At 34.4% G+C, this 72,089-nt stretch overlaps 5 protein-coding genes across 8 annotated transcripts in view; 2 read left to right on the forward strand and 3 right to left on the reverse strand.

Annotated features, from left to right (window-relative positions):
* Window positions 1-23,717: 23,717 nt before the first annotated feature.
* Window positions 23,718-27,495, reverse strand: LOC109005505 (inactive leucine-rich repeat receptor-like protein kinase CORYNE). Its single transcript, XM_018984471.2, has 3 exons — window positions 25,542-27,495; window positions 24,759-25,075; window positions 23,718-24,134 (listed from the first exon to the last, which is right to left on the reverse strand). The coding sequence occupies exons 1-2, from the start codon at window positions 26,411-26,413 to the stop codon at window positions 24,766-24,768; spliced, it is 1,182 nt and encodes a 393-aa protein (XP_018840016.1). The 5' UTR covers window positions 26,414-27,495; the 3' UTR covers window positions 23,718-24,134; window positions 24,759-24,765.
* Window positions 27,496-29,026: 1,531 nt separating this feature from the next.
* Window positions 29,027-42,102, reverse strand: LOC109005506 (ADP-ribosylation factor GTPase-activating protein AGD3-like). Its single transcript, XM_035686568.1, has 19 exons — window positions 41,429-42,102; window positions 40,469-40,545; window positions 40,006-40,106; window positions 39,751-39,821; window positions 37,421-37,483; window positions 35,185-35,229; window positions 34,641-34,706; window positions 34,508-34,555; window positions 34,289-34,384; window positions 34,164-34,205; window positions 33,626-33,841; window positions 33,370-33,501; window positions 33,040-33,267; window positions 32,782-32,868; window positions 32,362-32,700; window positions 30,975-31,120; window positions 30,774-30,867; window positions 29,396-29,823; window positions 29,027-29,264 (listed from the first exon to the last, which is right to left on the reverse strand). The coding sequence occupies exons 1-19, from the start codon at window positions 41,471-41,473 to the stop codon at window positions 29,150-29,152; spliced, it is 2,439 nt and encodes an 812-aa protein (XP_035542461.1). The 5' UTR covers window positions 41,474-42,102; the 3' UTR covers window positions 29,027-29,149.
* An 8,052-nt stretch (window positions 42,103-50,154) lies between these two features.
* LOC109006727 lies at window positions 50,155-52,832 on the forward strand. Its single transcript, XM_018986105.2, has 2 exons — window positions 50,155-50,704; window positions 51,378-52,832. Exons 1-2 carry the CDS (start codon window positions 50,309-50,311, stop codon window positions 52,287-52,289), a joined length of 1,308 nt encoding a protein of 435 aa, XP_018841650.2. The 5' UTR covers window positions 50,155-50,308; the 3' UTR covers window positions 52,290-52,832.
* A 1,096-nt stretch (window positions 52,833-53,928) lies between these two features.
* Window positions 53,929-56,898, reverse strand: LOC109006726 (trihelix transcription factor ASR3-like). Its single transcript, XM_018986104.2, has 3 exons — window positions 55,972-56,898; window positions 55,606-55,647; window positions 53,929-54,612 (listed from the first exon to the last, which is right to left on the reverse strand). The coding sequence occupies exons 1-3, from the start codon at window positions 56,660-56,662 to the stop codon at window positions 54,320-54,322; spliced, it is 1,026 nt and encodes a 341-aa protein (XP_018841649.2). The 5' UTR covers window positions 56,663-56,898; the 3' UTR covers window positions 53,929-54,319.
* Window positions 56,899-70,803: 13,905 nt separating this feature from the next.
* The window catches only part of LOC109006725 (protein MEI2-like 4), an 8,323-nt gene continuing 7,037 nt past the window's right edge, over window positions 70,804-72,089 (forward strand). The window contains exons 1-2 of one of the 4 annotated variants that reach the window (XM_018986099.2): window positions 70,804-71,591; window positions 71,879-72,089. The exon at window positions 71,879-72,089 is cut by the window's right edge and continues 10 nt beyond it. In XM_018986099.2, coding sequence (XP_018841644.1) covers window positions 72,019-72,089 — 71 coding nt within the window. In that variant the 5' untranslated portion in view covers window positions 70,804-71,591; window positions 71,879-72,018. The remainder of the gene's footprint in view (window positions 71,592-71,878) is intronic. The other 3 variants (XM_018986098.2, XM_035686491.1, XM_018986102.2) reach the window with 3 other exon arrangements.

Raw genomic sequence — 72,089 nt, forward strand, 5'->3', positions numbered from 1 at the left:
ACGGCTTTGTGAAAGTGACCATTGGGAGAAAGACACGTATCCGGAAATTACGCTTTTTGCATTCATCTCCAGCGATTTCTCTGTTTTTTCTCCTTGCTCTCGACTGCAGAGTAACAGAGCCACATAGGAGAAGATAAAGGTGTGTAAGCTCTTCGTAAAAGAATACGAGAAATGAGAAATGAGAAATGAGAATTCAATTATGGGCGTATAATTATCGCGTAATTATTTTAAAAAATATGAATAAATTTGAGGTTTATATAAAAAAAAATTAATATTTTAATAATAAATTTTATTTATTTTTAAAATAATTATATAATATTTTTATATTTCATAATTATATATAAAATTACTCATTAAAAAGAGTCGAAGACCGCTCACTTTCACCGATAGATACTTTTTGTAATTTTCTGTTTTTTATTTTATTTTTATTCACATTTTGTTTTGGTCAAGTTTGTATGCCGTCATAGTTGATCACTACAGTATACCGTTCTGAATTTTTTTTTACTTAATAATTAAAAAATTAATTTTAATGTATTAATATATTTTTTATTTTTTAAAAATATTAATGTATTAGTAGCACCGCTCAAAGAATATTTACCCCTGAAAAAATTATTAAGATTAGATTGCGTTAAAAACTTATTTCAACAAATAATAAAAATAATAATTTTACTAATTGAACTTGTTGCTGTCAGTAAATAATATAATAGTTTAATATAATTTTATATGGTACGTTATATTTTATAATAAAAATATTTTTATAATCTAACGTATTAAATTAAAATACATCAATTTATAAATTTATTTTTATATAATTAATATATTTTTCTAATATAAATAATTAAATCTACCTTACTTTAACAACAGTAAGATTGGAGGAGGATCGGTCTCTTTCTCACGCTAATACGAACAAACTTGGGTGCTGAGTAGGAGGATAAGCGTGGCGTCACAGAACCATGCATGCAACACTTAGGATATATACATATATATGGATGGATGGATGGATGGATGGATGGTTGATTTATTGTTAGATGGGGGGGGGGTCCGACGCCTTCGTCTTGTAGCAGTAGTACTGTTCCGTCATGATCAAGGCAGAGGATTGAGGAATCTTAGATTTCTAAAACATACCATGATTCTATCCCACCATTTGCGCGCCTGAGTTTGTGTAAAGCAGTGCAAAGAGTATCTGTTTCAGTCACATATCTTTTCATCACTTGCTTTGCTTTTTATTCTTGGTTCATTCATATTTAGGGCTATATGTGAGGAGGATCATATGTTTCCCACTAGTTTTTTCAAATAATTTTGATTTCTGCCTGCCTATTCTAAGACATGAAATCCACACTACGGACACTCCCATTTTTTGACATTTCTCTTTCGGGATCATGGGTATGGATAAGAATTATTCAAAACATTATGAAGTCAGTACTCGTAGGGTCGGGCTTGGTATAATTAATTTCTTAATTATATGTGTTTTCTTTAAAAAAATAATTGAATGATACAAAGAGAAAAGAAAAAAATACGAGCATATTTAATATAATCTTTAGTTATAAAGGTATTACATCATAAAGTGACGTGGTTTAATATGATATGTTTATTGTAAAGTTTATTTTATCATAAAGTAAATCTAACATATTATATAAAATCATGTCAATTAGTAAGTTTATTTTTATGTAATTTCTTTATATGTATAACACTTCTCTAAATTAACCACATGCATCGACAAAACAAATACACAGGAAAAAAAAATGGATAAGAATGTAAATACTAAAGCCTCGTTTGGTTACGCAGTTTAGATAAAATGAGAAAATATGTTTTGTTGAAAATTAAATAAAATCTTGTTATAATATAATTTTTATTTTAGAATTTGAAAAAAATTGAATTATTTATTATATTTTATATAAGAGTTTAAAAAAATTGTAATGGTTATATAAAATGAAATGAGAAAGTTTAATTTTGTATAACCAAACCTACCATAAATGACCATGACTCGTAAGCAAGCCGGTGGGTGGACTAAGCATGGAATATACATCCAACTTGGAGAGTACTTTTTATAATATTATATTTTTAATTCCCACTTGGCATACTATATGTTGGTTTTTTCTCCCCTCAATGCATGGGACGATTCTTATTTTCTTGTATATATTTTAATTTGGATTGAACCATGCATTAATCCAATTCATTCCTCACGCTTTCTAATATAAAGGCGAGGACTAAAGTGAGTTCATGACTCGTGCACGACATGAATTTCGACTCAAGTAGAATATTTTTGGTAAATTGAGAGGAGAATATATGACACGTACGTAGTCAATATATCTAGATTTTATACTTAAATCTTAAGAAGTAGATCAGTGAAAAAAACATAAATATCTTGTGTGGATTATACAGTACGATTATAACTAATTGAGGAAATTTTTCAGACAATATTAAATAGTACTACTGAATATATACTACATAAACCATATCATATATATGTCTATCTCTAGTTTGCTCTGAGGGATGAATTGGATTCTACACAACAGTACTACTTGATTGGTTAAGATTCGAGAAGCCTGGAAGATGAATCAGATATAACTCAATAAGACTTTTGAGTATAACCATGACTTTTGAGTTCCGGTTACGTTTGGACAGTAATTAAGTTATTTTGAAGTATTTTATAAATAATAATAAAAAAATAACGACAGAATATTAATTAGTAGTGAAAAGTAATAATAAAATAATAAATAATAATAAAGTATTCTCAGAATATTGACTAACCAATGTCTAGATATTGGCTAGCTTCTTCCACATAGAAAGATAATCTCAAATATATAATATAGATAGAGAACTTTAAAAGATTGTCATGATTTATTTTTCATGTCTCCCTGTCGACCTTCTTTATCATTGTTTATAATGTTATCATAATATATGGTTCAATAACTTGTTTGACAAGGAATTAGGAGCCAGGCTAATGCAATGAACACCGAGTCATTGAATCTGCCTTGAATACTTTATCTCCTCCAATGGTAAACATAAGTACTTAATTTAATTACAGAGAGATCGTAAAGTTATTAAGGTGGTGAAAATGTTAGATGATCAGCCAAAGATAAAAATAAAAACTTGTAGCCCGATCGCATTTGCTTTCCTCTCTTAAAGAGTTAAGCCTCGTTTGTATATAAGAAGTGTTTCATCTCATTATTATAATTTTTTTAAATTTTTACATAAAATATAATAAATAATTCAATTTTTTCAAATTTCAAAACAATAATAATATTAAGAAATAATATTTTATTCAACTTTTAATTTTCATCTCATCTCAATTCACTATCTCAACTACAACTTAATGTTCAAAAATCGAGTCCCACACCCCATCCCCTTACAAAATTACAAATAATTATGTTACTTACAAATTTGTGTTTAAAAATACTAATTATTGTAGGACTCAATTATAAAATAATAATAATAAAACAAAAATATTTTTTTAGCTAACTAATATATATATATATATATATATATATATATGAAAAGCTTTTCGTAAGTATATCAATTATAAGCAAACTTACAAATATTTTCTTTTATTAAACTTGCATGGGCTCCGAGGAACTATAAAGGCCTAGAATTTACTTATTGAAAATACCTACACCTACACATATTTCTTGATATATAAAATAAGTAATAAAATATATTTATTCTTATTAGTTTAAATTTATGAGTTAAGTAGTAATATAATATAGTATCAAAGTAGAGTTCTCTCACCCACACGTAAAGAAAATCATTAAAATATAAAATAAAAAATAAAATATATATATTTCTATTAATTTAAACCTTTACGAAGTCGTGATTTAATGATATTATATATATCTGCTTATTATTTAAAAGTATCTATCGTGTACTGTTTATCAACAGTAATAAACAGTAAAGCAGCTATTTTTTTTCGTACTTTTTTCGCATATCATATTACTGTTCATCACAGTAATGATGAACAATAAAGTTTTTTTTTTTTTGGTTTGTCCGTGTGAATGCCAATGTGTGACGTAATACCGCAATCGTGCGTAGGGAATGAGAGAGAGGAAGAAAGAAAAAGTAGGAAAAAATATTAATTTTTGAGTTTTAAATAAACAATAAAGAAGCTGTTTTTTTTTTCTTCACATGTTTTTTTCGCATATCATATTACTGTTTATTATATCATACACTAAAAATCAACTTTAATTTATAAAATACTAATTTTTCATCATTAAATAAATGATGAAATTTTACTGTACATTTTTAAGAGAAAAAAAACTATCTAATTAATTTGAATTTTTAATATATTTTAAATTTCATAATAAATGATGAACATAAATAAATAATAATTTTATTCTTATACATTAGACTATTATAATATTCGAAATTACACTTTATTTTTTTCTTCAATTTGACAGATGTGGCAAATGTGCTTTTTTTTATCAATTAAAAAATCTTACGCCATACAGGATTTTACACAAGTACCACTAATTTCAAAGTAACCAAACCTATTCTAGAGATTAGCGCAATCACTGAATCAAATAAATAGCAAAAAATAAAAATAAAAAAATATGAACTAATTAATTAATGTCGTCTGGCCGATCTGACGCTTCTATCATTGCCGACCTTACTATACTAGGATACCAATTAACCTTTTATATATCTGTGCGTATATATATCTCCTTATATTTAAAAGTGGATATCGTCTGATGAATAGTAAGATAAACAGTAATGAACAATGATAAACAGTATTCTTATTTTACGCTTCCCTTCTTCGTCCATCTCTACATTCTCACAGCAATTCTCTTTACAAAATTACCATAAAATATCACAAAAATTATTACAAGAGAACTGCTACCGAAAATATGTCCTGAATGTATATTTCACTTTTTTATTTTTATTTTTTTTTCATGTCTTTTTTTAATCATCATAAACATTTTTTAAAAAAATAAAAAATTCACAACATCATTAAAAAACAATTCCTTAATCACTAGGTAAAAAAAAAAAAAAAAGGTGAGAGAGGGAGAAAGAGAAAGCGAGATGAAAATGAAATTTTTTAAGATTTAAATCTAACATTTCATCATAATTCTCTAAATTTGGTCAGATGGTAAAAATTTAAATACTGATTTAAATTAATTTAAAATAGATAATCAGCATATAAATATCATATCATAAATAAATTATCAAATTTAATTTATAAAATACTAATATTTCATCATTAAATAAATGATGAAATTTTGTTAAATATTTTTAAAAAAGTATAACTATATAAATAATTAGAGTTTGAACATAATTTAAATATGATAATATTCTTAATTAACTAAAGAGAACTGCTACAACTAATGAAAAAGTAACCCGAAAATATGTCCTGAATGTGTATTTCATTTTTTTATTTTTCTTTTCTTTTTTTTTCATGTATTTTTTTAATCATCATAAATATTTTTAAAAAAATAAAAAATTTACAACATTAATAAAAAAATACTTCTTCAATCACTAGATAAAAAAAAAAGAAGGTAAACGTCCCTTGAATGTTACCTACTGCTAGTGTATATATATATATATATATATATATATATATATATATATATATATATATGGGGAAATCCAACATCCGTATGCATGGCTGCTATATATTGCTAGTGAGTAAATGACACAATACAACCGTTTAATAATTATTTTAAATTATATAATAAAATAATATTTTTTAAATTCAAACATATGAAACTTTTTATAAAACAATTAATACTTTATTCATTAATTGTGCAAAAGTTATTCACTAATTGTCTCTAGAATCATTTCTAATTGCGTATTTCTAGCGGACTGCTGTCGTATATGGTGGAGGGATTCTCTCTCCCGAGCGAGCTAGTCAGATCATGCATTTTTTCGGCTTCCCTACGGTATCTAATCATCACACTTAGCTCCATTTGGTTATTAAATTTAGTTGAAATCAGTTAAATTTAATTTAATTTTAAATTGAATTTAATATTTAAATATTTAATTTTTAAATTATTAAACTTATTATAACTCAAAACTTTATTATACGTGAGATTTATAACTTTTTTTCAATTAAAAATATTTTTATACGTGAGATCTACAATCTTTTTCAATTTCTCATAAAAAATATTAAATTTATCTTAACATCCAAACACATTTTAAACTCAGATTAGATAGGTTCTACAAAACTCCATTCACTACTTAACTCACTATTATTCATAAAAAATTAAACTCAACTGAATTCAGCTCAACATCCAAACACAACCTTACATTACACTTTCATTACATTATAATGAAGTATCATTATCCATCCATTTTAAATTTATTTTTAAAAAAAATAAGAAATCATCTAAGAGTGATAAAAGTGTCACATTTTACATAGTAAGATAAAAATAGAATAAAAATATGATGTATATCATTACCTTTTTTTTTTATAATGGATTATCTAAGATAGTGAACAGTAATTCTAAAGGCTGGTTAAGTTATACAAAATAAAATTATCTCATCTCATCTCGTATAATCATCAATAATTTATTATAATTTTTTTAAATTTTAAAACAAAAATTATATTATAGTAATATTTTATTAAATTTTAAATAAAATATTTTATTTCATCAAATCTAAACAGCATAACCAAATAACCAAACGAATCAATCTATCAAAATTTAGCATATAGAATTAGCAAAGGGATTGATTGGGTGTTCGTAATCGTATGGAAGAACTTGGGCCGTTGCACACGTCTCGTTCAAATTTTAGCGTGCACGTATCTAATTCCTTGAAATTGCATCGTAAGCCCAAACTTCATGATTTTATAATACTGCGGAAACGAAGATCATATTTAAGACTCGTCACGGAGTTCAGATGAAATAAGATATTTTATTAAAAATTAAATAAAATATTATTTTTATTTTAATATTTAAAAAAATTATAATGATGAGATGAGATGAGATGTTTAATATATCTAAACTGAGCTTAATTTTATAGTTAAGGGCATCATCATTAGTAATTCAAAAGATAAGATAAAGAAAATTACTGTTTATTTTAAAACCTTAAACTACTAAAAAATTAAATGATATCTTGACACGCATATATAACTCTTGGAATCATGTAGACTTTGTGCCAACCTTCAATATAAGATACTACATCATTGCCTAAATTTCTATTCATTTTTCTCTACAAACGCAAATTAAAATTCCTGAGTTGCTGTTTATTCTTTTTTATTATTTTTTGTTAGGCTAAATAAATCTATTTGCAAATATGTTTATTAGTACATTGTTTACGTAGATGCTTACCACATCAATTTATATAAAATGTAATTACTACTTTGACCATTCTTTTATAAATGAGAAAATATTTCTACAAGTGATAAATTTCGCAGAGAGTTTTGTAAAAAATTAGACTCTATTTTAATAAAATGTAAATAGAACTTTTTTTTTTTTTTTTAGTAAAATCCACTTTTTACAGAAGGATTCAGCGAAACTTGTCTATTAGACTAGTACCTAGTAATACTACAGATTATAATGGGTTTCCCAATGAAGCCAGAAGGCAATGGAGCTGTAAATTGTAATAAACTGGCGAAGGGTCCGGATTACACGCCACCGGAGTTGCTTTGTTTTGGGGACAGAACTAAAGAAGTCTACCTACAATGGGATTTTGTGGGTGTCTCGGGGAGCAAGGTAGAAAGCTGCCAACATTTTGATGCATTGGATGAAGTTGATTCCCATCTGCTTTGACATTGACTTGCAGAGATGAGTGCAAAGGTTTTTGGAACTACCCATTTTTTAATTTTTTTCTTTTATAAACTGACTAAGAAGTGATTATTAATATATTAGTGTATTTTTTATTTTTAAAAGTAATTAAATATGTCAAATATATATATAAAAGAAGAAAAAAATAAAAAGTGAAATTTGTACTGTTGGGCACACCCAACGGTCAAAGCTGGGCGGCACACTAGCACTACCCTATTTTGAAAACTACCCATCCCTAGCTCTAGCTTGTCAACCCCAAACTTTTTTTTGAGACCTGCTTTGGAGGGGATAAAATAGAAGAAAGAAAATAAATAAATACAAGGAGATGATTTAGAAATCTCAGTATTAGAGCATGTGTATCTGCCTTAGAGGATGACACCTCACAAACCACGTCCACTGCATCCGCTGCATGTTTTCAACAAAATGCCACCTCCATTGCATCCGTTGCTTATTCTCATTAGAATGCCAAAACCAACTCTGCTCAATATGGAATATTGTAGACTCTTTTAGAATGATTCCCTTGTAACTATTCATTTCTTCTATAAATATGAGTGCTACTGTATTGAGGGATATATTCAACATACCAAAAATGTATTTGTCCAATACAAAATCTCTTTGATGCATTCTTTCAAACACCTCTGCTGCACTCGGTTTCTTACTGGCTTTAACATGGTATCGAGAGCCTGATAGAGCCAACGCCCACTCTTTCCTTCTCTGATCATCATAACAATACCCAAACCCACTTCTCTGAATCCCTCCATCACCAATTCAGCCACACATCTCATCACCATCAAACTTTCTACAGATAATTACCTACTCTGGCATGCCCAAATTACCATGTTCCTCCGCGGCAATCAAATGATAATTATCTTCGAATATGTCGACGAATCCATTCCCATGCCTCCCACCACCATCAACGATGCACCCAACCCAAACTATATCTCTTAACTTCTTCAAGATCAGCTCATAATGTCTGCAATCTATTCCTCCCTCACTGATATTGTTCTCTCTCATGTTCTTGATTGCTCCACTTCCCAGCAAATCTAGAAAACACTTCACAATCTTTACTCTACTCAAACCACAACCCATCTCATGCTCACGAAATTGCAGCTTGCAATTCTAAAAAACAGGTTTGATTCAATCTCTACCTATTTTCACAAAGGCAAGGCCCCGTTTGCATCTCTCAATGATGCAGGCCATCATCTCCCTAATTCTGAGTTCATCATCTATTTTTTGACTGGTTTAGGATTTGATTTCGAGTCCGTAGTGTCTTCCATCACTACTCGTCCCGATCCTCTCTCCATTTCTCAGGTCTATAGTTTTCTTGTAAATCATGAATCACGTCTTGCACATCAAACCCTATCTCTCCTCTCAAACAATTCATTCACTGCTAACTCCACCACTACACGAGGTTCATTTACTCCTCCTAACAGAGGTCGTGGCTTTCAGCGTGGACGGTGTGGTCGTAATTTTGCTTCGCCTCCTTCTAATTTCTTTTCTTCTTCTCAGGCCAATCGACCCACTTGCCAGCTTTGTAATCGCATTGGTCACATGGTCATGTCTTGTTATCATCGGTTTGATCATGCATATCAGTATCCTCCTCCACCATCTCTTTCAACTAATTTCACTAATTTTTCGAATATGTCTGCTGCATCTGCTAATTGGTTTCCAGATACTGCTGCTTCTACCCACTTCACTTCTGATTTTTCTAAACTTAATCTGGAGTTTACTCCCTATCAGGAGCCAGAACAAGTAACTATTGGAGATGGATCATCCTTTGCTATTCAAAATTCTAGCTCTAGCTTACTTCTAACACCTTCTGGAAATTTTCTTATTAGCCAATTACTTTATGTTCCCTTAATTTCTCAAAATTTATTATCTGTTAGACAATTTTGTTTGGATAATTCAGTTTTCTTTGAATTTAATTCATCTGATTCTTTTGTGGAGGATTTACATTCCCAGAAGGTACTTCTTCAGGGCCCATTCAGAATGACTTGTATGTCCTTCCAACTGATGATAAGGATGTCACTCTCCCCTCATGGCATGCTTTCATTGGCAAAAGGACCTCACCAAACACATGGCATGCTCGTCTTGGTCACCCCTCTCCTCGGATCACTTCCTTTACCATAAGGCATCATAATCTTCCAGCCACTTCCACATCCACCTCGTCTCACTGCTTGGCATGTTTTCAAGCCAAATCACACACTCTCCCTGGTTTTAGATTTTATTTTTCTATTGTTGACGACTTTATAAAATATGTTTGGTTTTTTCCTTTACGTGCAAAATATGATGTTTCTCCTCTTTTTCTAACCTTCATTAAATATGTACGTAATATTTTTTCTAAAAATATTATCATTATTTAATCTGATTGGGGCGGTGAGTTCCGCCCCTTTCATGCTATTTTGCAAAATCTTGACATTTCCCATAGAATCACCTGTCCATATTCTCATGCACAAAATGGCAGCATTAAACGGCGTTATCGCCATATTGTTGAAACTTGGCTCTCTCTTTTAGCCAAATATTGGGTTGATGCTTTCCAAACAGCCGTTTTTCTTTTAAATATAATACTCACACCCATCTTTCATCATATTTCTCCCTTTTAGGCACTTTTTAATTCTCTACCTGGTTATAATTTTTTACGTATTTTTGGCTCGGCTTGTTGGCCAAACCTTCGTCCTTTTAATCATCACAAATTAGACATGCGATCTTAGCTTTGTGTCTTTTTAGGATATACCCTAGATCAGAAAGAGTATGATTGCTTGCATATTCCATCTGGAAGGATTTATATTTCACGTGATGTACGTTTTGATGAAACTCTACTCCTGTTTGCTCCTTCTCAAATCGCTCCTTCTCAAAATTTATCTACTTAGGCCCCATATTCAGCCCCTATTGCACCAACGCCCACTTCAACTAATTATTTTCTTCCTTCCTTACCAATTCAAGCATTCTTTCCCAACAATCAAACTTTCTCCTAACCCAACCCAGCTGAACCAATCTCTCTGTCTCCCTCAACAGCTCCCTCACTCACTCTCATTTATAATAATCCAGTCCATGAGCCCATCATCACAAACCCTAATAATGGGAACTAATGTGAACCTACTCTTAAAGATCATTTGCAGGTTTCAGATGGGCCAATTACAAGATCAAGAGCCAAGAAGATCAAGAAAACAATGCAAGGATTAGTGCAATCCACTTGGGATGAAGCAAGTTTTGATCCACGTGATTCAACTGTGGAAGATAGGACTAAGAGATAGGGCCTATTGTTATTGAAGGCTTCCAAAATGGTTAAATGATTTATTTTATTAGCTTATAATAAGTGGGCTTGAGGATGCTTGGCCCACATATGTCTCATTTCTTATGAACTAGGATTTTCGGGAAGGTCTTGTATTTTGGCCAATGGCTTATTTGAAAAGTTATTTTTTAAGAACTAGGGTTTCAAGATGTTACAGTAGCGTTACTGTAGCCGTGACACTGTTCATCTAGGGGCATTTTGGATAAAATGAGCTTTATTTTAGTTAGGATTTTAATTAGGTTTGGTTTAAATACTCTTTGTAGCCTCATTTGAGGTTTTAGACAATATTAAATTTTATTTGTGAGTTGAATTTACTTCTCTTGTTCTTGATTGAACTTTTAAACTTATCAAAAGTAAATCACAACCTTTGTGGCACTCCTCCTTATAATCTGTGTTCTTGAGATGGATTTTTTAACGGGTCTAATTTTAATATAATCTAGGTTCTTGAAACAAGTTCTCATCGGGTCTAAATTCCTCTTCCATTAACTTGATTTTGGCTTTCTTGGGTGAGTTTTCAAATTGATTGTGGATTCAATGGATTATATTCCTGCGGGTTCATATCATTTAGTATTCAGTAAAGTTTTCAATCAGGTCTGATTCTATCTTTTAATTCTTGCATCTTTAATTTTGATTCTAGGATTTCATTGTTCTAGGGTTGCCCAAATAAAAAAAAAAAAAAAAAAGTGGCTGCCGAATTTATTCACTATTCTTAGGGCTGCCAAATTTTATTGTTATAGGGTTTGTGTATGCTGAAATCTCTTGTTCTAGGGGCTATTGTATATCACGCTTATCCTAGGATTTTTGAGTTATTATTAAAATTTGTGATCAAATCAGTTGGTGAAAAGAAAAGACAAGAAAAGAGAAAAAAAAAATCCAAAATTTCTCCTTGAGCCTTATCATCAAAGGGGTTACTTTCATTATTCTAGTCAGTATCTTGTCTTATAGTTATTGCTCTTTCATTCGTATAATTTCCTTGTTTCTTTTGTCGTTTTTTTATTCATTCTGTGTTTCTGTTGTTCTTGTTTCTTCGACCTAATTACTAGTTTGGATAAAACAAGGTTACATTGTTTTGATTGAGTTTAATTAGTTCTTAAAGAACTTTAGTGAGAAAACTCTTGAGATAAAAGGCAAGAGAGTGTGAGACTATTATCAGATAAAAAGTCAATTAAGAGTGAAACACGAGTGAAATGTCATTATTTGAGTTTAAACATGTAAGGGAGTGTGAGATTTTTTTTTTTTTTACCATTAACATTCTTTTATTCAGCATATTACAATATCTCACCAGAATGGCTCATCACCAAGGGGGAGGGTAGATAACTCATCATTTGTGTTGCAAGTCTTGCAACAACAGTTTGAGCGGTTGAACTTTGTCTTGGGTGATGTGTGGGATATGATAGATCATCAAGAAGCACCGATTAGAAATTTGCAAGGTGTGAGAGATAGGAGGCGACATAAGCCTAGAGTTGAAAGTGAGTATAAGAATGAAGGAGATGGTGAGGATGAGAAAGACTTAGCATTTCAAGTTAGGTCGGATAGACATAGAAGAGTTAGGCGTGAAAGAGGATTTGAAGGGAACCTAGGGGGTCGTGATGGTTTAGATAGAGACCTAGGGAGCATCAAAATGAAAATATCATCTTTTCAAAGTAGAATTGACCCTAAGATTTATCTAGAGTGGGAGAAAAAAATAGAGTTGGTGTTTGATTGCCATAATTACTCTGAGAATAAGAAAGTGAAGTTGGCAGTAATTGAGTTCACTGATTATGCTATTATTTCGTGGGATCAATTAGTGACCAATAGGAGGAGGAATTATGAGAGGCCTGTAGAGACATGGAGAGAGTTGAAGCTATCACGAGGCGAAAATTTGTACCTAGCCATTACTATAGAGACCTTTACTAGAAATTACAAAATCTTACATATGGGTTTAGGAGTGTGGAGGATTACCATAAAGAGATGGAGGTGATGATGATTCAGGCTAATGTAGAGGAGGATCGGGAGGCCACTATGGCTAGATTTTTGAGTGGTTTGAATAGGGACATAGCCAATGTAATTGAATTGCAGCATTATGTGGAGATAGAGGGCATGGTGCACATGGCTATGAAGGTGGAGAGACAGTTAAAGGGAAAATGGACATCAAGGTACACTTCAGTTTCTAGCACTACTTGTAAATTAAAGTGAGATAGGAATGATTCAGCTGAAGTAAAGAGAAAGACCAAACCACCTAAGGGAAAAGATGAGGGAACTAGCAACAAACCGAAGGTAGAATCCCAACCTTCACGGAATAGAGATATTAAATGTTTTAAGTGTTTGAGTTCAAGGCACATCGTTTCTCAATGTCCAAACAGGAGGATGATGATTATGCGTGACAATTGAGAGGTGATGACTGAGAGTGAGGGTGATAGTAATGAGATGTCCGAGTTGGTTGATGCTAGTAGAGCTGTACAGAAAACTGGAAAACCGGCCGAGACCGACTCAGACCGGCCGCCGGAGCTCGGAACCAGCCAAAACCGGCAGGGAACCGGTCGGCCGTCGGTGATAAATCATCAAAATCGGCGTCGGCCGGTTCGGTCGCGGTTTGAACCAACAAAAAACCGAAAAACCGGCCGACGCCGGATATATAAATAATTTAAAATATATTCATTTATTAAACGACGCCGTTTCACTTAAATAAGTGAAACGACGTCGTTTTCATCTTAAAATTAGAAAAAATAAATAAAGGGAACGGCGCCGTTTGGCATAAGCCAAACGGCGCCGTTCCAACTAGGGCATATTGTCCCCGAGCCCTAGCCCCAGGTCCATTTCATTTGGACCCCCTGCCCAGTTTCACTTTCCGCCTCCCTCTCTCCTTCGAGTCTTCAACGATTCGGCCAGTTCCGTGCGTGACGCCGCGTCGCCGTCCACGACTCCAGGCTCGGGCTCCAGCGACTCCAGCCACTCACGGCTCACCGACGCCCAGCGGTCCACTGTCCAGCAGCGGCGCAATCTCCAGTCTCCACGCTTCCTCGGTTCCTCCGGCAAACTATAGGGAACCCGAGAGCCTCCATTGTTGTTTTTAGGTATGATTTTGAGATTTATTTATTTATTTATAAGTATTTTGTGAGATTTTATTTAGAACCCGAGATTGCAAAAGTTCGGTAGATTAGTGTTTTTGTTTTCTGATTTGGTATTTCAATCTAGGTTAGGGATTGTGTTTGCTTGTTTGAGATGATTGAAATAGTGAGGAGGATTTTGTTGAAGAATTTTGATTGATTTTCGTCGGCAGTGTGCATTGCCATTCAGTGCATTCACGGATTGGATGTAATTTTGTTGAAAAAAAAATTTGTGATGTTTATTGGAAGTAAAATTTATGATGTGTTTATGTTATAAATAATTTGAGATATTTATTGAAAGTTAAATTTATTATGTGTTTATGACATTACGTTATAAATAATTTGTGATGTTTATTGAAAGTAAAATAATTTGTGAGATTTATGAGCGATCTAAAATGTAGATTAGAATCTTAGATTTGTGATGTTTGCCACGTTGCAAACTAGCTGCTGTGTAATTAACAATTGTGGTGATTTTTTGTTCTTTCTTGTTTTTACATGTTAGATGGATTCTTCGTCAAGTCCAATTGATCTTGATTCGAACTCCCAAATACCAAAACCCCCGACTTCAAGTGCCCCTAATAGTAGTAATTGTTCACTTCCTAAGAAACGAAAGGGGAATGATCCGTCAATTGTTTAGGATCATTTTACAAAAGTTGAGGGTTGTTTCGTAGATGATCCTAAGGCTAAGTGCAATTATTGTGGCAAGATATACGCTTGCCACTCGAAGAGGAACGAAACTTCAACTTTGCAAAACCATCTACCTTCATGTCCCAAAAATCCTCATAAGCGTGGGCCTTTAGATAAATACCAAACAACATTAGCAGGTGAGGTATCCTCGGAGGGGTTTGGAGAGAGTGATAATTCTTTAAGAAATCTTGTAACTCATAAATATAGTGAGGGGGCTGTGAGGATGGCGCTTGCGGAGATGGTAATTCTCGATGAATTACCATTTAGAATTGTTGAAGGGCAAGGATTTAAGAAGATGGTTTGGTTGCTTGAACCTAGATTTAAAGTGCCATGTCGAGTGACGGTTGCAAGAGATTGTATGAAACTATTTGCATTTGAAAAAGCCAAACTTAAAAAGTTATTCAAAGATGGGGGAATGAGGATTTCATTAACTACCGATACGTGGACATCGGTACAAAATCTTAATTATATGTGTCTAACTGCCAATTTCATTGATTGTGATTGGAAATTACATAAGAAAATTATAAATTTTTGTTTAATCCCTAATCATCGAGGGGATACGATTGGAAAATATGTTGAATCGTGCCTCCTTCATTGGGGTATTGATAAGATATTTACTGTGACTGTTGATAATGCTAGCTCAAATGATACTGCAATTGCATATTTGAGACATTTTTTGACGGAGAATATGTTGGAAGGAAAGTATATGCACATGAGATGCTGTGCTCATATTCTGAATCTTGTCGTGAATGAGGGTCTTAAGGAGTGTGATGATGCCATTACAATGGTTAGAAATGCGGTTAGATATGTGCGCTCTTCCCCTGCAAGATTAGACAAGTTTAAGAGATTTGCAGAAAAGGAAAAAATTGATTGTAAAAAAATATTGTGCCTTGATGTGCAAACCCGATGGAATTCAACTTACATGATGTTGGAGGCTGCTGAGAAATTTGAAAAGGCTTTTAGGCGAATGGAGAGTGAGGACTACAATTTCCTTTCTTACTTTAAGGATGGAAACATTGGGCCTCCTAGAGCTGACGAGTGGGAGACAGTGCGGGTTTTTGTGAAATTTTTGAAGATGTTTTATGATGCCACTTGTCGATTTTCTGGTTCTTTACATGTCACGGCAAACACAAGTTTTTTGGAGATTTGTAGGCTCCAAAAAGAGTTGGTTAGACTGTGTGAGAGTCAGAATACTTGTTTGATGAGCATGGCCATAAGCATGAGAATGAAATTTGATAAGTATTGGGGTTCATTGGATAGACTGAATTTGTTGTTGTTGATTGCAGTTCTCCTTGATCCACGTAGTAAGTTGGGGCTTCTTACTTTTCACTTGAAAAAAATTTATGATCACAGTTGGGCTGAAAATTTGTTGTCGAGGGTGAGACAATTATTATCAGACATGTATGAGGAGTATAATGCTACGTTCGGTTCTTCCTCGAGTAGTAGAGAACATGTTTCCCCTCCGTCAGCTGCATCTCCAGATGATGTTGAAGACAATCATGAGTCACAACTTTTTTATGAGTGGTTGCAAGCATCGACTGCCTCTGGATCTACATCAACCAAAACAGAGATTGATCGGTATTTATCAGATGTTTGTGAGGCATTCAGTCAATATTTTGATTTGTTGAATTGGTGGAAAGTGAATGAGCCTAACTATCCTATACTTGCGAGAATTGCACAAGACGTCTTAGCCATGCATGTTTCCACGGTTGCATCAGAGTCCGCATTTAGTACGAGAGGTCGGGTACTTGATCCTTTTCGGAGTTCCTTGGCTCCAAGAACTGTTGAGGCACTTATTTGTACTCAGAATTGGTTGCGACATCCGTCAACGCCAATTGATATTCGAGACTCCATGGATAATGTTGAGAGCTTTGTAGTAGAATCTGGTAATGTGTTTTTAACTTTTACTCATTCAATTTCCATATTCATTTATTTTTATTATTTAATTTAATTTGTTTTCATTATCCTAATTTATTAATATTGATAATTTGATTATTTGGTGTTTTCTTATAGAGTTGGGAGCATCATACATAATAACTATTGATGATTGAAGAGTTGAAGAGTCGAAGACTGCAGACTGAAGAATGAAGATTTTTTGGGTTTTATTAAAAAACAATTGTTATTTGTTGCTTAAGACAATTTAATTTTGTTTGTAATGTGTATTAAACATCTAGTGGAGTATTTGGTATTTATCTAGTAATTAGTAATTTAGTATATAAGATAATAAGATTATAAAATATAAGTAGTATATATGTAGTAGTTAATAGTTATTAGTTACTAATAATATATATATGGCATGATTAAAATTAAAAAGAAATTGATTAAATTAATTAATTTTAAAAATTCTGCAAAAAAAAAATCTTTATAGTAGATGATTTTGAATAACAAAATGAGCTCAAAAAGAGGTTGAATTGGGTCTTAAAATGGCCCAAACAGTGCTAAAACCGGCCTAAATACAGTGGCCAATCCGGCCCAAATCCGCCAAACCGACCGTAAACCGGCCGGTAACCGAACCGGGCGGTTTTCATGCCCCGGTCGGTCGGTTTCGGCCGGATTTGGGCCTATAAAAAACCGACCGGTCGGTCTCGGTTTGGGCCCAAAACCGAACCGACTGGTCGGTTTTTCAGCCCTAGATGCTAGTGATGATGATGGAGTGGTATACCCCGTGATAGGTGAGTCTCTTGTTGCCAGGCATGCTCTCAATGCACACATTAAGGTAGATGATGCAGAGCAACAGAGAGAGAACATTTTCCATACTAGATGCCATGTCAATAATAAAGTATGTAGTATGATCATTGATGGGAGGAGTTGTATTAATCTAGCTAGCACTACTTTGGTTGAGAAATTAAATTTATCAACCTTAAAACACTTTAAACCATACAAATTGCAGTGGTTTAATAATTGTGGTGAGGTTAGGGTGGACAGACAAGTGTTAGTTACTTTTTCTATTGGAAAGTATCATGATGAGATGCTTTGTGATGTTGTGCCTATGCATATTGGCCATATTTTGTTAGGGAGATCGTGGCAGTATGATAGGAGGATGACACATGATGGGTTCAAGAACATGTACAGTTTTGAAAATGAGGGTAAAACAATCAAGCTTACTCCTTTAACTCCAAACCAGGTCTATGAGGACCAATTGAAACTGAAAAGTGAGGTTGCTCTAAAAAGAAAGAGTGATAATGAGAGTGATAAAAAAATAAAGAGTGAAAAAGTCATTGAGCAAAAAAGAAAAAGTGAGAGTGAAAATGAGCATAAAAGAAAGAGTGAAAAAAAGAGTAGAGAGGTGGCTGAGAGTAAAGAAAAAAAAGTTGCGCCACGAGAGAAAAAATAAAGAGAGTCTACAGAGAAAAGGAAAGACAAAAATGAGTTTCTATGCAAGAGAGAGTGAGGTTAAGAGGGCTTTCTTCGCAGATCGCCCTATGATTTTTCTTGTTTATAAAGGGTCTTATCTTAATCTTGATGAAACAACCTCTTCCTATTTTGGCTGTTTTTTTGTTGCAGAAGTTTGAGGATATATTCCCAGAGGAGATGCCTAATAAGTTGCCACTCATTAGAGGCATTGAGCACCAGATTGATTTTGTACCCGGGAGCTGCTATTCCAAACTGGCCAGCCTATAGAAGTAATCCAGAGGAGACAAAGGAGCTTTATAGGCAAGTTGAGGACTTGATTAGCAAGGGGTACATGAGGGAGAGCATGAGTCCATGTACAGTACCAGAGCTACTAGTGCCAAAGAAGGATGGGACGTGGAAGATATGCGTTGATTGTAGGGCAGTCAACAATATCACGATAAAGTATCGTCATCTCATTCCTAGATTAGATTATATGCTTGATGAATTGCATGACTCATGTATTTTCAGTAAAATTAATCTTAAAAGTGGGTACCATCAAATTAGAATGAAAGAGGGTGATGAATGGAAAACTACCTTTAAGACTAAGTATGGGCTTTATGAATTGTTGGTTATGCCATTTGGACTTACAAATGCACCAAATACTTTCATGAGATTAATGAACCATATCCTATGTGCGTTCATAGGCAAGTTTGTGGTTTTGTACTTTGATGATATCCTAGTGTACAACAAGGACTTAAATGAAGATATTGAGCATTTGATATATGTGTTTGATGTGTTGAAATATGAAAAGTTATATGCTAATTTCAAAAAATATACATTTTGCATGGAAAAAGTTGTTTTTCTTAGTTATGTTGTTAGTATAAAATGTATTGAGATGGATGAAGAGAAAGTCAAGGCCATCAAGGAATGGCCAACGCCAAAAAGAATCATTGAGGTAAAAAGCTTTCATGGCTTAGCTAGCTTTTATCGGCATTTGTTAAAGACTTTAGCACTATTGCTGCACCATTCATTGAGGTAATTAAAAGGAATGTTGGGTTTCATTGGGGGCTGATCAAGAGAATGCTTTTGCCACTATTAAAGAAAGATTGTGCTCTGCATGTGTTAACATTGCCTTATTTTAACAAAACTTTTGAGATTGAGTGTGATGCCTCAAGAATAGGGATTGGAGCCGTTTTGATGCAGGATAAGCAGCCCATAGCCTTCTTCAGTGAGAAGCTAAGTGGGGCGTCCCTGAAGTACCCTACTTATGACAAAGAGATTTTTGCTCTTGTTCGTGCATTAGAGACTTGGCTGCACTATCTATGGCTTAGGGAATTTGTGATCCACACCGATCATAAATCATTGAAGCATCTCAAGGGTCAAGGTATGTTGAATAAAAGACATGCTAGATGGATGGAATATATTGAGACATTTCCATATGTCATCCGTTACAAGCAAGGTAAGGAGAATATTGTTGTTGATGCTCTATCCCGGAGGTATGTACTTCTTACATTTATGAGTGCTAAAATACTTGGGTTTGAATATGTGAAAAATATGTATACGGATAATGCTGACTTTTCTGATGTATACATGGCATGTGATAAGGCGGCATTTAGTAAGTTTTATAAGCATGATGGTTATTTCTTTAAAAAAAACAAACTTTGTGTGCCAAGTTGTTCTATGCGTGAGTTATTAGTACGTGAGGCACATGGTGGGGGATTAATGAGACACTTGGTGTCAAGAAAATTTTAGACATTTTGCATGAACATTTCTTTTGGCCTAAGATGAAAAGAGACGTCAATCGCATTTGTGGCAGGTGTATTACATGTAGAAAGATCAAATCTAAAATTATGCCACATGATTTGTATACACCCTTACCCGTTCCTAGTGAGCCATAAGTAGACATTTATGGACTTTGTTTTGGGGCTATCTCGGACAAAACAGGGTAGAGATTCTATTTTTGTGGTTGTAGATAGATTTAGTAAGATGAAATATTTCATTCCATGCCATAAAACAGATGATGCCATAAACATAACTGACTTATTTTTTAGGGAGATAGTGCAACTCCATGGTGTACCCAGGAGTATTGTTTCAGATAGGGATGTTAAATTCATTGGCTACTTTTGGAAGGTGTTGTGGGGAAAATTAGGTACTAAGCTCTTATTTTTCACTACTTGTCATCCACAGACTAATGGTCAGCCTGAAGTAGTTAATAGGACTTTAACTCAGCTTTTACGCAATGTTGTTCATAAGAATTTAAAGACTTGGGAGGATTGTTTGCCATTTATAAAGTTTGCATATAATAGGATCATGCACACTACTACTTCATATTCTCATTTTAAAATTGTTTATGATTTTAATCAACTTACTTCTTTAGATTTGATGCATTTACCTGTTGATGGCATGAGTAGCTTAGATGGACAAAAGAAGGCGGAGTTAGTAAAGTCACTTCATGAGAAGGTACGGTTTCAAATTGCCTAAAAGAATGAAAGGGTTACTTCTCAAGCCAATAAAGGGCGAAGACATGTCATCTTTGAACTAGAAGATTGGGTTTGGGTTCACATGCGCAAAAAAAGATTCCCAACTCATAGGAGGACAAAGTTGCATCCTTAAGGAGATAGACCTATCCAAATTCTTCAGAAAATTAATGACAATGCATATAAAGTGGACCTTCCAGGTGAGTATAATGTTTATGTTACCTTCAATGTTTCTGATCTTTCTACTTTTGATGTAGGTGAAGACTCATGGTCGAATCATTTTGAGGAGAGGGGAAATGATGGGAACCAAGGTGAACCTACTCTTAAAGATCATTTGCAAGTTCTAGATGGGCCAATTACAAGATCAAGAGCCAAGAAGATCAAGGAAGCAATGCAATGATTGGTGCAATCCACTTGGGATGAAACTAGCAAGAGTCCAACACTCAAGATGAGCTTGAAATAAGGAGAGACAGTTTTGATCCACTTGATTTAAGTTGTGGAAGAAAAGATTTAGAGATAGGGCCTATTGTTATTGGAGGCTTCCAAATTGGTTAAATGATTTATTTTATTAGTTTATAATAAGTAGACTTGAAAATGCTTGACCCACGTATGTCTCATTTCTTATGAACTAAAGTTTTAGTGAAAGCCTTGTATTTTGGCCAAGGGCTTATTTGAAAAGTTATTTTTTAGGAACTAGGGTTTCAAGAGATTACTGTAGCGTTACTATAGCCTCGATACTGTAGCCGCGTCATTATTAATCTAGGGGCATTTTGGGTAAAAGGGGCTTTATTTTAGCTAGGATTTTAATTAGCTTTGGTTTAAATACTCTTTGTAGCCTCATTTGAAGTTTTAGACAATATTAAATTTTATTTATGAATTGAGTTTACTGCTCTTGTTCTTGATTGAACTTTTGAACTTATCAAAAGTAAATCTCAAAGGTAAATCACAACATTTGTGGCGTTACTCCTTGTAATTTGGGTTCTTGAGACCGGTTCTTCAACGGGTCTAGATTTTAATATAATCTAGGTTTTTAAAACAAATTCTCATCGGGTCTAAATTCCTCATCCATTGACTTGATTTTGACTTTCTTGAATGAGTTTTCAAATTGATTGTGGGTTTAAGAGATTCTATTCTTGCGGGATCATATCATTCTACCCAACCTTCAAAATCTCCTCATCCTCTCGAAAGCACTTCTACTACGCCGTCTCCTTCAAACCCTAACTCTCATCTACATCTTGCTACTCCTTCTTCCTCCATCTCTTCTTGCACAAACATTCATCCCATGATTACTGGTCCAAAGCCCTCATCACCCGTCCCCTTCATCGACAAGATGGCACCATTCCATGGCCACTACCAAAACACAGTGCCTCCCTCACCGTGTATTCTTCCATCCTTGACGAGCCTACCTCCTACACGGAGGCTTCCAAATTCCCTGTCTAGCGTGCTGCCATGGCCAGTGAGTTTGAAGCTCTCCTCAGAAACGAGACATGGACTCTCGTTCCTCCCCATCCTTGTCAAAATCTTCTTGGTTCGAAGTGGATCCTTAAGACCAAACGGCTTGCTGATGGGACCATTGAGTGGCACAAGGCTCGCCTCGTTGCCAAAGGGTTCCTTCAACATGCTGGACTTGACTACTCGGAGACCTTTAGCCTAGTAGTTAAGCCAGTTACCATACGCCTCTTGATCTCTATTGTAGTAGTGTCTCAAAAATAGCATCTTCATCAGTTGGATATACAAAACACATTCTTGCACGGGGACTTGGAAGAAGATGTCTTTATGCAGCAACCAATTGGGTTTGTTCATTCTGATTTTCCTCATTTTGTTTCTAAATTAAAAAAATCTATCTATGGTTTGAAACAAGCCCCTAGGGCTTGATTTGCAAAGCTTAGTTCGAAATTATTAACACTCAGTTTTCATGCTTCCATTTTTGATTCATCCATCTTTATATTTACATCTGCTACTGCTTTTGTGTATATTCTAATTTACGTCGATGACATAGTAGTTACTGCCTCAGATTCTTCTCTCATTACTGATTTTATATCCTCTCTATCCATATCTTTCCTGGTCAAAGACCTAGGTTCACTTCATTTCTTCTTGTGAATTCATGTATGTCGCACGACTAAAGGCCTATTTTCATCTCAGTCTCGTTACATCTTTGACCTATTGAAGAAGACTAATATGCATAAGTCAAAAACCGTGTCAACACCTACATCTACATCTGATAAACTTTCAACCCTTGATGGATCCTCCTTTGAGGATCCTCATCTTTACCAAAGTGTCATTGGTAGTCTCCAGTACCTTTCCTTCACTCGTCCGAATATCTCATTTGCAATCAGTAAAGTCTGCCAGTATATGCATTATCCTCATAATTCTCATTGGCAAGCTTTCAAACGCATACTGCATTATCTCAAACTCACCACCTCCCTTAATTTATTTTTCCCTTTTGTCTCTCCCCTTAAACTAACAGTAACTTCAGATGCTGATTGGGCTGATTGCCCGGATGATCGGAAATCGACAGGTAATTTTTGTGTCTATTTTGAGTCACACTTAGTGTCTTGGAGTTCCAAGAAACAACCGACAATAGCTAAATTCTCGACTGAAGCAGAATATAAATCAATAGCAAATACTGCTTGTGAACTTCTGTGGATACAAGCGTTGTTAAAAGAATTGGAAGTTTTTATTTCTGAAGCACCACACTTGTTATGTGATAATATTGGTGCCACTTATCTTTCGGCTAATCATATTTTACACTCACGGACTAAACATGTGGATCTTGATTATCATTTTGTACGTGATCGTGTTGCTAACAAAACTCTCACTATCTCCTTTGTTTCAAGTAAAGAACAAATTGCATATATTTTCACTAAGCCGCTCTCCTCGGCGCAATTTGCTCTCCTACGTTCAAGCCTCACCATCCTACCAGTGCCGCTTGAATCGTGGAGGGATATTAGAGTATGTGTACCTGCCTTAGAGGATAACACCTCACAAGCCACGTCCACTGCATCCGATACATGTTCTCAACATAATGCCACCTCCATTGGCATCCACTGCTTATTCTCAACAGAATGCCAAAACCAACTCTGCTCAATATGGGATATTGTAGACTCTTCTAGAATGATTCTCTTGTAACTATTCATTTCTTCTATAAATATGAGTGCTATTGTATTAAGAGATATATTCAACATAACATAAATGTATTTGTTCAATACAAAATCTCTTTGATGCATTCTTTCAACCACCTCTACTGCACTCGTTTTCTTACTGGCTAGGGCTGCTACCCGCATGGTGCGTGGCGGGGGGTACCCTTCCCCGCACCCCTAATACTGGCTTTAACACTCAGCAAACTCATGTGCACGCATTTGGAGTTTTGGACCTGAAAAAAGTTATAACTATAAAACTCCCCATTGAAGTTTAACTGCTTAAACTGAACGGAGTCTGTTCTGTTTCGAAGAACAAGAAAAAGGACTCCATTATCTCACTCCCCCATGGCTCAGTTCAATGCTCCCTCCCTTCGACAGTTTCCATGACTGAGTTGTTAAGCCTGAAATGCCAAGGACACAAAGGTGAGAACTTCTAAATGCTGTTATCTGTTTAATACAACGAAGTTGAGAGGAGAGGAGTTTCATTTGTCGTTTTCATGGTTTGAATGCTACATAGCAAGAAGGCACAAGGAGATTCCTTGTTGAGTTTGTCCTAAAGTCAATGCGTTAAAGCAAAAGGAAGATATAAAGAGAATTGTCTAATGTCAAGTTAAAAAAGGATCCGTGATTCCAAAAAAGTATTGTCCAATAAAGACACCCAACCAAACCCCACCATCACCAAGAATGTAAAACAAAATAATGCAAATGTCTCGGCAAAATTACCTGAGCAAAGACTCATCCTCTTGGTTAAAACATTTTCTCGCATACCAATTTCCTCACTATCAAATATCAGTTATGTACAGACCTCTAGATGCTAAGATAAGAATAATCATACAGATTTGAAAAGAGGCAAGAAGCTAAACAATACAAAATGCAGCAATCACAGCCACAACACCGGGATCACTTTGCAGTTTGTAAAAGAGATTGCTACACACGGCTTGTAGGCATGATCCCTTCAAGCATAAAATCCCAATGTTCCAATTTCCAAAAATCTACAGAAAACTGGTGATCAGTAGTTTACTTACAATTCCTTCAAAAACTGTGTAGTTGGGTTAGCATGTGAACAAGCTCATCACTGGAAGGCCTGTCTGCAGGAATGTCTGATAGGCATTCGACAGCTATTCTCATTGCCATCAGCATCTCATCTTCCTCCACTTCTTCCCCTAGAATACTCGTATCTAGCACTTCTCGTGCCTCCCCTGCTTGCTGCAAATGCCTAAGCCACTGTCCCAAACTCCCCCCACTAGCCGGCTCTCCAAAGAATGGGTCAGTAGGGTCTCTACCAGTTAACAAAACACCCAATATCATCCCAAAACTGAAAACGTCACTCTTATCAGTATACCTGTTTCAAATCAAAATATCCACCATCATGCATTGTGAAACAAAACCACCTAAAATCTCACACTCAGTTGCAACCAGAAAAACGGGACCATGGATAACAACAGGTGCTCAACCCCAATTGTAAGATTAGCAACATAGAGGAGAGAATGTAAATTCTCCAAGTACAATCCCAAAACCCTGACAGCATTAATTGACTATACAAACCAATAATGCCTCTAAAATACCACTAGTTAATTGGAAGTGCAAGACGAGTTAAGATTTTTCTACCAAGTTTAATTTCAATGTAGTTATCAGAATCTAAATTGGTAATTTCAATAGCGTAAGAGACGGTACATAACCCACTGAGGTATAAGTGTTTAAAGAAACAAGAAACCAATAGCAAGGAAATGAATATGCTTCACGTAAAAATCTTGTGTATAGGGATATGCTTTAAAATCTCCCAACGCTGAAAGTTTATATATTTTCACCTGCAATTTTGGAAACACTCCGGAGCACTGTAGCCCGAAGTTACTCCATCCAAACTGGGCATGAGCTTAGCCAACCCACAATCCGCCAACCTGGGTTCAAAATCTGCATCTAACATCACATTTGTAGGCTTCAAGTTATAGTGCAGAAAATGAGACTCACAATCGAAATGAAGATACTGAAGCCCTTTAACAACCCCAACCGCAATCCTCAGGCGCAGCTCCCACCCAAGCCGCAACTGATTATCTCTAACTCTATGCATTGCATCCTCGAGACTCCCAGTCGGGACATAGTCATAAAGCAAAGAAAGCCCACCACTGGATTCGCGAACATAAGCCCTTAGGCTCATCAAATTTTGGTGTCTCAAACTGGCAAGCATTTCCAGCTCCTGCTGTATCATTCTCTTCACGCACTTCTCCGGGGAACCGGTCGGAAACTGTTCGAGCCTCTTCACCGCGATGACAAGCCCGTTGTCGAGCACAGTCCGGTAGTATTTCCCGTTAGAGCTTGATCCCAACAAATGGTTTTCATTGGCGAGAGCAGCTTGGAGAGTCATGGGAGTGATTTTGGGGGAGAATATGACGGGGCATTTGAGAAGTGGGGTCCGGTTGAGGTACCGGATGACGCTGCGGACTATCAGAGCGAACAGAAGGGCACCAAGGAAACCGGTTAGTGCTCCTAATGCAATGCTGAGAAGAATATTTCGAAGCCCATTTTGGAATTTGGGTGGTGGAGGCTGAGAGGAGATGTGCTTAGTCGTTTTCTCTCGGCAGTACGCAGCGGCGTGGTGAAAGCAGAACGAGACCAACAACAAAAGAAGAGGAAAGAACCTGTCGTTGTTAAAGGAGGGGGTGTATTTTCCTCTTTTCTCCATTTTCTTTCGTGCCAAGCCAAAAAGCTCAGAACCGAGAGAGAGAGTTCTTTTAAGCTAGATTTTGTCCCGGTGTTATTTCATTTGTTTTTTAATTTTTACTTCTGAGCATTCCAGGTGCCTGAATATCAAAATGGGAATCACAAAACGCTCACAAAATTCCCTTTTCGGGCCTCTCCTCTAATTAATCTGATAACAGATGGCACCTTCAACCGAGTCCTCAAAGCGCTTCCAATGTTCAATCCCATAAAAGAAGCTCAAAGTGCTCAACACTGGAACGTATATCAGATCAAAAGAAGGCAAAAAAAGGGACTTTGACCCAAACATCTTCACAGGAAAATCGCAAAGAATCATTTCTTCATGGAGTCACCCCATCTTTACTTCACATGAAGAAACGGCCTTTTATACCAATCTGACCTCGAAGGTGAATCTGCAAATCTACACCTCTAAAATTGCACTCTTTACAAAATACCATAAAGATTCACCATCAAAGAGGTGTGGTTGCTTGATTAGCTCCGAGTTGAAGGCCCCCAAAAATACTTTCTTTTCTCCGTTAAAGATAAAGATTGATTAGCAACATCAAAACAGGGCACCCAGGAAGCCTTTTTTTTTTTTCCTTTTTTTTAACTTTAAACTAGCAAAAGCATGAGGACTCGCGATTCGCCACCTCCGCCAACAACTACTACGACCATAATCGTCCTAGAAAACTCGAAATACAAACAAAACCCCGAATGAAAATTTGGCTTGCCTTGCCTCGCCTCGCCTCGGTCTCTCCCTCTCTCTGTTATAGTGTCTATGCCTGACCATTTCTATGCGGACAAAACGTGGTTCCCGGCGTCCCGCCTTTTGGAAAGATACCGTACGACGTGTAGGATTCCATCATTCCAGTTCCACGTCGGATGAAGTATTGCTGGGTCCCTATCACGAGGGAGGGGTGCCGAAAGCGAAAAGACATCGAGCTGTGTGCAGGAAGAAACGAGGGTGGGTTCGAGGATGTTGACCGTTGGCTTAGTTAAGATATGATCAGGATCGTTGATAGGGAAGCCACTGGAATTTGTGCTTATGCTTATACAAATGCCACTGTCTTGTCGTGTAGATTAGATTAAATAAAGTTTCTCTTTTTCTTTAACTTTGATCGAATAATTGCTTTTGCATTCTCTATTTTATACAATATCTACGTTACAAAATAAAAATAAAAATCTAATTTTTTAATATGTATCATATTCTTTTTAAAAAAAATTATACATGCTTGTACATTCTATAATTATATATATTATTATTATTCTTTTCAATAGTAAAATCTCTATAATATTCTTCTGCACATCCTATTGACGCTGTTTACCTTTTTAAAATATACAAATTTCTCATATTTTCATTAAGAAAAAATAAGGAAAATTAAAAACACTTAAAAAAATCAACTTTTATTTGATGAACTTTATTTTTTTTTTTAAAGATAGTGAGCGAAACATTCATATCCTAAAATTGTTTTTAGCATTACTCAATTATAAATCATATAATAACAATATAAGAATATTTCCTATTTCAATATATTTTAATTATCAAAACATCTTCATCGACTTTTAATATAAATTAAGATTAAAATATTCTTTTCTTTTTATCCATCACGGCTAATCTAAATGATAAGAGAGAACTTGTGTGCGTGTGCTCCATATCACAGGTTTGATTCTCCAAAATAAAATTTGTATCAAGTATAAGGTCATGACGATGCTATGCTAATCTCTCCACGGGTTTAGATTCTATGGATGAGCCCTAAGGGTTCTGCCATGGGGTGATTCCCCACATCAAAGAAAAAATTAAAATTAAAATAACTCTCACAGAACTTTAAAAAAAATCCAAAATAATTTATTCCTAAACAAATTTTCAATAGACTCCAACTATTTTGCAAATTTTCTTCCTATAATTGAATGGTTGAAATATTGCTTGTATGTTTCTAGGAAGATTTTTACGAGGCACTGATTTAGAATGCATTGTAAATGTCATTGCTAAAATAAATAAGACTTTCGATTAATTATTTTAAATAAAAAGTTAGATAGACAAATGCTATAAAATTATAAATGCCATATACTGGTCATTGGAGACTGGAGTTCGATGGTCCCTATTTATTATTTGTTACTTATATAAAGATAATAAAACGAGGGACCCCTGAGATGGGACCTTCAAAAAAATTTTACCCATAAAGAACGAACAAAAGCACATACCTTTTTCAGCACGACATACAGCATTGTTCCAAACCACGTACGAAGAGACATTTGTGCATCCAAAGAAAGACTTGCGGCCACAACAAAGCTTAAGCCTCACTAAAACAAACCAATGTACAAATACACGATTCCTTGAACCATTTCATCATAACTACTTTTTATAATAATAAAAATAAAAAATTAAATCATCACAGCTTTCACCAGAGAGGGAGCAAACAAACTGAATGAAGAAAAATCACATGACCTTACAAAGCCCTTGGCTGAAAGGCTGCCAGTGCTCGACTCCGGCCAAAGGCACCTGTCTTAAATTACATATCCGGGGACCGATTTGCAGTGAATCCAGTGGGAGTAGACATGCCGGCCTACCACTCTAAATCCTCAAAAAACAATAGTGGAATACCCTCAAATGTAAATACTATGTCATATAATTGCACAAAATTCAATACAATCGTATCTTTCTCTCTTAGATTACCCATATTTAATGTAATTGGCCTTCAGTAATTTCTTGTTCAAAAGAATCTTATCCATTTGAGTAAGCTAATAAAGCAAGTACTTCACTATCACCAAAGTTCGACTCTACTGCTAGCTCAAAAGGGTTTATACCGTTGCAATTTACAGCACGGGGATCAGCTCCCCTGCAAATAAATTGGAAACCCTTTAGTGGTATTCTATAAGTAGTGTGGAGTAAAAAAATAAATAAATGGATTGAAATAAAATAAAACAAAATGAAACACCAAAAAAAAAAAAGCAATAATGATAAACTCACCTTGTAAGAAGCAACTTCACATATGTGGTCCTGCCTCTGCGAATGCAGTGGTGGAGTGGTGTTTGGCCTCTGCAATCAGTTGCATTTACGTTTGCACCATACTGTAGGAGGAGTTCTATCATGCCTATGTCTGCAGTTTCACAAGCTAGGTGAAGCAGAGTGCATCCATCTAGATCCTCCAGGCTCAGGGCTTCACTTGTACCTGCCAAATTTGTAGAGCTAGTGAAGGACCTCTCCATTGAATCCCCTGCTAAAGAGGACTCACAAGATGTTTGCTTGTATGCAACATTCACATCAGCTTCGGAATTAACAATGTGACGGTATACAGCTTTCTTGTCATTAGCACGCACACCCTCCCAGATTTGTTGTGCAACTAAATGAGGATATTGCTTGTCTTTTGACTTGCGAACAAAAAGCTTTTCTGCATACTGTGATCAAAAGAAAACATCTGCCACTTAAAACATTTATACAGCAGTCTAAAAACTTTGCAAGTAGCATAGGGTGCATAAGATTAATAATGCACACAAAAAACAGACATTTGAGAATTTTCAAATATCATTATTGCATCTCCAAGACAACTAAGAGATTTCCAGAGAGAAACGGCATGCAATATGCAGTCTGACCACTCACACCTTGAAAGTCACGAGAAAAAAATAACATCCATGGCCCTCAATTTACTGAACTGATAACAAACTAAGATGAAAACCGACTGATTTACTTATGCAATTCAGTACCATCTAAAGCTATTACTTCATATAGATCATTTTCATCTCAAAAAAATCGTCATTTAGAAACCAAAAACAAGCTGATGTGGGTTCCATAGCATTATGCTACTCTTAAAAACAAGAGTTTTTTTTTATATATAAGTAAGAGATAAATATTATTGATATAAATGAAATAGGCATAGCCCGTGTACACACGAAGTATACAGAAAAACACCTAAATACATTCTAAGAGCCTTAAAAACAAGTTACAAGTGAATCAAACATATCCTAACTATTTCCTTATCTTTCCAGTTCTAAGATATCAACAGTTGGCTGAGCTGATTTCTTAAAACTAATGAGTTGTCTAGCAAAACCTCTAAAGAAAAAAATAAAAAGCCTAATAAAAAAATATCACATACACTTAAAATATGCAATGCTAACGACAAAAGAGAATGTTAAAATAGATCAAAATATATAAATCCGGTCATGTACATGTTTTTATTTATAGTGGAAAATTGTCACCAACAACATGATTAAGATGTAATTATGATGTTCATGGGAAAGGCATTAACATCACTGCAAATATCTCATTTACACAAGCCACGGGCAATTATCTTCGGTTAAAAGAGAGCGACTCAAATGAAAATACAAAATAGAAGACCTGATTGTCGCACCTTTGCATGGATGAACTTTTCTTTCACTGATATAGAATCAGTGTGACTAGGTTTACAGAGAAAAATCAACTGTGATTTATCGGACTTGTATAAGCTTCAACAACAGAACAAAAAAAGTAAATGTTAGTACACCTAAGAAAAATAATATATTTCTGTGGAGTTTAAACAATCCTATTTCAATGCATAAAGTAGATTCCTCACCCCACGGGGACGAGATCAAGCTGGAAGCCACTTCTTGATTGCAATAGTTCCTCCCAGACTGAGTTTGCAAATGTATTGCCCAGAGACTGAAACAAACTTATAACCGAAGTATCCCACACTTTGACATCTAGTGTAAGAGATCGTACCTGCAATAGCAGTCCACACAAAGAGCAACAGGTGCACAAATGAGCACACCATCAAAAAACATCCACCAAACAGAAGCTTATCCAACTGTAACGATACTCATCACAACAATTCAAATAAATATGAGTGCAGCCCAATCTTAGAAAAAAAAAAAAAAAGAACTCCCGCTAAATTTGTTACTCAATATTCTCTTTGATTCTCCATTTAACCATACATGGGATAATGCATGCCCATATTATCACGTCTAAAACAGAGTCCATCAATTGCACAGGGGGAAGGTTTCCCGGCTTCTTTTTCTTTTTATATCAGTTAAAAAAAATTATCAAAAATAAGAATAAGCAAGAGCCTAAGTACATGGGACATATACAAGAGCGGGACCTATACATTATTCTTTTAACAGAGAAATTTGGGAGTATAATTAATCATCTAATTGAAGAGTTAATAGTTTGATATACATATAAAAATTAATAATACTGATATCTTTTACAATTTTCAAATCAAAAGATCTACCTCCTAAGAATCTGAGACTGTCAATGCAGAAAAAAGAAAAACAAGAACACTAGCCCCGTTTGGATAGTGAAAGTGTTTCCTCATCTTATCTCATCTCATCATTACAACTTTTTTAAATTTTCACTCAAAATATAATAAACAATTCAACTTTTTCAAATCACAAAACAATAATAATATTAAAAAATAATATTCTAATAATATTTTATTCAACTTTTAACTTTCATCTAAAATCATCTCATCTCATCTCACTATCCAAACCGCACCTAACACTAACACTAACAATATGTTTGGAGGGATGTACATGGATAGAAGGCAAAAGGGCTGGGATGCATAAAATAAGAAAAGAGCAAACTTGTTTTCAGCGATGCAACAGTAAATCTACGGCCCCTGTTGTCTCAATTGTATGAGCTCCATAACCTTCTCTAGTAAGATGATAATAGAAGTTGGACCTTAGTTTAGGACAAGCATATAAATATCTTGAAGCAGTCCTACTTACATGCAATACCAGCACTCAAGTCACAGAACACTACTACAAGTCTAAAGATGACCACTAGAACTCTTGCATAGAAACTTATTTTGAAGATTAACCGGTATCTGATAATATGTAAATTCATGTGAAACTTCTATGGGTATGTTCATCGTTGAGCATCCAGATAAAAGATTCTGCAAAGCTATAGAAATTTCAGTCAGTAGCGCATTGTTTGCCCCAGAAACAAGGCCAAATAGAATTTACCTTCGATATGTGCACCCCAAGATTACGGTGAACACCAGAACATTCAATACAAACAAGAACACCAAGATTTAATGATGCCCAATCTGGTTCAGGGGCACCACAATCAGCACATTTATCATTTCCGCAAACTCTTCGCAATACATCAGTTAGCTTCTCACTTTTTATGCAGGATCGTTGTGGTTGCATATTTCTTATTGGGCGTTCATGATGTGCAGTAGCAAGGCTCCTCTCTGATGTATATTCTTCAACTGTGCAGTGATCAAAGTCAGAACTTTCAAACGAACTACTCTCACTTGCAGACCGATGATGACTAATTCCCATTGGACCAGCAGACGGACACTGCAATATGGCGGAACCTTCAGTCATCTAAACAATGACGAATATAATTGGCACAATTGTGATTTTTCTAAAATAAAATACCATCTCAGGAGCTTGAGAACTAAGTAATGAAGCAATGACCCCTGTGATCTTTTCAATCCAATCCTTTTGATCCAGGGCACTCTCTGCCTGCACTGACAAGCATAAATAAGTGTTATTGAGGATCTTTTACCAAACATTAACCCTCCAAAGTACACCATCCTCTTGTCAGAATCATCGAGCAAATTTTTAGTTCTGAAAGTCGGAAGTTCATAAAACAAAACCAAAAGCCACAAGGACATGCCACCCCTCGAGTCAAACCTGCAAAGTGTAGTTCTTTGTAGGTGAAATGATCCTGAAGCAAAACCTAAGATCTGATTGATCAGCATCAACTTTGATTGTTGATGTAAGCAGGTTCACTGTGTGACGAGCAACAGATTTCTCATCGTGCACTCCACCACCATGGTAATGAGATGAAAGCCACCGACTCAGCAGTCCAGAACCAAGCTCCGAACTATGCCTCTGACCAGAAATTTGACTGCTAGAGGCCTAAAAGATATAACAAAACACAAGCATGAAAGGTAAGAGTGGTTGGCCAGCACAGACTTCAACCAATAGGCAGAATGACTAATACCATAAAAACATACTTACAGATGGTTTGCTGCACTGTTTCCGATAGTAATACAACATTCCTCGGCTATCAAGAACAAAAAACCTTCTTTTCCAGTCACCCCTTAAGTTTGAGGAACGCTTTGAGAGATAACCTTGTCGAATGGTTTGAATCTGAGAGATTTCTTACAGCATTAGAGAAACAGGAAACAACTAGAAAGATGAGAAAATGTAAATTGGAAAACACAGATAGTCTTAAAGACAGTTTTTTTTTATAAATTAAAGAAATAACATAAACCTTTCCGTTTGCAGCAGACTGCATGACTGCCTCTATCATTTTATGTGAACTTCTGCCGATGGCTTGTATACCATCTCCATTAGGAGATCTGTTCGTACCATAGGAAGACCACCTACTCTCTCGATCCACCTGCCTTTTATAATCTTGCATCCTTTCAGAAAGTGCAGCCTGCTCATAGTTCGACCTTTCTCTTGACTGTTGTGCATAAGTCAAGACCTGGAAAACAGCAATAAATCAAAAATTTCAATAAATTACCATGCCAAGACAATATTTAACATGAGAAATGTATGAATTCTCTCAGCTTATGAACCATATTCCAATCCCCCACTATCTTGAATTGGCCAGATAAGACTGTTCTTCCCATTTTGCTCCTCCTAAAGTCAGATTCACATGGCCTTGATATGTTAACAACCCCAGCATCTACAGCACAAGCTTTTCTTTCGTTTTGTATGCACTCCCTAGGGATGCTCGTACCATTTTGATAAGTCAGGCTATGAAAGCCTATTAAAATTTTTTACTTGTCATAATTTTAGCATACCTGATTAATGTACGGTTCCATTTGATGCAACAACTCATATCCCTACATGTAGTAAAAAGTTCAAGATGAGTATAGCTATGCCAAAACATGTGAAAAGGGCAGAAAGTTCCAGCCATATCATCTACCTGTTTGAAGTAACGAAGATGTGCATCCATTGTCCCACTGACTGCTTCCAAAAATTCAAACCTCTTTTTTGCCTCGACATTAGAAAGTGCAGTTATCTGGACAGAGTGATCAAATTCATAAAAGGCTAGGAATCACTAACACAAGATCAAGTAGTCGGGTTTCAGTGATCATGGGAACATTCATTTCTGGTAAAAGGAAGGACCAAGAAATTAAATTACCAAATTGAAACGAGCTTGCTCAAATGTAGACCTTGCATTATGAAGCTCCTGGAATTTCTTGAAACTACATTAGAATTTAAAGATGGAAACTTTCCAGTTCTGTGAAAAACAAAAAACTAATGTCACACGATACCTCCTCTAAACCAATTGCTACTTCTGTCTTTGTGCCTTTCCTCAGGGACAGAAACCTTTCACGAGCCTGTGGCATTATGAGCAATATGACAAAGTAAACATTACTCACCAAAACAATATCACATTCATCATCATCTCAAAAAATCCTTCAAATATCCAACTCCATGGTGAAATTATTGAAAGTAGATGGCAGTTTAGCCATTTGTTGTTGTATCAACATGCATGACCCAGATTTATTCATTAATACCTAAGAAATTTAGAAAACCTATTTAAATTACAAGATGCACGAAGAAAAGAGGAAAAAGCACATTTATAAATCACAAACTTAGAACCTCATTTACAGTATGAACATGACAAGATAGCAATGCTGCAAGGGTTTTGGGTGAAACTAGAGTTAAAAGTCACTTTTAGCCAACCTAATGCTGTATGAACATAGACTCATTTTAATAAAGAAATGATAACTGTGAGGAGCTTTTCCTGAGATGCATGCAGATGGCATCAACTAGAACAACAAAATTATTAAGAATTCAAGACAAGGGATGCACCTGGTCATAAACAATACTAGCCTTGTCAAAACGCTTCCGTGCTTCCTGCACTAAGAGAGATCCCTTAAACCAACTTTGCAACAATAAATATTAAAAACCACTATAAAAATTCTCTATTTGACACAACTCTCACACACCTAGAAGGAAATCTTAAAAACCAACCGGACTAGACCGAATTCACCCCTACTTGGTCTCAAGTCCATGTTGTCTCCAAAATTTGATTTTTGGTCCAGTCACGGGGTGTGGTTTTTTTGGACCGGACCGGATCGCCGACCGAATCACTTACATATAAATTTTTTAAATAATTATATATATATATAATATATTACTTATATAGTAGTTGTATAAGTTAATTATGTCATTTTCTCTAATATATCACCATTGACCATATAAAATGTAAAATCATATATGCTATCAATTAACTAATGTATCATACGATAAATCATATGATAATATACCCAAGAAAGACGCTTTAACTCCCTACTTTTCTTAAAACTTGATTTGGTTTTAAGCGAATGGCTCGCCTCAATCGCAGCGAGTAGTGCTTTAAATTGGTCTTCACATCTTCCATGTGAAAGCCCCACGATATGCTTAATTTCGTTAACCTTATGCAGAATCCAATCCGATGGTAAACCCGCTATATTGTTTATCAAAGGAAGAGAAACCAAGGGAACAACATTATCCCTAGACACAGTACCCATTCGCACTCTCGACCCTAGACATTCCTCCTCACACGACACCAATGACAAACCCATAATTTCCTCCCCGCCATATCTTACATACAAATCCTGGACCTCCTCGACAGCTATATGGTTGCTGTCCATTGTTGTTGTCACTATTAAAGGTTCCTCCCCGCCATCGACAAGGACATTGCTTGAAGGTGCTCCACCCTCCGCCAATCCTTTATGTGCCTCTTTGTCAGACCCTACTACCTCAGAAGGCATAGAACAGGTAGAGGAAGCACTACCTTCTGTTATCTCATTTTCATCTTCTAAAAGAGGCTCGTCTGTTTCTTCCAAAGTACTCAAGACCCTGGAAGGTCCCCCATCTTCAACTGAAAGTGAACCTTGGAAAAAAGTACCAACCCCATTTGAAACTAGTGACTAAGGGCAGTTAGACGATAAGCTACCGATGTCCTGAGTGACACCAGCATGAAGGTGTTGGGGTTGGGGTTGGGTTGGGGAGGTGTGTTCTATTCCAATTCGGGCTTGGTGTATTTTGGGTATTTTAGGTAGTTTTTCACGGGCTTTTTGGGTCATTAGGATCTCTCTAGTATGGGCTAGATGTTTTCTTGTATAAGTCCAGTGTACTTAGTAACTCCTATTGATATATATAATATTTTTACTTATAAAAAAAATATATGTTATTATATGTAAATACATACTCTACTAAAGTACTAAGTTAGTAACTATTAACATCATAAATATAATTATAATTAATTATTTTTTAATAAGTTAGTTACATAATCCACATTAAAAAACTCACTTAATTTTGATTTTACTAATTTAATTAATTTTTTGTATTAATTTATCTACCAAAAAAAGAAAAGAGGAAAAATGTTTCTAGCTCATATGGACCGACCGGACTGATAGCTAATGGTCCGGTCCGGAAAAAGGATGGACCAAAATTTTCAGTCCGTGACCCCGGACCGGACCGGACAGATTACACCCCTCAGCTTAAGTGGGGATTTAAATCTCATTGCATAAATTGCTTATAAAAAGAATATACCATATAGAAAAATGGTTGTCACAGCTTAACAAGAGGCATTCTCTGCACAGGCCTAAGGCAGTAAGGCTCTAGACTGAAGCAAGACCCAAAGAATTTCATTTCAACAGGAAAATGGGGATATGTACAGGTCAGCTCCAATAGAATGAAGTGCACATGCTGACAAACAGACAAACAGCTTCCCTGCATTCCGAATTATTCATAAAAGAATATAACAAAATTTTAAAGTTTCAAGCCAGCTTTCATGAGACTCTTCTCCACCCTCCTATTGTAGAAGATTATAAGGAAAAATGAAAATTATAAAGCCAATGCAAGACCATATGCCCCCCACCTAAAGAGGTGGGTGGAAGCAATAGATAGTTTAACTAAGTAATATCAAATTGCGTTTAGACATGAAATTTCTGTTGTTTGGCCTAAGCTTAAGTATTAAACCATATCCAAATTGATAGCTTGTAAAAGGTTATTATAACATATATCTAAAACGCACTAAGAGTTAAACAATTCACAGTACCTTGACCTCGTGCAGATCAATATTGACAAACTGCAGTAATCTGTCATTCATCATGTGCTCAACCTGAGAGGTAAAAAACAATCTAAGCATGTCAAGAAGATTATTTGTAACATAATAGCAATTGAAAATATATAAATAAATAAAGATAATGACTACTCACTAAACAAAAAATACACAAGAAATAATTTATTTGACGGGAAACACACACATAGAGAGAGGGAGGGAGAGACAAATCTCTTAGATTGCTAGCAAATACTTAAGGTCGATATCAATGCAGTCACAAATATCTTGAAATTAGAAAAAACAACCAAATTCTTCCTCCTTTCTCTAAAAGGTCAATAACTCAAAACTTGATCATTGTTTAGACAACAAACTTACCATATAAATTCACCCTACTACATGTGAAAAAGATGACGGAACAAACATTTTCAACCATGCATCATGTTACATGACGCTTTGCAGAATTCTCTCTAATAGTCCTTAAATCTTGATGTAAGAATAACAAATGAAGTAAAATATAAATTATAAAACAAAGAAAACTAGAGCAGTTTTACAAAGGTATACAAGACTTATAATTTTCAAAGGTCCAAGTGCTTCCATTTTATAGGCAATAAGACAAGTTGAAGTTGAATTGATGCTGAAAATTCTGTCTTTTTGTAACATGTAGATTTAAAATTTTGATAATAAAGTAAATTTCATTCATTTTACTAATATTATTGTTATTAATTTAATATAATTACTTATTATTTATTTATTTTATAGATATTTTTTTATATAAAAATCTTTAAATCATAATAAGATTTGTTTAAATCATATTAATGTGACTATTAACTTAGAACGGGATAAGCAAGATTTAATCCGTCAAAATCCTAGTGCAAACGGCCCAAGACCACTTCCTCCACGCCTCATCCCTCTATTCTTGATGATCACCAAGTCTCCTTCCCACCAAATTCTCAGAAAAACACTCCAACTTAATCACATATTTCATCTATATATTTTTCCCTCTGCCAACTCCTCATCACACAACAAACAACACAAACCCAAATTTAGAAACCAAGCCTCTGTTTCATGTAAACAAACCAAGCCATCCAGCCACCGTGATTCCCTATCGCTTCTCCTTCATCTCATGTTTCACAACAACATTCGGAGGAGACTCTAGTTGCTACCAGCGTAGATCTCCCGTGCACCCTTGTCTCAATAATCAGGTGGCCTGCATTGCTGAAATTACACAAGGGGAACTTCCTTGTGATGACTGAAAACTAAATTCCTCTCCATCCGTGGATTTAAATACTACTCCCTTATTAAAACAATCCACACATGCACAATTCTAGGACAACTAGTCCATTCCCAGAATCACATCAAATCCGGACATATTAAATACGATCAAGTCCGCAGGTAGAATCCTCCCTTGAATCTCTATTGGACATCCAATCATAATAGAATCGCAAACGATATGCTCTCTCGAGGGAGTAGCAACAAATATACTAGGTTCTAGTGGCTCAGGTATCTTCTCAGTCAAAGGTGCATAGTAATTGGAAATAAAAGAATGAGTGGCACCGGAATCAAATAAAATGGAGGCATGACGTGAAAATAACAATAATGTACCTATATGAATGTCATAATGACTTAGAACTATAAAGATCATATAACTTATGCATCATACCATATACATATCTAAACTTAGGATAGCATATATGAAAACCTTACACTTATTCTGTTTACGTTGTGATGAGTTTCTTACTGAGTCTTCGACTCATTTTAGTTTTATTTCATGTTTTTAACCACCCAAGTGAGGATAATGACCACGAGTAAGTGGGCCAGGATTAGATGGAGCAGTCAATTAACTCCTAGAATTCTTAGAATAAATTGATGTTATGACGTGAATTTGTTCAGTTTATTTATTTAATATTTTCGGAAGACATTTTTATTTAAATAATTCTTTTATGAAATAAATGCTAATTACATTTTATTAAATATGAAATCTCTTGCCGGGTTATATTTTATGAAAACATGTGACACTCCTAGCCTTAGGGAAGGGGGTGTTACACTTTTCTTCTCTTTTCTCTGACTTAGTGAAAGTCAAGAGGAGCATGAGAAAACAGTTGACAACATAAGCCAGTAGGTATGGACTGTAAGTCAAACACATTTTGAAGTTCAATTAGCTCTCCACAAGTAAAAGCTATATAACAAAAGATAGAACAGGAAGTGGAGATGAGGTGGCATTGGTTGAAAATCCAATGCCCTAGGACCTGGATCAGTAGGAAACTAATCAAGAATCATGTACAGGAGCTAGGATTGAAAGTTCTTAAGAAACAATTCAGGATTTTCACCTGGGATCGAAGAAGTTCTTTGTAAGTCCCAATTTCTCTCAGCGCAATGGTAAATTTGGTCATAACAGGGCCTGTAGCAGCATAGAAATTCAATTTAAATTAGTAGGCACCTCAATCTGCATTTTGAGAGCCATGAATCATGGATATTCCAGTATCAAAGTGTAATCTCTAAAAACTGTCACAAGGCAAAGAGTTAATTACCATTTAGCAACCAAATAATATAGAATAAAGCCCAGCATGAATAAATTGACATACCTCCAAAAGCCAAACTAATGGGATCATCATGCCCTCCACCAAAAGTTTCCAGTGCACCCACAAAAGCAATATCCCCATCATATTCCTCCCCAAGTCCTTCACTGTGTGAGGACAACAAAATGCAATTAAAACCCCTCACAAAGCAAAGGTCCATAGGATAGCAAAGATTACCTTATGCAACCAAAAACATCAGGAACAACTCAAAAACCGCTAAACAAAGCTTATTTTCAAAAACAGGATCTAGGTAGAGATTCTAATTTACATTGTCAACAATTTTATTCAAAATGATAGCAATAGGTAGGCAATTGACAATTTGGAAAACTTTCTATAACATGAATCTATGTCTTGAATTTTATTTTTAGTAAGTACTAGATCTTGAATTAAATTATTGAGGGATGATATAGAAACACGTTTATAAATGTGGACATAAGTACTAATCAAAAAATAAAATATGTGGACATACGTGTATTTTCGGCACCCTTTGTAAAACTTTAAACTTCGCTCCCTTAATGATTCAGCACTTTCCTCCAAGCTTTGTATCTGTTTAACAAGAAATCATCAACAAGCCACAATACTTCAGAGCAGTGTATAAATCATGAATGCAATAAATTCCACCAAATTATTTCAACCATGTTAAAAGGAAGTCAGTTGATAAAAATATGTTATCCATCTCTAACATGGATACCATGTCAACATAAAAATTCAATTACAGTGATGAAATCTTCAGAAATCATTAACAATTTGCTTCAAGTATTCGAACAATACAAACCGGGAATGTCATGAAGTTGATACAGAGCTATACAGAGCCTCAACCTTCAATCTCTCACAATCAGGAGTGTTTCCACCACCCACTTGATTCGACTCAACTCAACTAAACATTAATAATGACTGCATAGGGTAGCCACAATACCTAGACCAAGCTATCGGCAAACAAAACTATAGAAGGACATTTTTTTTTTTTTTTTGATAACTATAGAAGGAAATTAACCAACTCAAAGTTCTAATCGTATCATATTTGAAGCTTCAGAGATAAAGTTGTACGACTTATACCATAGGCTCTTAATAAGCTTCAAAGCAATATTATCTAGCCTAAACATTTTAGCATCGTGGAATCAAAAATCAAAATTTTCACGAACTGTTAAACAAGTAAGCAATTACGGACAATGACAATCAAGAAAACTGCAAACTCTTACAACCATAATTTTCATATTACTCAGATATGTTCAATTAATACAAATTTCCTTAAAACTTTAAACTCTAAAATATAGGCATACAGGTAATCTTCAATAGTAAAAATTCGAAAGTTCCTATTGATTTTCCTAGATTTCCCCAGACACCAAACAGAGCATTGGAACGTGCTCTCATCAGTTAGACAATTAAAGATAATTCAGCTGAACATGCAAGAACAGAGAGAGAGGGGGACCTGCTTGCGAAACATAGGAGAGTCATCGAGCTTTGCGAAATGCATTTTTTAAGACCACGATTCTTGCTCTACTCAGCGCAAAATATTAATCTACCATTACATCCAAAGCTCGGTCTTCGCTAATCAAACATATAACCACCGCGGAGCAGCACGACTCCGAGCGAGATCTCGCATTGTACTGCCATCTTATTCGCCATTCAAACGAAACAAACAAAACGAATGGTAAGTAAAAGAAAACACCTCCAGCGCTTGAAATCACGGCCCTGAGGCATATACGAGATAGATTTGCATAAATTTCACAACCACTAACGCTAACGAGAAGACAAACTTTCTGAGTCCCAGATCCATTTTTTCCTCTTTTGCGTTTTGTTTTTTTTTTTTTTCTATTTAAATCTTTCCAGTTTTGGTATCGGAACCCTAGAAGAGCAGGCAAAATGACCCGGATTAATAAACCCTGGGAAGAACAGGAAACATGGAGGTTAGATTAGCGGCTGCGGCACATCAGAGGTAGTGTTTATTGGGAACCGAAAAGGGGATCCAATTAGGAAATTTCTCTTTTAACATGAAGATGTCGAAACCATGCGTGCGAGAGAGAGACAGGCACAGACATAGATAAAAGCGAAACACACGAAGAGAGCCTCCTTTCTATAGCTTCTCCACCCCACAATTTAGAAAACAAACCCAAAAATAAAATAAAAACACAAAAACGTTTCTTTTCCTTTCTTCTTGTAATTTCCTTGCTTTATTTATTTATATGCGGCGGGCACTGTAACAGAAAATGCATGGATTTTCGACGCGGGAAACAAGTGTCACAGTCCCGACGGGTATATATAAGTTATTTTTATGACACATTTTAAATACTTTTTTATATTCTAATAATAATTAGTAATATCACAACACTTAAATCTTATTTGGACTTAACATTGGATCAAATTATCAAAATAAATAAATAAAATAACTATGTATCAAATTCTAATTAGAATCGGAATCATAAGAGTAGGCTATAATTATGTAGTTTTCTCTAATTTAGGATACTCTTTCTCTAAATCCAAAAAAAAAAAAGGATACTCTTTCTCTGGAAATAAAATATAAAAAAATCTATTTGCCTTCTTCTAATCCACCTAGTAAGAGTTTATAAGCAATGATTTCTAATCTCTTTTCCATTCTAATAAGAGTTATTTTATTTTAAAATTAGTATACAAAACATACCCTTCATTATTTATTTTATAAATAATAATTTATATAAATTTTAAATAGATAAATTTTAAGTAATTTTTTTTATAAAAAAATAGATCTCAAAATAAAAAAATATTAAAAGAATAGATATAATCAGAGAAATTTAGCCTCGTTTGTTTTGAAAAAATATCTCATTTCATCTCATCTAATCATTATAACTTTTTTAATTTTTAATATAAAATAAAATAAATAATTTAACTTTTTCAAATTCTAAAATAAAAATAATATTAAAAAATATATTATAATAATATTTTATTCAACTTTTTAACTTTAATCTCATTTTATCATATCTCATCTTAAAAACAAACGAGGCTTTAATGCATTCTAGACGTCTCAGAGCTACACGCAAGCCAAAACTGGAGCTTGCCGATAAGACTAGACAAACCGGTGGCCTAAGATGAGATCATGAGGGCCACATGACATGCCATCCAAAAACTAAGCACATTCCACTCCATTTTCTTCTCCAACCTCGTCGGATCTTTCCAAATTCACCAACACCTTCTCTCTCTCTCTCTCTCTAATCGACGCACTTGATACACACATCATCGTTGTCCCGCCACACAACTCGGATACTGCTATACACCAAATCGACTTAATTAAACTTTTCTAACTATTTTACTACTTTCCTCTTAAACTATAGCTGTTGTACTCTCTCTAAGCGACAAAAATCATGGAGCTACTCCAAAAACAACTTGCAGAAGAGAACGTGACTCAAAACAAATTATAAATTTCTGAACCGTAAAATCGATTGACTTCTTCAATGGAGGAAATGTAGGGTGGACCGTTCAAATATTCACCTTTTTTATTTGAAATTTTTAAAATATTTGTAATAAAATTTTCGTTGGACCGTTCAAATTCGGACATAGGACATCGGTCCTTATGTGAACCCAGAGACACGTGTCTCAAGTCACAACTAAGCTAACATTTATCGGTTTTTGCTTGCGTTGGATTTCTACTGAAAATCAAGTTCAAAAGCTTATTTTACAATTATCTTAGGTGTCGAAGAAATGATTTTAGAAATTTAAAAAATTATAATAATAAAATGAGATAAAATATTTTTACTATTTAAATAGGGCGTTACTTTTATGTTGAGAACTCAATTGAAAGATCATCACATTATAGCATAATTGAAATCTATTATATTATAACTATGGGATCAATAATTTATACAACATTAAGATTAAGATTAGAAGCAAACCCCTAATCACTTTTTCGACCGTTTGCATCGCCTTTGCTTTTTTTTTTCTTTTTTTCTATTCAATTTCAACAAAGTTGATAACTTTATAGTCCTTTGCCTTTGCCAAACGGGATGGACATGCGTTGTTACTTGATTTCTAAAGTAGGAATAATGATTGATGTAAATGGCACCTTCTAGGACTATTGCTGCTTCAAATGTCAAAAGAGAAAAAGCTAATCCTCTCGAGCGATGGATCCGATTTTTTTTTTTAATGATATTGTAATTTTTTTAATGTTTAAATATATAAAAAAATAAAAAATAAATAAAACTAATTAATCTTGTCGGAAGCCATTCTCATGCTATACCCTCGGCGGGTGTAGCACGGCTCATGTCCAAACAAGTATTGGGAATTTGCGTTTCTCTTGGGTATTGACGTACAGTTCGCTGGAGAGAAAAACGACACATTCTCAATTCGTATAGTAGCGCTAACCAGGCATAAGATAATTGGTGGCCCGGTTTCGATATAAAAGATATCTCAACTCATTTTATTTAATTTTTTATATAAAATATAATAAAAAATTTAAATTTAAAAGTAATAATAATAATATTTAAAAATAATATTTTATTTAATTTTCATCCTAACTCGTCTCATCTCAACTCATCATCTAAATATATCTTTTAAATTTTCGGTAGAAATACATCTTTTTATAACAATCTTTTAGTTGTAGTGTTTTACTAAAAAAAAATTGACTAATAACAAATTATTTACTGTTTCTGTTTTAAAAATATAGTGGTATTTGCAATAATTTTTTAAGAGTTTGGATTTGATGTTTTTTAAAAAATTGGACGTTTGGCTTATTCTAAAGTTAGCATTTTTTATGAATTTATCAAATATATTTGTTTAAAAAAATTATTTTAAATTGTTAAAAGTTAAAATTTTAAATTCAAACCTAAGCAAGCACTTAGGCCCGTTTGGATAATAAAAGTGTTATATTTCATCTCATTATTACAATTTTTTAAAATTTTCACACTAAATATAATAAACAATTCAACTTTTTTAAAATCTAAAACAATAATAATATTAAAAAATAATATTTTAACGATATTTTATTCAACTTTTAATTTTTATCTAAAACTATCTAATTTATTCTCATTATTCAAACCACACCTTAGTAGCTCTTAAGACTACAAATAATATGAAAAGATAATTACTTTCTTTGTACATAAATCTCGACTAAGTTTTTTTAGTTAAATTTTTTTTAAAAGTCATAATTGATATTATTATCGTTAAATATATATCTGAAAAATTATACTTATTATCCCTTATATCAAAGAGAAGCGCTTCAGACCGGTCCGACTGTTAATCCCACAAAAATAGTTCTGCATTCAACTCAATACACGTAAGGAAAATATTGAAAGAGAAATAAGCTAGACCACATAGAATCTCTTTCTCATTTGCACCGCCTAAGACATGAGCCCCTCATATGTTATTCTTCCCTCCTCCACCAAAGCCCTCAACCCTAGAAATTCCCCTACCCACCTATGCGATGGAGATCGACCAAGAGCCGCAACGGAGCTCGACTTCACGAGGCTACCTTCGGATTCTGGAGCCTTCACAAACTGGGCGGCTACGTCCTCTTCAACAGCAGGATGCGCCGCCCCGGATGAGTTCTCCTTTGACTTCAATGTCAGACCTACTGCCACAGCACCGGACCCACCTTTGGAATGTGGTATGTTGCGAGGCAAATCAATTACGGCCTCGCTTCCACGGAGATGGGCATGGTGGGCCTACACGACCTCTTCGTCGTCGAACTTTCCTCATCTTTCCACCACCACCACCACCACCATCAGCATAACCCTATCATGTCCGATCTTCATTCTATCAACGGCTCCAACCCCGCCATTGCACTTGGAGTGGGCGTCGGCGTGGGCATCATCCCTCTCCTCACTGCTACTCCTTGCCTCGCACCATCAAACATTGGTGTCAAAGACCTTCATCTTTGGTTCGTTCAATCCACTTTTGTAATCTTTTTTATCTCAAATGATTCGATTATTCACAACAACAACAATGAAAAATTATTTTCTTAAAATCAAATACATTTGACAAATTGTGGTTTGAGGAGAAGGGTCAACGTCGGTGGACTGGTGGATGGGCTCTGGGTTTCGTGAGGGCACGAGGAGAAAAATTGGGAGTTGAGATTCAGGGGTTTTGGATTTCCTTCGGGTTGAGATTCGACGAAGGGGGATGCGAGGGGAGTTCCTTCGGGTTGAAATCATGTTGAAGAGAAATTGCCATTTTCTAGTGGTTGCTGGTTTAGGATAAGTATGGTGGAAGTTATACATGTAATTATGTGATTGGCAGGCTATTATTTGGCTAATAACAGCCAGACAAATCGTAAGGAATTCTCTATACCAAATATAAATATGTCATATGTCATTTGTCATTTTTATTATTTTATTTAAATACATACATATATATATATATTAAGGAAAACACATATATTGATGTGTAAATATGTGTATTTAAATAGAATGACAAAAATGATAAATCACATATTAATGTATAATGTGGAATGAGAAGTAGCGCCTCTATATATATATTAAATAATTTACGTATACATAGATGTGTCAAATCGTGTTAACGAGTCGTGTTCATGTCGTGTAAATATATGTATATTATACTATATAAGTAATCCTAACTCGAACCATTAAGTTTATCGTATCAAAATCTCAAACCTTAACACGATCCATTAACATAATGAGTCATGTCGTGTTAACTCGTTTTGACCCGTTTATGTAAATAGGTTGAATAGACTCAAAATTAATCCGTTTGACCTAGTTAAGTTTAGCATAATTTTATATAAATGTTAAAATCATAACATCTATAAAAAATATAAAGTTAACTACAAGTCTAAAATTATAATCTAAACAATAAAAATATCAAAATTAAAATCTCAATAATTTTATTTTTTAGGTATAATAGCATAATTGTAACTTTAACTTTATTAACGGATCATAACGAATTGACCTGTTATCAACCTGTCAAACAATCGTATATTAAGAGTAAACTTATTTTGATTCAAACCTGTTAAAATTAAGCTTTAATGTATTTTTATCGTATTATATTGGTATTAGTTAACTAACCGTGTCATATTGCCACCCCTGCGTATACGTGGCAGTTCTCACCCGAGAAATGTGACAATAGATGTTTCTTTTATTTTTGTGTCGAACATTTGCACAAGCAAATCGACAACACGTGCGGTGCATTAAGCGACAACCAAGGAGCAAAGTGCAGTGTAGACCGAATAGAAAATCAATTGATGTGAAATCTACAATAAACTAATCAGCGCGAGAAAGAAAGATAATTGAAATAAGGAAAGTTAGGAAATAAAACAATAAAGAAGCAACAGACAAACAGACACACCCCATATGAACGAGGAACCAAAGGAAAACACTTTGTCCTGCTTTTCAACTCCAAAAATACGAAACACATGATACTTCTCGATTAAAGTACTGTATGCTTATGCAATTATTATTTTTTAATGGTATAATATTGAAAATATAACTTTTCTACTGTTGAAAACTACCCATTAATTATTCTGCTTTTTTTTAATAAGCAAACAAGTTGGCTTTTAGTTTAGCCTCATGCTTCTTTCTAGTACTGTTTATCTGATTTCGACTCGAGAATCTAAGTATATCTGGACCGGGATTTGAGTTTTAAAACTAAATCAAAATTCGGACCGGTTAGTCCGGGTTAGAACTCAGATTTAAACTGATTTTTAAAAATTCAGATCCCGAGTTGCACCTAGTTTTTTTTTTTTTAATAAATCAAAACCTACATGATGAATATTTTTTCATAAAAAAATATTGATGCAGCATTCAAATTCTATTTGTTTAATTTTTTAAATCAAAATCTACATGTTCATTGACCACCAATAAAAAGACACGTGGATAAGAGAATAAAAAAAACGTATAAAATTAATAATTCATTAAATATAATATACATTTTCCTTTTGAGTTTCTGCTCATTTAGTTGCTATAAAGGAATAAAAAAAAAAAACATAAAAACATTCAAATTGGGAAAAAAATGGGGGGTACCGTGTTGTAAATGGACCGAGGGTACTCATATTTTTCTATACGGGTACCGGTCCGAATTTGTTCCGAGTCGGGAAAAAACTCAATGAACAGGCCTACTTCTTCTCGTTTTAATCGATGGTATGTGATGCTGATTTGGATATTATAGGGACTGATGATTATATTTTGAAAAAGATATGCATTAGATCTATAAAAATATTTTATAAAATAATATTTATAATCTGACATATTTTAATGTGATACATCATATTTATTTTATAATCTAAAATATCACTTCAAGCCACAATCACTCGTTGATTTCTTTTTATAAGATACTTTTACAAATTGAACATTTATTTTTAAAAAATGATAAACTTATAACTTTATTATAATCAAAAATAAAAATAAAAATAACTAACTATCACAATTACGTTGATTTATTACAAACGAAGTTGTAAATAAATGTTATTCATTTATCTAAAAACATAAATATAGTACTCATGTGAGATCCTTTAAACTTTTACAAAGGTTTTTTTTTTTTTTTAAATGAGTACGAAGGGTTTTTTTTTTTTTTCTTGTTTTTTCTTATGAGACCTTTCATTGTGTTTAATTTTTCATATGAAGCCTTCTCCCATGGTCTTAGGCCTCGTTTGGTTACACAAATGAGGTGAAAGATTTGTGAATAATAGTTAAATGATTTGAGTTAAGATTTTTATGAGATTTTAAGAAATGAGAGAAAACAAGTTGAATAAAAAAATTAAAGTTAGAAAAAATTTTAGAAAATAATTTTTAATATTATTTTTATTTTGAGATTTAAAAAAAATTGAATTATTTTTTGTGTTTTGTTTGAAGGTTTAGAAAAGTTGTAATGATTAGTTAAAAAATTTAAAAATTTACAAATTTAAAATTGAAAAATATTTATATTTAAATTGTGTTTAGATGTTGAGATGAAATAAGATGATTTGAAAGATTTGTCAAACCAAACCAGGCTTTAGAGACCTTTCAAGATGTTTAATTTTTCATTTGGAGCCTTCCTGATGGGTTCTTATTTCTTAGGTGAGGCTGCATTTGGATGATAATGTGGTCTCAGATGATTTAAGTTGATTTATGAATAATAGTATTTTGTAGATTTCATTTAAATGTATTTGAATATAGAATTATGCTAGCTGGCCTCCTAGCGTTTACTGCTAGTTATAAATTTGTTGTTCTTTTTCTTTTGATTTTTTAAAGTATTTTTTTAACATTCTTAATAATTAAGAAAAAAAAATATAATTTCACTAATAGTCAATTCCTTAATCATTAAGTAACAAAAATAAATTAAAAAAATTAAAATATATGAATAGTAAGATTTAGCAATAATTTTGAGGATTCCATTAACATTTTCCTTGAATAAAAGTAGATTGAGATATATGTTTAGATGAATTCAACCTCACTCCAACATTATTCCTCCCAGAGTGAACAGTGTCCTGCACTTGCCACTGTCGACCCATTATACACTATTCATCCGTTGTTTTTTTTTTGTCCAGTGTTTTGTAGTTGTTTTGTTTTTTCTATTTTTGTTGTTATTTTTTGTTGACCCAAGTAAGGTGTTGAACCTTTGGATCAAACGTAATCCAGGACAAGAGCTGTTCGAGAGTGGTGGGTGATGCTACGATCGGTGGTCGTACGGCCAGGCTGTTGTGGTCCGTGCATGAGTTGGGTGCTAGTTCCGTCAGGGCTCGAGATGCCAATGCTTGCTGTGGGCGTGACGTCCGGGATCTCACTAGTGCTTGAGGTCATGTATTTGTTAATGTGTTTATTTGTAGTTTTTTATTTTTTTAGTTATTAATAAAATATAAATAAGCTATTGAATTTGGTGTCCATAGCAGTGTCTCATACTCATTCTCCTTGGAAGGACAGAGCGGACCCCTAAGTTTTATTTTATATAGCGCTTTCTCAGTTAGGATAGAGTTTGTTTAGAAATTAAGACAATATCCGCCATAAATAAATTTGTGTATGGGGATGTCTTAGAACTGATATGTAGTTTAATTTATAGTCTGAATTTTTTATATATTGATAAGTTATAATTGTAACTTCGATTCATTAATGAAATGAATATTTTTTCTTTAAAAAAAAAACCTATCATTTCGAGTTGGAGCCACCAACGAGGTTATCCTTCTTGGCTAAATGGGCCCATAATACAAAATAATGGGCTTGAGTTACTTGTGATTATTGCATGGTTTGCTTGCTGGTTGGTCCATGTCAGGAAAATCAGGACAGGACGGCCAAATATCCAAATTACCAGAACACCCTGTAAGAAATAATAAACTTGTCCGTCAAGGCGGTGCGTCTGCCTCTCGTTAAAAGGATCGCACGCACCGGCACCGCGACCTAGACCCTCAAATTTCATTCCAATGGCATCCTCAGAATCCATGGACATGGACGACAGCTTCCGATTACGTGTGGAGAAGGTCTTCGGATCCCTCGCTTCCTCGAAACCCTCGGCTCTGCAATCTTCGATATGGTCCATAACCGATGATGAGGTCGAGCGAAGGGAGTGGAGGCGTGGTACGGACACATCTGATCGTGACGACACGCCGTGTGCGGCCTCATTCGATGATTTCGCGAAGGAAAAGAGAGCTTCGAGAAGGAAGTTTCGCAGAGGGCTCGAAGAAGATCCCGATGATCTCAACGACCACGAGGACGACGGCGATGAGAAGCCGGATCGATCTTTTAGAGGAGGCGACGAAGAAAGTGAAGAATGGGAAATCAGATCTTCTATCGGCCTGGACCCCACTCTAGATAACGAGGTTATTTTATTCTATGAAATTTCTATTTAATCTATCAGATTTCACGATATTAAAATCAACAGGTACGATTATAACGTCTCGGTCGAGTTACTAGAAAATCTAGAGGACCATAATTGGGCGAGGTAAGGAAATAACGCACGGGGCAAGTTGAGTGTGACACATAACTTAATAGCTATGAGGCTCTGGTAAATCTGAAAGCTAAGTTGATGGGTATGACATGGATGTTATAGGGAGAAAAAAAGCAGCAGTAGTTGCCGTAGCATAACAGTAAGAGCTTGATTTTATATTCTAGCCGAAAATGTGAAAATAGTGCAATGGAGGAATGCTTGTTGGGTTGAACAATTTTAGGTTGCGTTTGGGTTCTGAGTTGATCTCAGAATATCTGTGAATAATAGTGAAAATAATAATAAAAAAAATATTAAATAGTAGTGAAAAATAGTAAAAAATAGTGAAAAATAATGATAAAATAATAAATAGTAGTTAGAGTGATTTCAGAACACTCTAATTGTTTTAATTTGAAAGTTAACGGAAAAAAAAGTTTAGAAGAGCCTCTGAACCCAAGAATGCTTAGAAACATGATTTACATAGTCGTAGGTTTATTTTCCTTTTTTCTTGTGCCTTGTCACTATCCACCAAATTTTTGTTCTCTCTTTAATTTGGCTGGCTGGTGCAGGAAGAGGAAGATGAATATGACAAAGTGGCTACGGGGAGAGAAAATGTTGGTGAGCGCCTGTTCATGGGAGATATTGCTCATCATGGATCTTATTTGAACTCTCACAATGTGCTTCACACTTCATTACGTGGTACCAGTAAGGACTCACGTGCCAATCATCTGGCTGCAAGAATTAGGCTGAAAGAAGATGAAGCTGAAGCTGAAGCTCAAAAGTACAAGTCTAGTGATACTTATGACTCGGAAGTTAAGGAGCAGCATGATGAAGCATCTAAAGGCTGTAGTCAGTTGAGGTCTATACTGAAGAGGAAGGAGAATAACACCGTTTCCAAGTCACAAAAACGTGTCAGGTTTGACCCTGGTTGTAAATATGATTCTGGAGAAGTATTAGAGAGGTCTGTGAGTGTCCTCTCAACTAAGGCTACGGTTTCAGATGATGGAATTCTGAGAGCCCAAAATAAGTCGGGGGTTCCAGACTTTTTGCTAAATCCTTCCAAGTATACGCGTTATAGTTTTGATTCGAAGAGTAGCATTGATGAAGAATCTAATGCTCAAGCATGTATGGAGTTCTTTAAACTGGTAAATAAGCTAGAGCCTTCAAAGTCAGGGTTAGAGACTGCAGATTCTTCAGCGGATCTACCAAAGTCTGTGACCTTTATTCCAAAGAAAAAGGTTATTGATGCCAAAGCTGTAAGTGATAGTGGTGTGTTAAAGCAAAACAAGGAAGAAGATCATGAGAAGTCCCTGCATGGAGCAGGCTTTCCTGTAGGAATTGCAGCTGGGGAAGCCCAAGATGAAGTTAGTGCAATGGAGGAGGATGAATCGGAAACAAATGCAGCAGATAGGAGTGTCAGTTTCGTAAAACCTGGTCGGAGGTATCGGACAAAATCAATGTCAGATGACCATGATTCTTGAGGCTTTCTGGATCTTTGATGGACTCAAGTGATGGTACTTGTTAGGTTTCTTACAGAAATCTCACAGCAGCTTTTGGACTCTTTCTTATCAGTTAAGCTTGGTAACTGATTGTCTTTCTGAGATTACTGGTCATTAAACAGTGAGGCATGTGACACCACAAATGTATTTTTCTAGCGGTAACTGGTAAGTTACAAAACCCATGCCATGTCTGTTTTAGAGAAAAGCTCATGCCATGAGTTCATATCCTATCCCTAGTGTGTATAAGAATGCTATGTTTGATGAGATGTCCTTTATATGAATCGCATCAACATGCATGTTTTTACCCAAATTGATCTATTATGTTTTGAGATAGATTTCCGGTTTGGCAACCCTGTTACTTTTATTTAAAAAAATGGGTTTGGCAACCATGTAATGTTTTTATGATACAGATTGCAATGGTTGTTTTCAACAGCCACATGTATGGTGCTGCTCTCAGTTGCCTGATATGATTGTCATATTTTCCCAAGGTACAAATATCTATAATATGTTCACCTTATTTACATCTGAGCTCTGGTTGGCCTGATGTGTTCATGTCGGAATCCATAATCTTACTGTCTAGTCTTCCTTTACAGACTCTTCGTGCTTTCTACCACCCCTTCTGCATATAAGTGAGTTGCATCCGTGGTATCATGTCATTTAAGGTACAGAGGGATAGTATATATCAATTGTAAGCTAGGGGTTACTTGATGTTTTTGTGATGGATGTTCTTTTTCGTTATATCAAAATTTCTGTTAAAGAGGGGCTTTCCTGCATTCTTTTTCCTCTCTGGTCCGACCCCAAAAAACAAACACTCGTTGTTGGGTGACAATATTATTAACATCTAACCATTTTTCAAACCAGTTTCTATATATTTGCATACCGTTTGAGTATCAAACAGTTAACGTACTCTCAAAGTGAAGAAATTCCTGATGGAAACTCGTCATACTTGTTCAAGGTTACCCATCAGTAAACGTCTTCATGGCAAAATGATAAAATGAAGCCACTCGACTTATGACGCTCGAACATATCTACTAATGGTCTCTATTTTTTTTAATAAAAAATAGCTAAGTTACTTCATCTATTTTAGTTAATGGTTTTTGAAATCTAGTTTACACCAGCTTATCTATTATTTTCCATATCATTTAAATATTTCTTTGTTCCATTAGAAAAATAATGTGATTGTGAGAAGTATAAAGAGAGGAAAGGTGAAAAAGAATGACAAACTTTTTTTTACATAAATGAATAGTATTTTATCTAAATGTAAAGAATCAATTCAACTCAAATATATTTTGCATGTACTTTAAATAAGCTGCTAGAGATCATTATTTGAACTATTGGGTAGTCATGTGAAATGGATAAACCATTGTGATTGCTCTAGATATGAACCAGAAACTGTACAGCCGCTGATACATACATATCTATATAAAACTGGAGGTGTATGACAGAAACAAAGCATAAATGTGATAATCTCTAAAATTTAGGTCCCGTTTGGTCGTTGGACTGAACTAAGTTGAAATTAGTTTGACATTCAAATATCCAACTCTCAAATTATTCAACTCATCTTAACTCAAAATTCTTTTACACGTAAGACCCACAACCTTTTTCAATTTAACACCTCTTTCCACGTGCGATCCACAATCTTTTTCAAATTTTCATAAATATATCTAAACTCATTTTAACATCTACACACGTCTTAAATGAGCCCCACAAAACGTACTCTACCATCTCAACTTACTACTATTCATAAAGAACTTAACTCAGCTCAACATCTAAATGCAATCTTAATCTATAATCCATATATTTGTATGGAACCTATAATTGGAAAATAAAGAAAACTTATAAAGAAAGGAAAGAAAAATCAAGAAAAAGAAAACCATATTTTGAATGGCACATTGAATGCGATCTCGAGATAAATGATTGAAACTTCCGATCGGTTTCTTCTGCCTCCTCTATGATCTATGGGTGTGGGACAGAACCATCATTATGTACAGCGTATTCGGATTCCCCCTTGGCTACAACTTGTCTGCAATTCTTGCTAAAGCATCTGAAAGTTTATTGAGGACACCAATCAAGCTATTAACATCATCTTTCCGCTGTTCACGATCCAGGTGGAAATTTTCATTCTGAGCTTCAAGTTGAGCAGTCAGCATTTGTCCATTCCTTTCCAGAACATCAGTAAGCTGATTCTGCAGACTAACTGTTTCCTCGTCCTCTTCTTCAGCTGCAACCCTTTTCCGCTTCCGGTCCTCTAGAGAAGTGGATCCTATCTCAGGATTTGAGGCAGGCTGTTTCTCATTTGTGGTTCCTGCAGACAAAAAAAGTGTCTGAACAATATATAGTTCTACTTCAATTTGTCCACGAATTCGGCACTGCAAAAGATATGTAACTAGGATATACAAGCAAGAAGAGCCCCGCTACTACTCTTGAAACGGTTATCATATATATGGAAGTAATTGACACACCCAAGATCCACAAAAGTGGTGTCATACACATGGCCAGTCGAACAATATAGCAGGTTTTCAGCCACAAGTTAGAGAGGAAGATGACATCCCCAATTTCCCCAAATCTCACAAGAGGGTGAACTGGGAAAGCAAAAGAAGATCACATATCTGATAAAAGTCACTCAGGGCCAATCTCTATCTGGCCAAAGGAAACCATTGTGCGCCTATATTACCTTTTAAGAAAATGTCTACCTCAGACTATTATTCCTTTAGGCGTAGGACTTGATAATAGGTTAGTCTCTGTAGAAGTTTTTTTTTGGGATAAATATAGACTCTGTAGAAGTTTAAAACCTGATTGCTGGTCGATATCCTGAAAATGGGTGCCACTTGTGGGGTTATGGGTTTCAGCTACTTCTAAAAGGCACCAACTTCAACAGAGTCAACCCTCAATTCTTAAGTAAACAGACCTCCATTACATGATTTAAATCCAACGTGAGCATGGCAATTTGCCCAAAACCATGGTATTTAGAGATTTTATCACGCCAACCAGCACAAAAGCTTGTGACCTGTTCATCAGACTTACGCTTCAGAACCCAATGTCCACCTCATTGCTTCAATTTTCAGTTTGCAACATGCGCTGTGCTTTACTCATCTGATTATTATTTTCTCAAGTAAAACAGGCTGCTAATAAATAACTAAAACACTCGGTTTAAAACATAATCCTATGTTTTGTGAATTTGGGGACTTTGAAGGTAGGCAAATAAAAGCCAAATGGCGTATGAATCAGAGCTAGACAGGAGTATGATCTAGAAAGTCGCACGTATCAACTACTAAAGATCTTTTTTTTTTTTTGTTACCTTGACCATGAGAGCCTCGTAATACCGGTTGATAATGCTTCTCTGTCAAACAAAAAGGAGACGAAAAACCAGTGCAAATTATCAGCAAAAGTATTTCCAAGACAGTTAAGCATTTCTTCAAATCCATTGTTGTTTGTGAGAATTAATCCCAATGCACAAACTACCCATAGAAGCATAACGAAAAGAAAATAGAGAGATTAGAGAGACAAAAAGTTTTCTGTTTTTCAAGAACTGACAACTGTCTCCATTTTAGAAAGCCTAGCCTCAGAAACATACAATTTTTTGAACCGGAAAAGAAAAAAAGATTGGTTCTAAAAATTCAATCGAAATTCATGTCACCCCAAGTTAATGTAAACTTCAACTTACCTGAAATTGGCATAGGAGCAGGAATTGAAACCTCCATCGCCTTCTCGGAACTCCGACCGGAATCCTCCTGTTCGAAATCTGAGAACAACCCATCATCCGCAACGGCGCTCCGCTGACTGTCAAACAAGCCGCCTGCCTCATCTGCGTCCTCGGCCACATGACCTGGAGTCGGGACCGGAGCAAGAGCCAAAGCGGTAGCGGGAGTCTCCGGAGCCACGCCCGACCCGGATTCCAATATATCATAAACCTCCTTGTCAAAAAACCCAGGCAACTTCCTCTCCCTCCTCAAATCGTTCCTCATCACCCAAAACGACTCCGTTCCCTCCTTCGCCTGAGACTCCCATTCCCTAATTTTCTTATAGTCTCCGGCCAGATTACTCCACCTTTTACGGCACTGGATTGGTCCTCGGTTCACCCCATGTCGCTTACAATACGACGAGACCGAGGCCCACTTGGGCTCCACAAGGCCCGACCCGAACGGCAACCCTGCGCTCCTCCCACTCCCCCGGGTCTCCACGACCCGCTTTCCCTGTATGAGCACCAGAATCTCCTGCCTCGTCCACCGGGGGAGTCGCGGTGTTTTGTCGCCGTCGACGGACGTTGGCCTGGCCTGAACGCCGTTTCTGGCGCCGTCTGTCTCGCCGTCAACGCCATACTGAGCGAGGCTTATTAGTTGCGTCTCCGAAGCCATTATAGATACACATAAACCCAAACAAAATAAAATAAAAATAAAAAATAAAAATAGTTGTTGAAGACACGTGGCTTAAGTAAACGAATCTGTTAGAAAATAACGGCGTTATGAGTAGGGCCCGTTACGGCGTTTAAAGGAGAGGGCAGTGAGTTCATCGTCGACAACCGAGGACTCGAGAGACACTTGTGAAAGAGAGAGAGACTGGAAATGCGGAAAGAAATAGTGGGAAGCCGAGAGTTGAGAGGGAGAGAAAAACATAAAAGAGGGGTTTTATTTTTATTTTTTTAGAGGCTTAATATTTTTCAGCTATTGACCCTTAACTCCTTATTAGGGGCATTTTTTGTATTATTATTTTATTAGGGTCATTTTCTTTAATTCTCAATTTAATTGGAATTTAGTAATTTACTTTCTTTAACAAAAGCGTTACTTCCTCCATTTGGAGATCATAATATTTAAGGGCAATTTAACATCCTAATTATTACCTTTCTTAAGCCCCAAACCAATAATGTCATTTTCTTTTTGCATAATATGGTATCAAGATACTCTTTTTGTCTATCTTTTTAGACTTAATTTCTATTGAGATTGTACATATTTGAATTTTGAAATGTTCAAATAATAATATTTGAATTATTATTATTTTAAAATTTGAAAAAAGTTGAATTGAGATTTGAAAAAGTTAAATTTTTTATTATATTTTGTATGGGAGTTTGAAAAAATTGTAATGATTAGATGAGATGAATCATCATCTAAATCCAAACGAGCATTTAATATATTTATTTTTTATTTAAAGATTGTTGTAGTGAAACACAGGGATGCGAATATTCAAAGGATCATCACAAGTAGTAATTTATTGGTCCTCCAAATTACCCAAAATTGTGGTTAATCGTCATAAACCGTAGGGGTAGACTAAACAAGTTGACAAGGGCATCCTAACCTACCACTTAGTAAAAAATTTGTCTAAGTTTGTTTGCTTTCCTTCTCAACCCCTCTTAACAAGTCTTTATCTGTCTCATTGAATCATTTGCTCTAATCTTTTTAATTAATGGCCAATGCTTATGGACGGTCCTATCAATTAAAGCCACTTTTTTTTTTTCTTTGTTCTTGTTAGGACTTTGGCCATATTACCGAATGAGGGTACCACAGCTTCCCCCCCTACATATCAAACATCAACATCCCAAGGCACAATTCTCTGCCTTTCCTTTTGGGTGCTCTCTGTCTCTCTCTCTCAACTTCTAATTAATGGCATGCCCAAAGTTTAATTATTCGTATAATCGAAAGTTTACAAAATAAGGGTTTGGAAGCACTTGTGTTATTGGGGGCTATAACCCGAGGAGTTAGTAATGGGTCATATTCTCCTTGTGAGCTAGTTGGGACCGAAATAGATGCCTACATCCCGACATTTCTAGGTTTGGTATGAACCGTGAAATTATCTTAACTCATCTCATCTAATCATTATAATTTTTTTAAATTTTTAAACAAAATACAATAAACAATTCAATTTTTTTAAATCATAAAACAAAAAAAATATTTTAAAAAAATATTATAATAATATTTTATTCAACTTTCATCTCAACTTACTATCCAAACTAGATCTAAGTTTGTGATAATTAAATTCACAGCCCTCTTGTTATTTTATTAATACAAAGATATACGTAAAGATTAGAACTCGTGATTTTATTACTTTACTCTCGCATTTTGTTATTACAAAGAAATAACATATTAATTTAGGTCTAATTTGGGTACTGAGGTATTCTTAAGTATTATTTATTATTTTATTATTACTTTTTACTTATTTTTTATTATTATTTAATATTCTATAATTATTTTTTATTACTATTCACAAAATATATTAGAATACCCTACTATTCAAACTCAACCTGGGTTGCATTTTAACCAATGACGACTATATTTGTTAGTCGATGGATACTCAACCTTGTGTCTATACAATTTGGATTTGCTTCTTTCATGAAATCGGGTATATCATACCATAATTTGATTAGTTTTAGCTGGTCACAAAAGTTTTTGGAAATTCAATTAGAAATAATTACTTTAAAATAGTTAAGGAAAAAAAAATTGCATGACAAGTTTAAAAACAGTGAAACCCTCGACAAAGGGATAGATCAGTGTTATAAGGGTCATGATACAATCTTTTTAACTACCATCTATTTTCTTGAAAAATACTACGATCTTTGGGTCATATTATCCATAATGAAGATTAAAGAGGAAAAAAAAAAACACTACAGTGGCCGTACAACACAGATGATCGTTGCTTTAGTTATAAATTTTTTATTTTTTATTTTTATATTTTGACTGGACTCAATAGTTATTTTATATTAAAAAATAACGTAATTAGTCACATATATTTATGCACAGAAAAGTATATAAAAATAATTATACATAAAATTTTTGTTTGGTTGTATGCATCATTAATGGGCAGTATATATACTCCCCCGTGAAATTCGGCTTAGTTCGGCTTATAATTTTTATAAATTTTTATATAAAATATAATAAATAATTTAATTTTTTTAAATTTTAAAATAATAATAATATTAAAAAATAAGATTATAATAATATTTTATTTAATTTTTAATTTTTATCTCAACTCATCTCATCTCTATATAAATTATTTTATAAAAAAATTTATAAAAAATATTATTATTTTATTAAAATATTTATTTTAAGTAATGGTTATGAAAATACCTTTTCCAAGGTATATATCTGAAGATTGGGGTTTTCCTTTATGGAGACGCATGATCTTGTTTTGCCTCACTCCAATCATCTACTCCAGCTTCGGTACAACTTTAGTGGCAGACAATTAGACAGAGACTAAATTGTCTTTCACGATTAATTTAGTACTTTAGGCGATTGATTGACAATTATACAAGTTTTATGACTATAAAAATATGAATTTCTTAAAAATAAATTATTGAAGATAAACGAGAATAATCTCGCACTAGTAAGGCAGTCATTTTCTTCCCAGTATTGTCAAATTTCTTAATTTTTAGATGAAAAAATATATTTAAAATTCTAAGCGAGAGATTGCGTATGCAGTTCTATTGATGAATGATGTTAAAAAAAATATTATTTTAAAAAAATATTATTATTATTTTAATTTTTTTTTAAATATAATTATATGAACTTATAAGAATAATAGATTAACTATTTCAGACTGCAAGTACAATTCGTAAATTGAAGATAAGTAATCGGAGATGGAGAGAAAAGAGAACGGCAGCAGCGGAATTGAAAAGAAAAGGACAAATGCATAAATAAAGAAAGCAATTTGTCCAATTTAAATAAAGAATGTTTGTTAAAACGGCCCAAAGTAATGAGACTGGTCCAGATCATAGCCCACATGTTCAACACGGCCCGGTCTTATAAGGTGGTGGGCTTATGGGCCTGAAGAAGTAGAGAGGGAAAGCTAAATCCTAATTCGATGGGGATTGATTTTATGACCAATCCATGGGCCACATTTATTCTGATTTAAATTGCCATTCCTGAACTCCTGCAGGTTGGAATTCAAAAGGCAGACCCAAGGAACTGAATTGAATTAAATTTTTTTATTAATAATAGTAAATTGAAATAGTAAAATGAGTTCTATAGAGCCTATCTAAAATAAGTTTAGATTATTTGAATGTTAAAATGAATTTAGATGTATTTATGAGAAGTTAAAAAAGATTATAAATTTCACGTATAAAGATGTGTTGAGTTAAAAAAGTTGTGGGTTGTATGTATAAAGAGATTTTGAATTGAGATGAGTTTATGATTTGAGAGTTAAGTGTTTAAATATTAGAAAAAGTCTGAATCTAAACTAAACTCAGCCGACCAATACCGTATTTGTCCTTGGAGCTCAGAACGAGATTCTCAATAATAATTAGAGTAATGATATATACGGTCATAAAATGTGCAAGCGTCGTGCAGTTGTTTTAAAAAAAAGAGATCTATTATTAAAAAAATAATTTTTTTTATGTAGATTTCGTATTTATTCATTTTTTTCAAAATAATTATACGACGCTTGCATGCTCACGACTGCAACTATCATTTTTCTTTTACTTTTGTCTTAACATTATATGAAATATACACAAGCCAAACTCTCGTTCTATTTGAGTTTTTAAACTGACACCTGCCCATGAAACATTTGCAGAAAATGGACAAATTAGTACCAATGTGCACGAGTTAAACGTTAGGTTTGTGTTGAATATTAGGAAACAATGCTACAAACATCGCTCATAGAGGCTCGGGTTAAGAATGTCCCTTTTTTTAGGCCAAAGTAATAAATTCTATTTTTTTTGGGGAAAATGATAAAAAAACATAGAGATTATAAGTTGAGACAAGTGTGGGTATAAGAACTCGAAGTTTAATTTAAAACGCAATGACCAGTCAGATACTAACATTAGGTTTCGAACAAGGTCGACATTGAAAAAAATATAAAACAGCTGTTAGTTTGCTGTGTAGTGCGATGTTCACAATATTGTTTAAGAATAATTCGTCACTATTTACTATTTTATACCTCATATTTTATGAAAAATATTATATATTTTATAAAAAAAATTATCTGAAATTTGAAGATGAATAATGATTGATATATAGTAAAATTCATAAAAATATATACCTATAAAAAATAATTTATTATTATATATATTTTTATGATATTAATATCTACTTTTTAACAAATGACATGCATCAATTTGTATACTCGAGACCGTATAAGAATTATCTATAATATGTAAACCTGTTAAAGAAAAAGAAATTATGAGCATATTTATTTTAAGAATATTGCAATACATTTTACAACATTATAAAATAAAAATATTTCTTTTGAAACGGCACAAAGACTCTTGATCGAGGAAGTGTTGGGATTGGATAAAACACGTGAAAGGAAATATAGGGGAGAATCAGAATCTCATAGGGTGGACGAGCTCATCGGATAAGGAACAGAATCCCATGGCAATGCTTATTATTACTCCCACATGTTCCTTCCCATCCTTCTCTATTTTATTAGCCTTTCCCATGGTACTCTTTTTTAAATCATAAAGAAATTAATAGATTTAATTTATTTCATAAAATAGATTTTATAAGAAAAGATTACTCATTACTTATAAATATATTCAAGATCTTATCCACAGTCAATATAAGATTATTCCTCAACATCATCTCTCACGTACAGACTAGTATATTTTCTGATCCTTGTCACGTAATAAGTAATGTGAATTTCCATTCATCCTGTGGCAGACTCTGATATCATAAAGAAATTAATAGACTTAACTCATCTTATAAAATCGATTCTATAAAAAATAATTATTCATTACTTATAAATATATCTAAGACCTTATCCACAATTAATATAAAATTATTCCTCAACAAATCCTTCTTACTTCCTGCTCACAGTCATGTTCCTGGCACAGCAGACAATTATCTTTTATTTTTTTACTAAATCCAATCTCTCGCACCAGATAAAGGTTGACCAGAACTCTGCTATTAATTAATGAATAATCATCCTAATATATGTTATCGTTAACAGAGAGAGAACCCATGAAGTAAGAATAAGATATAGGGGTGGCGTTCCAACCATACTGAATTACTTCAAACCAACTTTTACTTAGCCCTTTGCCCTATCAATTTTTGGACCACTTTTGACTAGTGACATGTGATGGTTGTCCCAAAAATTGGCTGCTTTTAGTAGAGAGATAGTGCTTATCTGGACAGTTCTATTACAGCCCCATATTACTTTTATAATGTGATTCATCAAATTAAGGCTTGGTTTACATCTAAAGTTCTTATAATTCATCTCATATCATTTCATATCATCTTAATATTCAAACACAATAAATAAAAACACTTTTCAATTTCATATCTTTAATTTTTTTCATTTGATCATTATAATTTTTCTAAACTTCTAAACAAAATAAAAAAAAAAAAATCAACTTTTTCAAATATTAAAATAAAAATAATATTAAAAAAATAATATTTGAATTTTATAATTTTTTATTCAATTTTTTGTTTCTCTCTCATTTTTCAAAATCCCATAAAATATATTAACTCAAACAATTTTATTATAATTCACAAATCATTTCATCTCATCTTACTATCCAAACGAGATATTGATATTATTATTTCGGATCTAATACAAATATAATGAGAGCATAAGTATATAGCATAACTTCGACATCGTGAGGGACAAAACTAATTTCACCCTAAGAGTACTAATCTCAGGTGGGCGGGGTCTTGAGGTTTCTTCCTGTCTCGGCTAACGGGGTGCGGGTGAGGGGGTCATTCGTCCGCCCCTTCTGGGCTATTTTGGACCCATAAAATTAGAAGTTTAAAAAAAAAGTTAAAAAAAGAAAATAAGTTACATAATAAAAATAATATACACATGATACAAATTTATTAATTTAGACTGTAATAAAGTACTACTACAAACTATAATTATACTAGCTAATACCTAATAAATAATAATAATAACTAAGCTTATTACAAAAATAAAATGGAAAGTCTAAACAATTACAAAATTATAAATATAAAATTGTCTAAGGGACATTGTGTCAACATTACAAAACCACAAATCAAATACATAATATGTACAATTGATTCAAATTTCAATATTCTAACAAATTAAGAATCTAAAGATAGAGGTGAGTTGTTTAGGTCTTTGACTGTGACATTTGGAGCGCTTGGATGGATAGTCTTTTGAGGTTTGAGCACATATTCATATTGCAGTGGAGGTAGACATCGTCTGAGTCGTCTCTTGTGTTGCTATAACAATCAATACTAAAATTAATACTGATGAAATCAAAATGAATATAAATAAGTCAAAATAATAAAATAAAAATAATAATTACCAGATGGTCCAGATCCAGACTGATTATCACCCTCTTCGTCGGTCTCCTTAAAATGTAAAACATTTGGAATATAAATATAATTTCTCATCGTCCAACTTTGTGTGCATATCAATGCCTCCACAGTTGTAGGAGACAATGAACTACGGAAATGATCCAATATGCGCCCTCCGGTACTAAAGGTTGACTCCGAGGCAACAATGCTAATAGGAATGACCAACATACAACGGGCAATCTCAGAAAGGATGATATATTTATTTGATGCTGTCTTCCACTATCACAATATGTCGAAACCATAATCATCTTGAATAAGATCCCTTAAGAAATAGTTGTCTAACTCTGAAGGCACCTCCGTAGATTGACGGACTAGTGTGAGATTATGTGCGAGGGTCTTAGTCCATGCCAATCTACGCTTTTTTGTTGCCTAAGAAATAGTTGTCTAACTCTGAAGCCACCTCCGTATATTGACGGACTAGTCTGAGATTATGTCCGAAGGTCTTAGTTTATGCCAATCTACGCTTTTTTATTGCACTGGTGTCTAAAGGTGTTGGGGCAGGTATAGGTGTAGTAGATGGAGTACCACCCTTAATTGCATTAAACTTATCATATAATTTAGCCAGGGTATCTCGGGTCATCTCACCAACAAGATCAGTCTATGCCTAATTGAGCGCAAGTCCCAAACCATATAACATGCCTGAAATTTTCAGATGGGGATAAAGAATAACAGCCACATATAACAAAATATTTAGTCTAGTCAAATCTCCCCAATACTTGTCATATTTGACCCTCATGGTCAATGTCATCCCCCTCATCTTTAGATTGAGACCCCTATACATGTCGTCTAGTTTTTCTTTCACCCTACATATTTGTTGACAAAATTCATAAGATGTAGGGTACAAAGAAGCAGATAATTTCAATGTGATATCGTAAAAAAATCCGAGAAAATCAACAAAAGTAGAAAATACTTCTAAATCATCATCATTAGGCTTTCTTAATCCTCCGTACTCATCAAAGTATTTGACATATTGAAAGTTTTCATCACCCAATAATTGAAAGGCTGCCTTATATTCTTGGGTCACCTCCAACATCAAGAAGGTTGAGTTCCATCTGGAAGGAACATTAGTACAAAGATTATTCTTTGATGTTATGCTCACAGTCTTCGCAGTAATCTTAAATTTCTCCAATCTAGAAAGAGAAGACTTCACAAATTTCACAGTCAGTCTAACTTGTGCAACCGAGTCATCAACATCTTTCAACCCCTCAGTCATAATTAGATTCAAGTATGTGCAGAACATCTAACATACAAATATTCACTACCCAATAATGTCTTATTTGCTTATCTAAAATAAGTCTTCAGATATCTCAAGGCGACATCATTAGACGAGGTATTATCAATCGAAACTATCAAAACTCATGCCAACCCCCACTCCTTTATTGAGGCCTCCAAGACCTTCCCAATTATCCCCCCCTTGTGATCAGTTATTTGACAAAATTTAATAATCTTTTTATGAAGAATTCAATCAGAATCAATAAAATGAACAGTCATAGACATATAATTGAAATTTTGGACAGAAGTCCAATAATCGATAGTGAGGCAAACTACCAAACCCGCCAATTGACCCCTCAAAACATCTTTTTATTTTCAGTACATCTTTTTAATATCATTTGCCATTGTGTGGCGAGAATGAAGCGTAAATCTAGGTTCCAATTCTTGGACAAATTTTTGGAACCCTCTCCTATCCACAAACTGAAAAGGTAGCTCGTCTATGATAACCATACGAGCTAACTTCCTTCTACACTCATCAGCATTATATTTCGTATACCCCTTCAACGTTGGACCCCCACTACTCCCATCCGTTATTTTTTTTTAGTTTAATTTCTAGTCTAAATTGACTCTTCTCCAGTAAAGATCTTAATATTTAACTCTTTTTGCATTGTTTCTCTAAATGAACCTTTAACAAGGATGTACCATGTTTCCTATAGTGATATCCATATATTTTTCCACAATAATTACATTTAGCTTTAGGGTTATTGGAGTCACCATCCTCTAGTTTGGTAAAATGATATCAAACAACGGAAACAAGTTTATTGCTTTGTGGGTGCTTGGGGGCAGGGCAAGGTGTACTCCCACTCCCAGGGGTTGGAGTGGGGTTAGGTTCTGGGGCAGGGGTACTGGTAGGGGTATGAGAGCTATCAGTGAAATCCATTTGACAAGACATTCTTGATTCCACAACACAATAAAAAATTACAAAATCAATCAACACACGACATAAAAAAATCATAATAATGCACCACACATGAAAAAATAAGGCAAAATGCACAGTCAACACAATTTAAGGGTTTTGGATTGAAACCTCTAAATTGAAATTTCAAAATCAATTTAGAGTTTCAGATTGAACCCCTAAATCAATCCGAAACCCTAAATTGATTTAGGGTGCCAAATCCGAACACCCAGAAATAGTAAAATACAAACTATATATAAAAAAAACAAACAGACGGAGAGAAGAGATGATTTCAAACACATGCACAATTCAATCCACAGCACAAAACTTCACAATCATTCTCATCCTCCATTTCTGATTCAACTCATCCTTCCTCCAATCTCCAATTCAAAACTTAAAAAATAAAATCTAGGATTTCAGATGTCTTACCTTTGGAGTGGCGGCGAATGCGAAGTTGCAAAATGTAAAATTCAAACCACAGTGGAGTCCCAATGGTGCTCGTGCAGTCGTGTGAGAGAGAGAAAAGATCAAGCGAGAGAGATTGAGAGAGCGCGAGAGAGTGAGAGACAGAGAGAGAGTGAGTCTGAGAGAGAATAAAGTTCAAGAAGGACGAGTGGGGAGGGGAGGAGGGGGGAACTTAACTAAATTTGAAACGGCGCCGTTTTGTCCGTTTTGTCATGGATAAAACGGTGCCGTTTCACTTACTTATGAGTTTTTTTTAAATAATATATAATTTTAATTATATATATATTAAGTAGGGCGGGCTGGAATCTTTTGCAACTCAGATGATTGTGTATCTATAAGATGAGGCACTTGTTGCAACTAAGAATCTTTTGCAACTTAGGATGGTTGAACTAGGGTTGTACAGGAACCGTCGAAACCGGCCATGAATCGATTAGACCGACCGTTGGAGCTCGGAACCGGTAAAAAACCGGTCGGCGATCGAGAGGAATTGAAGGAAAACCGATATCGACGGTTCAGCACCGATTTGAACCCCTGAAAAACTGTTGAACCGGCCGATCCGATCTATTTATATATATATATATATTTAATATATGTATATAAAACGGTACTGTTTCACTTATAATGAGTGACACGGCGTCGTTTAGAGCTTGAAAGTTAAAAAAAAAAATTGTAATAGAACGGCACCATTTGGCTTTTAAGCCAAACAAAGCCGTTTTAAGATGAATTAATAACCCCCCTTTAAGCCAAACGGCGTCATTTTAAGATGAATTAATAACCCCCCCCAACCCCACTCCCCTCTTCTTCCTCCCCGCGTCGTCTTCTTCTTCTCTAGCCTCTACAACTCTCTTCTTCTTCCATGGTAGTGACGGCAAGACACTTCTTCATTCTTCCTTAGTTCCTCCTCCTTCACATAAGAAGCCAACGGTGGACCAAAGACCGCGCCGACGCACGTCGAGACCGATATGATCAGTTTTCTCTCCCCAAATCCTCGGTTTCGGCCGGTTCAACAGACCTATGACAGACGTCGGTGGTGTCTCGATTTTGCGCCGAAACCGATGCCAAACCCATCGGTGTACAACCCTAGGCTGAACCACTAGTTTTCAAGGACTTTTGTGATTTAAGTGGGACATTAGAGAGAGTGAGTCTACAACTCCAAGTGTTAAGGGTAGAGGAAATGGTCGAGGAGTATGCCATTAGTCAACCATGGTAGTACCCAAAGAAGGCATTATTTGTTATGAGAAGTGTTAGTTTGAGAATTGTAAATGGGGTTTGAAATGGGAAAGGAGTTCATATACAAGGTTATTTAGGATATTAGCCAGTGATCTAAACCTTGAGGACAAGGTTTTTGAAGGGGGTGGCAATGCAACAAACTCGCTTGAAGAGTTCAGACATTGTGGCTCATGGGCTGTAGTTATCTTTTTATCTTGCATTTCAGCCTTTATATTAGTCGTTAGGCTTTAAGTTGTATTAATTAGTGAGCTTAGGCTCACAGTGTTAATTAGTTTGTAAATTGTGGTTTTATTATCTTGTTATAGCTTTTAGTCCAAACCCGTTACGTAGGTTATACGTACTGAGCATATTTGCTATGAAGGATTTATGAAAAAAGTAAAAAAAAAAAAAAAAAAAATCATTTTTTTCTTTTTTATCTTCTTTTTTTCGGAGGTACTCACTTGAGTTTAGGGAGTGTTACACGCTAATGCCTTAAAAAAGAAAAAAAAAAAATGCTTTCACTATTCACCATTCCCTTATCAATAATTTCCAAATTTAAAATGTGGGACGAGAATAGGGGATGCAATTATCATGCAATATGCACGAAGCCCAAGCAAATTTGTACCTTTCTGAATTTTCACCTCATAATGAGCAAAAGAATCAATTAAGGGAAATGTGCGGCTTCTTTTGAGGAATTCAGATAAGGTCACGACTCACGGCCCACAGGTACCGAGCACCTTTTATCTTTATTTTTATTTTTCTCCGCAGCAATTGCTTTGATTTCAGTCAGGAGAGTTTTATCTATAAAACCAAAAGACGATGCTACAGCTCCCGGAGCTATAAGATGTGTTTTCATATATTTTTTTAAAATGATTTTTTATATAGATTTTTTTAATATTTTTTTAATATTTTTAAAAAATAAAATAAATTTAGAACATCATTAAAAATATTTTTTTAATTAAAAAATAAAAAAATTATTAAAAAATACTTTTTTAATCACATAATAAAATAAAAAAATTATAAAAAATATTTTTTATTTTACTTCATAATTAAAAAAAATATTTTTTAATAATATTATAAACTTTTTTATTTTTTAAAAATATTAAAAATGATTAAAAAAATCTATATAAAAAATAACTTAAAAAAAGTTATATAAAAACAAAAGAATAGCAATGCACTCAAAGCCAATAAAAAAATGATTGACATATAATAATTTTTACAATAATTTTTATTTTAAAAATTTTAAAAATTATAAAAATAATTATACATATATCATTATTGGCCAATAAAATCTTTTTTTTTAACCTAGGTCAAAACACACGCACGCGCGTACAAGTTATGGGAATGATAATTAATGAAGACGCACATGCATGTCCTCTCGCAAATTTTAATTTACGAGATCTAGAGCAATTTCTAAATGAAAAAAATCTATTCATTATTTTTTTCTCTTCATTATTTATAATGTGATATTAAATAATAAATTTACAAATAAAATATAATAAATAATTTTTAATAATTTAATATCACATCATAAGATGATGAGATGATGATGTCAAGGTTCAAAATTCAATATTTTATGGATGCAAACAATCATTTGAGACCACACCTCCTAATAAAAAATCAACGATTTAACTAATTTTGTGTAGGAAAAATTTTGAGAGTGCGGTGCACGAGACTATAATTTACTCTATAAAGATGGATCCAAAAAGCTTTACCTTAGAGAGGTTTTCCGACATTTAAAAAAAAAATATATATACAACACACTTGATAATTGTAAATATCATTTCTTGGATATAATAGGATTATCTCTCATAGCAAGTTTGGCCAACAAAAAATTATACTTGCATTAGTAACAATTCAAGAAGCTAAAAGATCAAAGCTAGAGAAAATTGTCCTGGAAGGAGATTCAAATGTGAAAACTCAAGCAATCTCAAATTCCTTCTATGTCCAAGTATGGACTTTGAGCCCCATCATAAATGATATTAGACATCATTTAAATTTATTAAAAAAATAGACAGTGAGAAAAATTTATCGATTAAAAAATTGATGTGCACACAACTTAGCACAATGGGCAACTGCAATGCAGGCTTTCGACAATATCTCTCTGATCCAAATTCTTGCATTCTTACTGCAATTTCATAGTAAAAAAGATCCACCTTTATTTTTGTAATTATTTAAATCTTATGTATCGTACTGTTTTATGTTTTAATATATCACTAGCAACTTGCGAAAAAAAAAATACACATTAAATATATCGATAACCTAGAAATCTGTTGCATTAATTAGTATACAAGTTTAATTTCTTTTATGACTAATGTAGTAATATAAAGTATAAACTGTGTACCATTTATTGAAACACTGCACACATCTCAAGGCCTTCACTAATTAAAGAGAGTTTACAGTTATTAGTCTTCTTGCGAAATAAATAAATAAAGAGAGTTTACAGATGGTACCCAACCTGCTAACCCCTCAACTATTTTTGTCCTATTGAATTATTAATAGAGAAGACAACGCCATTGCCTAAAGAAAAATACTACTATGCCGTTTAAAAGATATCGTTCTATTTGACGGTTTAGTAAAATTATTTTTTTATTTAATGATAAATGAAATGATTTTAAATATATTAATATTTTTTTATTTTTAAAAAATATTTAAATATATTAAAAAAATATAAATAAAAAAAATTATAAAAATAACTAACGGTCAAATAGAGCGGTGCAGAGTAGCACCACTCTTACCTAAAATCGGAACAAGCTCAATTTTATGTAATAATAATTTTAGGATATGTATTAAAAAGAGAAATTCCTTGATTAATTTTTTTTTGTAAAAATAAAGTTATAACTTAAGTATTTAGATATAGCATATTTTATTATAATATTATTTTTATTAAAAAATAAATTTAACATATAAAAAAATATTATATAAAATCACGTCAATAACTTATATTTTATGAAATAATTGACCGTAACAATTTTTATTAAGATTTTTATAATTTTTTGATAAAATAAAAATAAAAATTTAAATATTTTCAACACAAGTCTCACTGCTTTAATAATGTAAAACGATCCTAATGACTCTTCAATCGTATAAATATAAGGGTGGGCAGCAGGATGTCGCCCCCTACTCCCGTCCCGCACTCTGTAAATATTTTGTATATAGATTATAATTTATTAAAAATTTAAATTTAATTTTAAATTAATAGATTGATTTGACTTCATAAACCAATAATTATACAAGAGATTAATATAATACAATAATAATAAATAAGTAATGCAAAAACCATGCGGTGACCCCTCCCCGCACCCTGCGGGTGCACACCTAAAAAATAATTCGATCATACCTCTCAAGGTGTTAATGGTCATTTCCATCTCGTAACAATCAACTTCCTGTCTCGGTTCCGCCAGCGTGGCAAGGAGACAGAGAGATTTCATCGAAACACAGCACAGGGGAGGACTTCCCAGACCTTTGCCAGTTGCCTTTACCGACCACACAGCGGATTCGGAGTTAACGCCGCTAAACAGTAAACGGTCACCAGTGTTTCCATTACCACCGTTCCTTTCTTTATCTTCGTTGGCTCACTTACCAAAAGGTCCCCGGACTCTCTCTTCCTCTCTGTCTGGCGAGCTCTCGGAATCTCGCCGGAGAATCTCACTTGGTTGCCCGAAACGCCGTGGATTGCGACTTCTTGAAATTACAGCGGAGCCAAAGAGGAGAGGAGAAGGAGAGAAGGAGAGAATTGTGATGGTATAAAAGAATAACTTATAAAATAGGAGGCGAGGTGGGGGTTGGGGGTGGTGGTTAACGTGCAATGCAGGAAAAGGAAGCATCGAAGCTTTGGAGAATCTTACACGGCACAGATACTTAGATGATCCCCTTCCTTAAGCCTCTTGCCTTATGCCGTAATTTATTCCATTCTCTGTCGCATTCCGACCTAGTTTTTTCAAAAACCTATGTCCCTCCCCGCTGTACATAAATATCTTCCTCCTCGAATTTTTGCTACTCCAATTCCGGTGTGAAAAATATTTTCTTCAGCTCTTGAATTCTGGTCGCAATTTGATGCGTTTGGGTGAATTTTTTTTCCCGATCCTTTTGAATGCTGCTGCTCTTCGAAGTTCAACCATTAGATTTTAATTCGAGCTTGCGGCTAGTTGTGGAGGTAAACTGTACCATCGGATGTTGAATTCTGTGTGTTTAGCTCGGGTAATCTCTTCTTTTGATCTTACCGATCCTCCTGAAATCTATGAATAATTTTGCGATTAGTTTGTTGCATATTCATATGAATTGTAAATGATGCTGGTTATTAATGTCTATTTCTGTCTATCATATATTTTGATGCCTTATGCCCAAGATCTAAGCTAATCCAAGTTAGGTGGCTTTTAATTTTATGATTATACCTTAGCGACCATGTCTATGCATGCTGTGCTACCATTGGTCTGGATTGGTGTGACTATCCTATCTTACTCGCTGACCAGATATCTACGGTGCAGGTTTTTTTTTCGCTCTTTTGTTGGAGGGAGAATTTTGAACTACATATAGAGCCATAAATTTGGTTGTCAGCACGGAGGTGGAGATTTTCTTTTGAAGGCGTTTCTTTATTTGGAAGGTTTTACCACTCTTAGTTATCGCAATGCCATCTGAAATAATGGACCTACCTGACTTTTCATCATCATCCTCGTACTTCTCAGATGATTTATGTTT

The sequence above is a fragment of the Juglans regia genome, chromosome 16 (genome assembly GCF_001411555.2).
Source record: "Juglans regia cultivar Chandler chromosome 16, Walnut 2.0, whole genome shotgun sequence".
NCBI classification, from domain to species: Eukaryota; Viridiplantae; Streptophyta; class Magnoliopsida; order Fagales; family Juglandaceae; genus Juglans; species Juglans regia.

Excerpts from the sequence above, each read along its gene's own strand:
- LOC109006726 (XM_018986104.2), bottom strand. The coding sequence starts at position 56,662 with ATGGCTTCGGAGACGCAACTAATAAGCCTCGCTCAGTATGGCGTTGAC. Across the intron at positions 55,648-55,971 it reads TGCTCCTATGCCAATTTCAG|AGAAGCATTATCAACCGGTA; the intron begins GTAAGTTGAAGT and ends TTTGTTTGACAG. Across the intron at positions 54,613-55,605 it reads ACGAGGCTCTCATGGTCAAG|GAACCACAAATGAGAAACAG; the intron begins GTAACAAAAAAA and ends TTTTGTCTGCAG.
- LOC109006727 (XM_018986105.2), top strand. The coding sequence starts at position 50,309 with ATGGCATCCTCAGAATCCATGGACATGGACGACAGCTTCCGATTACGT. Across the intron at positions 50,705-51,377 it reads ACCCCACTCTAGATAACGAG|GAAGAGGAAGATGAATATGA; the intron begins GTTATTTTATTC and ends TGGCTGGTGCAG.
- LOC109005505 (XM_018984471.2), bottom strand. The coding sequence starts at position 26,413 with ATGGAGAAAAGAGGAAAATACACCCCCTCCTTTAACAACGACAGGTTC. Across the intron at positions 25,076-25,541 it reads GAGTGTTTCCAAAATTGCAG|GTATACTGATAAGAGTGACG; the intron begins GTGAAAATATAT and ends GATTTGAAACAG.
- LOC109005506 (XM_035686568.1), bottom strand. The coding sequence starts at position 41,473 with ATGCATTTCGCAAAGCTCGATGACTCTCCTATGTTTCGCAAGCAG. Across the intron at positions 34,707-35,184 it reads CTAGTATTGTTTATGACCAG|GCTCGTGAAAGGTTTCTGTC; the intron begins GTGCATCCCTTG and ends ATAATGCCACAG. Across the intron at positions 32,869-33,039 it reads CAAAGAACTACACTTTGCAG|GCAGAGAGTGCCCTGGATCA; the intron begins GTTTGACTCGAG and ends TTGTCAGTGCAG.